Source organism: Embiotoca jacksoni, unplaced genomic scaffold (assembly GCF_022577435.1).
Source record: "Embiotoca jacksoni isolate LCO1_2020_lvr unplaced genomic scaffold, fEmbJac1.0.p SCAF_61, whole genome shotgun sequence".
NCBI lineage: Eukaryota > Metazoa > Chordata > Actinopteri > Embiotocidae > Embiotoca > Embiotoca jacksoni.
The window spans coordinates 1,336,230-1,389,535 of NW_027185416.1; the positions used below are offsets into that span (position 1 = coordinate 1,336,230).

Genomic DNA, 53,306 nt, shown 5'->3' on the forward strand with positions numbered 1-53,306 from the left:
ATAACATAACAAAGGTAACCAAAGATGAAGATAACCAAACTTGTTGACCTTTCGAGGACACTTTTATTGTTCCCAGGGCAATTTATAGCACAGTCAGCAGTAAACACTCTACCACAAGGCAAACAATAATAAAAGGACAATAAATACAGCATAAAAATCACATTGAGTTATTTAACAGGCCAATAGCACATGGAGCACTTTCAAATGAGGAAATACCTGTTGCGTCGCTGGACAGAGAGCTTGTGTGCTCTGGGAAAAGGGATTCTTGATTGGCAGACAACAGAGGGCCACCCGTGGGTTTTGGCTACCTCTCAGTTTGGCCGTTGGTCTGAAGATGGTAACCACAAGTAGGATGCACTTATTGTAGCACCAAGAACTTGGCAGAAGGCTTTTCCTACCCGGGAGACAAACTGAGGGTCATGTTCAGGACACTACATATGAGGGAATGCCATGGAGACACATGGGGAACCAGGACGTTTGCCATTTTCCATAGCTGTTTGGAGACCGGGAAGCCACAGAGTCTATGCCTTTTGAGAATCTGTCAACTGTAGTGAATATGGTGATTTGACCTCGTAATGTGTGGCGACACAACAAAATCCAGGGCAATATGCAACCATGTTCGGCTGGTGCCTGGCCAGAAATGGAGTAACCCAATGGGAGGCCGGGAGAGGGACTTACTAAAGAGGCACGCCATGTAGGCGGCTGCAAACGCTTTGGTGTCGAATGTGTGCTTCAGGAGGAACAAGGTGCAGTTCAAACCAGGGTGACAGAACACCCATCAGACTTTGTTATCTGCTCTGATATTCTTATCCTTATTCCTCATGCCTAAACCCAACCAATCTAACCAAACACTGCAGGTCACGGAACCTGAATATTACAGTGACTCACCACAACCTGCAAATGTACAAGGTGGAATTCACTTTTCACAATCTGCACTTTTAAAGCTGAACTAATAAAATCTTGTTTACTTATCAAAGATTTAATTGACTCCTTATAATGCGACAGAATTATTTCCTGATACTGCATTTCTTAAACCTTTTAACATCTTTGAACGCATTGTTTTGGTTTTACGTGACAAATTTGACTGTTTTGGTTCAATTTCGCCTCTCTTAGCAACCTTTTCCATATAAAATTCTAATCAACCTGCTGTTACACTACCTGTCCAGTATAAACTGCAGTCAGCAACTATTTGAGGAAAGATATAGATTTTTTTCTCAGGTGTTGACACCAAATATAAATGCTGATGTTGCTCTGTGTCTGCGGGATTTGGAGATTGACAACTTTTTGGAAACACTATTACACAATGGTAACAATTTATAATTGTACAAATAGTAGTTATTGTACAACTATACCAAGTTAAAGTCACTGCTCTTTAACTGAATGTGTTTTTCATTTGCATCCTAATTTAACTTCTGACTGTCCTGTTAAAATGAGAAATTGCCTTATTTTGATCTTTTATTTCAGAAAGATAATATGGTCCTCTACACACCAGAGCAGCTTAGTTCACTTAGGCAGTTAATACCTAAATATGTACAGCATATACTGTCATTTATATAACTGAATACAGATTATTCAGATTGTCAAAATTAAATATTTCAGTGCATAGCTGACGTCTTGTAACTGTTGAAAATCTGTGCTGTTCACTCGCAGACAGGGACGACTCAGTTTATTGCAAGTATTCTGTGTTTTATCTCATTCTGACACGGTAAGATTTTTTTTCCAATTCCATACTAATGCCATAATGAGGAAGTCAGATTCATTATACAAGAGATGGCTGGCTGTTGGACGTACATATTTTGGGTAATAAAAGGCTGCCTAATGTATGTGTCTGCATTGTACACTGTAGTTATGTGTTAATAAGTGACTGTGAGTGCAAAGCTAATTCAGAGTGTATAGAAAAGGATTTGCGTAGCACTGTTTCTCCATTTTCATACGTCTGCACACACACTTCTGGTTGGTGTATCTGAGTGACTGAGATTGCCCTGGCACAGGTCCAAACCTTGTTTTGGGTTTAGCCCATGCTGAGAGAGGAGACCAGAAGCATAGAGTGATATATTTCATCCTGGCTCTCATTAGACAGCTCGGGGAACACGTCAAACTGCAATTTGTTTCCCTTGCATCCAATAAACAGCTCATTCACTGGTCAATCAGTCACCACAGCAGCTAGTCAGATTAAACCCAGCAGAGGTTGACGGAAAGAAAAGAGAACCAGAGGAGAGGACAGCTGAGGCAAAGTACTATTGACAAAATACTATTCATCTGAAATATTTGTATCGCTTTTTAACATGAATACACATCACCTGCTCACTGATATCTTCAGTGGCGGCAGCGGCTTTTGGAGATTGAGACTGTTTACTAGATGAGGGATGAGAACACCACCTGGTGGACCATACACTGTAGTGTTTCATACTGTCAAATCATAACACATTAGGTCAGGAAACATAATTTAAATTGAGAACAGAGGCCATGATTGAGAAATTAGAAATGATGTATGGGAAGATCTGTCAGATTTGTAAGTCTATTACGTTCAGTGGGACTAATTTCCTTAGAGGAGGAGAAAGCAAAAAATATTTCCAGAAATATAACTGATTCACTCCAGGAATTCGGGACCTTAGATTGGAAGGGTCCATCATTCTGTCTGCCCAAACTATGACACACGAGTCTGTAGAGCCTGTTCTCATTCCCACAGCATGAAATTATGCCATTTAGACAAAGCTGTTGGCATCAGCTGTTTGGCGCCTAAAACACAAGCACAATAAACCTCATATCTTATGTACCATGACAAGACAGGTCAACAAAGTTCATGTGACGAAGTAAAACAAGGGGTATAGTCTGTGTAGGGAGCAGGTCTGGGATGGTGGGATACAACAAAGCCAGGCCTTAAACTAGGAGGACAGGTGTTCGAGTCCAGGACAAATCAAAAGCTTTCATGGCTTTTTCTAAAACATAGTGATGTATTTGACCCACGTAACCCTATGATCTCTTTCTAACCCTAAGCAAGCAGTTTAGGTGCCTGACCCTCACTCTACTGTGGTTGTGTCACATTTAACCCAAACCATCTTTTCCTAATTCTAATCACGTACTTTTTGGCACCTTTGGTGTATCTATGAGACACCAAGGGACACCTTGTTATGAAAACCCACCTCGTGTATCCATATGAGACACAAACTTTGATAAAAGTACATTATTTGACACACTAGGAATGAGAACTGGTAAGTACCAATGTGGACTAATAAGCCACATTAACAGGAAATCCTGATGCCTAATACACATTTGACCATTTGACCTTTGATTCTGGCCTACTGTGGGATACATATTTGTTCTGCACACTTAGTCAATGACAGGTACACAAACGCTTGTTCAAATACTTTTTTTTATCTCCTTTTGTTCTGTGTTTGTGTATGGTTGGGCCCCTGTTGATTTACAATGCCAGATAGGGCAGTAAATGCTGTATGGCTCTGAAAAACTGTATTCAAAGTTTTTAGTCTTTAGGTCATGGAAAAAACTAGGTCATGAAAAGTATTCAATATAGTTTTCTCAGATTTGACCTCCCAAGACCTTTATTTTGCTGTTGTATTCCTTTCTATGTGGTTTGAGACACATTCATAAATTGACTCACCCCCTCGACTTCATGTAAAGTTCAATCTGACTGAACTCTGACAATCACAAAGCTCTCCAACGTAAATTCATTTTTTTATTTTTTACATTTTATAATCAACATATTGATGTGGTGATGCTTATGTGATTTTTATACTTGTACAGAAAAAAGCCTAAGGCTCTCCATCACAGGTGGTGAATGAAAAATAACAAACACCTGAATATACTATAGTATGACTGAAGTGACCAATTACAATTAGAAACTCTCAAATACAGACGTTCCACAACAAAAGCTGATGTGTTTGAAATGTTGAGGGTTTTAATTCTTGTAACTGCATGGTGAAATAATACAAGTAGCAGTGAAGGAGGGAAGCTGCTTGGCTTCGGCGAGAGAAAAGACAATGACAGAGATTGTGATTGTTCTGGAGAAAGATTATTTTTATATTTGAATTCAACAACCAAACAAATACACTGCATCCCTTCAGTGCTTCCTCAGAAGCTGCAACCTTAAATTAATGGATATGCATTGCTAAGGCGAGGACGCTAGCAACAGGGCTAGATGTCCCAGCCTGTGGCCGTATGTCCACTAAAGTGTTTTTTCTCAGAGGTGTGTGGTCTGAGGTGTGCTTCACTGTGATTGGACGGCTGGGTAAAGAGTGCCAGAGACTTGTGCAGTGTTTTACCCAAAGTTTAACATTTCAAAAAAGGCTCAATGCTCCCATTAACAGCCATTTAAAAAATGTGCTGCGTTCAGGGAAAAGCACTTTGGGGGGACACTGGCCCTTATACCACATGAAAGTTGTTGTTTCTTTCTCATATCTGAAGAAATACCAACATTATCATAAAAAAAAATATTCAAAAAGGCTTAGATATAATATAGGACATACTGTATGTGTGGATTTCATAATGATTTGTAATAGCACAATAACTGGAATTACCGATCACCTGCGCAATATTAATAAAATCAGGAACATCTTGTAGCGGTGCAATTCAAAATTATTGATTGACACATTTAATACTTCTGGGCTGGATTATTGTAACTCCTTGTTGTCAGGATGCCCCCAGAACGCCACTGCCAGGGTGCTGACAGGAGCTGGCAGGAGAGAGCATGTCACCCCCTGCTGATGTAGCTACTAACTGCCCCTAACATTTGTAGATCGTTTTCTACAGATCAACTGTGCTTTGAAATGGACAAAATTAAATAAAAAAATAGAAGGGAAGTCTCAAATGTCACGTGGTCCACAAACTTGGCAGGAAACCATCCACAAATGCGCAAAATCCATTTCACGTGTACAAATGGATCCAAAAATTCAGTTTAAAATTATGTTGTGGTGAAAGTATAAACATTTGTAAAACCTCTATCATATTTATGCATATTTGAAAAATTACTCAGTGGATCATTGGACTATTTTTGTGGATATAACTTGGGGATCATGAGACACATTTCTGAATGGCTTTCTACAGATCAGCTGACATGCAAATTGCACAAAATTTGCAAAGGAATAGGAAGGGAGTCACAAATGTCACGTGGTGTACAAACAAACAGGGATAATCCACAAATGTGAGAAAACTGTTAAAAATGGGTCCACAAGTGTGTAGATGTATCCACAGTAAGTTATGCATATGATGATCTACTCTGTGTGTTTGTGTGTGTGTGTGTGTGTGTGTGTGTGTGTGTGTGTGTGTGTGTGTGTGTGTGTGTGTGTGTGTGTGTGTGTGTGTGTGTGTGTGTGTGTGTGTGTGTGTGTGTGTATGTTCTCTTTGTATTTCTGGTTGTAGCACCTGCAAGTCTCACTCAACCTGACTGTACGAGTGGGTTTGATGGTTTTACTGTTTTCAATATTGTTGGTATGTATAGGCTTTTATTGGCTGTAATACATGTACTTGTTTCACAAATGTAATTGTTTTGAACCTTAGAAACGTTGTCTGGGCTTTCTCCTTCATCTGAGGTCAAATTTCCTATTGGTCAAACATTTGTAGATCAACGTCTATATCCACCAATGTCACTGTGGTCCGAAGTAGAAGTCCTGCTGTCATTTACATGTCTCAATTGCTGTTGTGTTTACAGGCACACGCAGTGTAGGCACATTGGGTACACATCACAGAGCATGATCTAATTCTACCCACCTGTCAACCAGGAACAGAGCACCTTCAATGAGTGAAATGGGAATAATCACAGTGCTTAACACAAAAACAGATTAAGACACTAATAAAATATATGAAAAATATAACACAACAGTTGACGGGAGAGCTGGTCATCTTCCTTTATTCAGGTTAAAAGCTTCTGCTGCAAAGTTCTGAATCATTTTCAACCTGTTAACTGATGCCAAAAGGGCATCCCAATAATAGGTGGCTTGTTATATAAGCAGGGGTGACTTTTTCTACTTCATGATGAGTTACAAAGGTGTATCTTGGCAACAATTTTAAGATAAAGTTTTGGTAATCTTGATATGAGAGGTACAGCAAAAGTCTGTTCAGGGTCCATAGAAACACCCAGTCTGTTTACGTCAGTCTCTAAAGTAAGATTTTTTTTTTATTATTTATTTTTTTTAATTGAAAGACGTTATTTCTCATTAGTTTTAATGACACTGGGTCATATGGGAAGGATTGTGGTCAAAAAGCTGAGAAACAGGGCCTTATGAAAAGGGAAGGAAGCAGCCTTTTGTCTAGTTCAGATGATGACAAATCTTATATACATCCATATATCTTTGGCTGATATTCCAGACAAAAGTATGTGTCCAACATTGTGTCAACAATTTGGGGAAGGTTCGTTTCCTTTTTTTGGACATTACAGTCACCATTAAGTCAGGGCCAATTTCCAACAGGGTCAGAAGGCAACATGGACAGATCTCAGAAATCAATTTGGTGAGTGAAGTGACATTCAATAAAACTGCTGAGATTAAGTTGAGAAAGACTGCAGTTTTCTTTTAGAATCATATTTAGAACACGATGAGAGCAAACTGTGCAGGTGAAGAGTAAAGCTGTGTATGTGTGAAAGGAGGGTTTTTTTGAGAGTGAGCGTGAGAGTGTGGAGAACTCAGCCATGTGTGAAGAGAAATGCCAGTGTAGTTTGGGAGATACATGCACAAACAAGTGTGTATCTGAGTGTTTGTAGAGGTGTGTGAAAGAGAGGGGCTGGGTGGATAGATGTGTTTCTGCATGTGTATGTCCTTGCATGTTTTATTTGTGTTTGAGAATTTGTATGTCGAATATGACATAGTTTGTGTTACTATGTGTGTGTGTGTGTGTGTGTGTGTGTGTGTGTGTGTGTGTGTGTGCGTGTGTGTGTGTGTGTGTGTGTGCGTGTGTGTGTGTGTGTGTGTGTGTGAGAGAGAGAGAGAGAGGGATGGCTGTTGTCCTTGTCAGAACACCTGCTGTCTCCTTCCCGCTTTTCTCTACTCCCTTCTTTCTTCCAGTTCACACACAAACACACACACACACATAATATAATGAAGTCATATACACAAACAAATACATGTATTTATACACACACACAAACACACACTGCAGAAGACCTCCCTGTAGTGTAAGACATGTCACTACAGTAAATACACGACTGGATTCAACACACTGCAGCAAACACACTCGTATACATTCATACACTGTCACATCCAGAGCAGACACACACTGACAATGAAGATACACACACACACACACACACACACACACACACACACACACACACACACACGCACACGCACACACATGCAGACATTTTCTTCTCATGGCAACTTCTTTCATCCCCTTTTCCCTGTTTTTCCACCTTGTGGTCTCCATCTCTTTGCTCCTCCACTCCTCCATCCATCCTTCCATCTCTCCCTCCCTCTCTCATTACCTTAATTAGATCCAGCAGATGAACATCGTCTAGTCTGTTGGGGAGGAGGCGAGGCCTCAGTGATGCAATAAGGCTCATTTGCATCGACAAAGTTAATTGCAGGAGCGGAGCAGGTGTATGGCAATAATGATCATCACACATGACACTCACCTGTGACCGGCGGCGTATGTGACTCACACACACTTACTGAAACACACATGCATGCTGCCATGTGTGCAGCAACGTGCGTACGGGGTTTTAAACATGAACACACACACACACACACACACACACACACATACACACACACACACACACACACACACACACACACACACACACACACTCATGCATCAGGAAATGGCAGAAAACTCATGCTCCCACATCCACGAACACATGCAATCATCTCTTGTCACTAAGTTTTTATTTCATAACTAATCCCCAAACTCCTTGTGGTAATATCTATTTGACAACGGCCCCAGACATTCATATTCCAATGACACCCAGTAGGCAAGTGAAAAATCAATAAAATATGAGAAGCTTATTTCCATACAATGAAAAACAGTGAAGAACACAAGGAAGTCTCTCAGACTGCCTTCTTTCATATTGTTAAAATTAGGAACATCCTGTGTCACAATGATGCTGAAAAAATAGTCAATGCTCCCTGTAAAATCCATAATAGACTTTAAAATCCCTTTCCTTCCATTCAAAGCTCTCAACGACCAATCTCCATCCTATCTTAAAGACCTGATAGCACCATGATGCCCTAATAAAATGCTTCACTCTCAGAGCGCAGGCTTATTTGTACGTTTTCTAAAGCGAAAAAGGAGGCAGTCTTTAAATTTCAGGCCCCTCTCCTGTAGAACCAGTTCCCAGTTTGTCTTCGGGAGGCAGACACCCTCTTTAGTTTTAATGTTAAGCTTAAAACTTTCCTTTCTGATTAAGCTTATAGTTTATCAAGTACAAACTCTGTGCTTTTTCCTTTCTGTCCCTTCTCCCTTTTGCAAGTATCGCTGTCTCTTTCTGTCTTGTCTGTTTCTGATCTGTTACCTACTCCACCAACCTGCCCAGTGTTTATTGTTTACTGTATTTCTATGCTGCTCTTTTTTTTTTTCTCAACACCCTCCCCTCACCCCAACTGGTCAGGGCAGATGGCCACCGACCTCTGAGCCAGGTTCTGTTGGACCTTTCTTCCTGTTAAAAGGGAGTTTTTCCTTCCCACTGTTTCTCATGAGAATTGTTGAATTGTCATGTTGTGTAATGTTGTAAGGTCTTGACCTCCCTCTGTTAAGAGCCCTGAGATGTTGTAATTTGTTGTTATATAAATTAAATTAAATTGAAAAAAAAAAAAAAAGTGAGCCCAAGAGTCCAATGTGCTGCGGGTAGAAGTGTGGATGTAGTCCCTATGAATCTCAACCACACATATCCTGGAATTATACCCAAGTTAATGGCAGGAAGTTCAGAGTGGCAGAGTCTCCGATGCTTGATTGGTGAACCTACAAATGGTGCTTCATGGTAGCATATACAGTAGAAAAGGCAATTCAATACAATAGAGGTGCTAGTGAAATGATGAGCTATTTTATTTCTTTAAAAGCTGCAAGGTAAAAATGTTGATGTTGTTGAAATAGGTAAGAGATAGACTTTAAATTCCTTCGTGCACTGCATTGTGGGATGATAATGGTCCAGACTTAATATCGTCACCTTCCTAAAATAATGGCCTAAGTCATTTTTTGACAAAAAAATATTTTGTTGCCTAAATCATCTCCTCATGATGCTGGCCACCTCTGGTAAAATCGCCTACATCCTCAGTTGAACAGATCATGCAATTCTACCCCTGTAGTATAATGGGCTATGTCAAGAGTGTGACTTAGGCCGTTTTATTTTGCCTAAGTCAAAAGACAATGTGAACTTAAGCAATTTTACAAGCTTTTCAAGAGGGTGGCTGCATCAAGAAGAACGAAAATCTACCTAGCCATTGGAGTTATTTCCATGATTCAGGGCTTGTCCCTATTGGTAAGTGATGAGGTTTACTATAAAATAGGCGAGGCTATAAATATTGCATAGTTATTTAGTCTTTTTATTCAGTGTTTTTAGTCAGCATTTTAGTCAATGGAAATCTTACTTGAACATAATATTAGTAATCATAACATAATTTGACCGGTATTATAGTATGCCTGTTGTGCAGTGTCTAGAGGCAGCTTGTGCACCCCTAGGGGTGCATGCACACCACTTTGGGAACCTATGATGTAGCTTAATACAAGGCAATGAATGTTTTTCAGAATGATCACACATTTGTGACCGTACACCTCAAAGGGTTGGAATGTTTTTCAATTTTGGTGGGAGATGCACTTGACAATTCTGACACCGATCAGGCCTCATCCACTGAAAATGACAATGAGACCATTGTTGAAGAGATGAAGCAGCATGTACCAGGCCAAGACTCTGTTTCAGGTGGAGCAGATAATAGCTTAAACACTCTTGTTGATGTTGTTGAAGATGCCAAGCAGACACATCCATACCATGAAGAGGACATATCTAATGGCGATGATGTCATCAGCGATCCAGACTATACCCCATTCTGTGATGTGTCCTCTGCCCCTGAAAATGAAGACAGTCTAACCATGGTGGCAACAACTCCAGAACAGCAGGATGAGGATGAGGATGTTGATTTAAACAATACGGTCCAAAGGAAAATAAATAAATGCCTTAGTCTGGGAACATGGAAGCAAAATGAATCCAAGGAGAAACGTCTCAAAGAATGTCAAAGGTGGCAAAGAAATAAGTGCAAAGGCTATGCGTCCTCCCTGCAACTCAATGTTATGTCAGTGAGTCTCAACTCGAGACTGCCAAGTCATTACAGAAGAGCAGCAGCAGTGGATATTTCAGAAGACCTACAAAGACAAGAAGTTATTTCACCCAGGCACAACCATCTCCCAACTACATTGGGAATATCAACAGGCAGCTGCAACTTCTGGAGTGAGGGCCGTTGGAATACGATATTTCACAGATGTGTTCCATGAAGAGAACTATTCCGTATTCATTCAGCGAAAAGATCAGTGTGATGTTTGTGTTTCATTCAAGCATGGGAATATCAGTAAGGCCGAATATGATGCACATGTCACCAAGAAAGATGAAGCGAGGCAAGAGAAATCCTGTGACAAGGATTCTGCGAATAATGAGAAGTCCGTTTGGACAATGGACTAGGTCCATTTCAAGCTGTTCTTCTCGGAGGACTCTGCGTGGGAAGCACTGCCACAGAGGGTACAGGTGCCAAATGAGCCGATAGCATGGATAAGAATGTTTCCATGTGCTCTGCCAATCAAGGACAGAAAGTTCCAGGACCTCCAGTCAATGAAACACGTCATGCCTGTCGAGTATCATCACTTCTTTGACAATTTGCCACATCAATAGGCATCAGTCAAGAACCCAGCAAAGAAAAGCCAGAGGAAGAAGTGAGGAGATGCACATGCCTCCTCAGCATTATGTTGAGTTAGTTTGTTAGTTGTGCTTTATTGTTGACAGAGTTGAAGGTTTAAAATTGCTTAGGTCACAAAGGCATGTTCAGAAATTTGCCTGTCATTTATTCCTCTTATGTTACATAATTGACAGACATTGTTATTAGTATGTCAATAGTTATCTATTGTCATAACTTTCATGACTGAAATTATTAATAAATATCATAAAATCAGCATTTGGTTACGTTTTTTGTGTTTCCTGAAAAACCTGAAAAAAATACTTGTGACATTATTTTAGGAAGGTGACGATATTGGAAATACTTTTCAGTCGTTTTTGCCTTCTTTTTGCTGTGAAATGACTCTCATCTTGCATTAAGAATGATCTGTTTTCTGAAACCTATTACACACATTCTTCTCATGAATCTGGTGATCTGCTTATCTTATTTAGATCAGTGATACGCCTGTGCTTCTCCTTCTGTGACAAGAAAAAATGTCTTCATGGGTAATGACTGCAAGTTATAAGGTTTGAATTACAATTGGACAAAACAAGCAACTCACACTGACATAGCAGCAGCACTGCAGAAGCTAGCTGTTAGCCGCCCGACATCAAGAAAGGAAACTTGATGTGTTTGTCATTACTGTCTAACCTGAATAATTTATAGACCCTGAGGTGAGGATCGCACCTCTGTGTTGCCAGGTTGAGGGCTCGGCAATGTGACTCACACTTGTGTTCTGCCAGGTTGGGTGGACAGGAGTGGTGTTGGTGAAGGTTGCACCTATATAAACAGTGTAAGATGGATTTTGCTGTGCATATTTAACACTATTGGATTACTCACAGTTCCAAGCCATATTTAGATGCACTGGTGTTGCATCATATGCAATGCTGAGTTTATAGTCGAACGGGAAATTGTTGGCGAACATATGAGCTGCTATTTCTACTGATTACAGTGTGTTCTAAGTCATGATCAGCTAATGTGAACACATTTGATAATCCATCTTTGTCATTCTGTTTTGGGTTTTCTATTCACACTCCATGGTGGTCACATGTTGGCAGAGAAAAGTGAGCTTTTCAGACATATAGGCCTCTATAATCTGTGAAAAACTTATTTTATGCTTTTTGTAGTCATTTTGGCTGAACTGGAACAGTCACTGCTGTTTGCTTTTGTAGAGTAGTATGAAAACTCTTCAAGACTGATAAGGAGCAGTACTACAGCAACAAGCCAACTTCCTGTCATCCCCAGCTCTCTGTTATCACTTACTTGCATGGCAATGTGCCTCAGTTTCAGTGTAAAATATTGTTATTGATACAACAAACTGTGTTTGCTTCATTTAGTTCATGCATGACCAAATCACAATTATATATTTATGCAGCTCTGTGACAGCAGAGAGGTGAGTAACCCACCACTTGATGGGGTAGGTTGACTTTTTTATTTTCAAATCTGACCTAAAACAATACAGCATCACTACAGTGAGCAAGACCTGTTTGTCTGTTCATATGGGAACCATATTGTTTTGAGATAAAATAATGTAACCCTGCTTCCCATTATCTTTTTAAAATTCGTTAAAGTTCATCAAACATAAATCACATGTAAAAAGAAATTACTTGTTTTTGAATATCCTTAAAGTTACATACAGTAGCCTCTAAAAATGAAGCATTGGTACTTGAACTACATTCACCCTTGAAAGATAATTTCAGAAACGTAATATTTAAGATGTTGCAGCAGCATTTATTATGTTCTATGACATATAGGATGTTAAATTATATGGTCTTGTTCTGCTTGGATTGACTGACTGTAAGTGGAAGTACCATATATTACAAAGGACCCATCATTATTATGAGATGGAAAGCAAACTGCTTTCAAGTAATTTCCAATGCGACAGTCCAAGCCAAGTCCAAGCGTACAAACATGACATGTTTATTTTCATATTTGCTGTGTATTGTAATGATAGGAACAATAAGCATTTAGTTCATACCTAAACACTCATTTTAAAAGTATCCAAGGTGTAATTGTCAGAGCACAAAAAGCTGAGACACGACTGCATAGACAAGGCCTGTGTTGTATTGCAGGCAATAAAAAAAGAAGTGAGGCATAGCTGAGCTTCTGCAGCCTGTTTAAGTCTGAGAATTTGAGGATTGTCAAAGTAAAAATGTGATGATCACGCCAGATGGCAAGTTTTCTGCATGCCACTTCAAAGAGGCAGGGACGATGCTTTGTAGGCATTCTGCCGACTGCGTCTCTTTTCATGTGCAGGTCAGAGAGGGTCAGCGATGCTCTGTCTGAGCTTCTTCATTAGACTCCTATTTCCTTCATTATAGATTGTGGTTTTAATTGTCTCTCCATACTGTACACATATTGCATTTCTGGCATATTTGCGTTTTGCTTTGCATCAACACTTTGCTTGGGAAACAAAATGGTGCAATTTATTTGAAAAAATCTTTGCACGACCAAGGACTCTTTTGCTAGTTTGTGAATGTAAGGCATCTGGTGAGGTAAACAAACTGAGGACATTTTTTTTTTTTTTTTTTTTTTTTTTAATAATGAACAATTGGCAGCTTGCTGAACATTACACAGACAGTCCAGAGAGTCTGTGTGGGTGTTTCTGTCAGATTCTGGACTAACATCATCCACTATTAGAACCAGTCGTCTGGCATGGATTGTTTGACAGTCCTTCCTCTGGATCTGCCTCCTCCAATGCAACATCGCATATGTGAAATACAGAGGAGACTGTGTGGGCTATTTGTTTTAGTTCTTTCCAGCATGATGCACACACAAAAAGAAAAGTGAAAAAAAAGAATCAGACGGAGAGTGAAAATGAAGTCTCCTCCTTGTTTTGTGTTGACCCATCAGTTGAACAGAGGGAAATAATTTACCTCAGAAGAACCACACAAACCAGAAGTAAACAAGCTCTTCCTCATTTTAATGTATTATTTGTGGAAAACAGGACAGGACAGAGGAGGAGGTAGATGGCTGGATGAGGGGCAGCTGAGTTGTGTGTGCAGTATTGACTGTGGTGTCCTTTGTGTATTATTCATGACTGCTGCAGCATCCCTGTCTGGTAAACATGCTATACTTCAACATAAAAAAAAAAATTCAGTCAGCTTCTGCTGGTCAGTGCAGTTCCTCTGTGTCAAGGAGGAATCAAATTCAAGTGTCCTCACGGAGACTAAAAGTATTGATCAATGCACACAGTAATATCAAACAGTACTGTTTTCAACATGGGACAGATTTAATTTAATTTTTTAATTTAATTTTTTTAATTTTAATTTTATTCACTTTATTAATCCCCGAGGGGAAATTTCATCACTACAGCAGGGGGGGGCTCTCAGGGGGGAGCTGCTGCAACAGGTTGCCACTAGCGCGGCGCCAGGTAACCTGACCTGAGGTGCATGTTTTTGGATGATGGGAGGAAGCCGGAGAACCCGGAGAGAACCCACGCAAGCACAGGGAGAACATGCAAACTCCACACAGAAAGGCCCAGGACCGGATTCGAACCTGGAACCTTTTTGCTGTGAGGCGACAATGCTAACCACTGCACCACTGTGCCACCCCGAATGCCCAGATGTAGTCTTCGGACAATATTTGATTTTTGATCAAATTCGAATCATCAAGTTGTCATTGCTGTTAAATAAAAGTAGAATTTCCACCTCACAGTTGTATTTCTCTGCAAACCACTGAAGTTGTGGTTTACCTCCATATCTGTCCAAACTCATGTAATATACTGTGTCCAGAATATCTTACAATCACAACAGTATGGGTGGAAACCCAAGATTAGTGTCACCAGTTTAGTGTCTGACCAATATAGGTGAAATATGGTCACATATTGTTGAGTCTCTTCTGTTGAGTTTTTAAATGTTTGAAACATTTTGCTGAAAATGTTATGTGGTGGGTGTTTTTCCAGGACCCAAATGCAAGCTCACAGACTCGATGTATCAAGTTCCAAAATACAGTCTTTATTGTAAAAAAAAAAAAAAAAAAAAAAAAACAACGAACCAAAAGGTGGCACCTATCGTGTCCACTTACTTCCAGTCGGGAGGGCAACTCGACCGACAGCTCCAGGGGGACACGGCTGACAGGGCAGCCGGCAGACCAGCGGAAGGGACAGCGTCAACAATCCTCTGAGCCGGGAGGGCAACTCCACCGACTGGTGACTTTGACGAGGAATATCCGCAGGAGGCACATAGGCCGGAGGAACGGGAACAGGAACAGGACTGACGGAGAGCTGACGGAGAGCTGACGGAGGACAGATGGGTGACTAAACAAAAATGAACCGACAACCAGAGTTGTGCAGGGGCAGGTTACATATAGTCCGGGGAGGTGATCAGGGAGATGCAGCACACCTGCAGGTGGTGATCAGGGGTGAGTGGCTGCATCTGCTGGGACCGGTGAGGGGCGTGACCACGGGAGGTGAGGGGCGTGGCCACAGACAAAGACAGGGGACACAGGAGGAGAGGTGATCGGGGGCAAAACGGAGGAAAAAAACTGGACTCCTGACAGAAAAAAACGGAGGTGTTGTCACAATGAAGTTTACTTTTGACCTTTGGAATATAAAATTTCATAATTTTATCCTATTAGACATTTGTCTGAAATGTTGTCATAATTAGTGTATCAATTATTGAGTTATGGCCACAAACGTGGTTTGTAAGGTCACAGTGACCTTTAACCTGTTGCCACCAAATTCTCATAAATTCATCCTTTAGTCCAATTAAATGTTTGTGCCACATTTGAAGAAGACCCTTGAAGCTTTCCACAGATATTGCATTCACAAGAATGGGAAAGACTTGAGGTCAAAGTCACCTTGACCTTCGACCTCCGACCACCTAAGTCTAATCAGTTCATCCCTGAAGCATACAGCTGGGTAGCTTGTGCATTTTACCAAGTAATCAATAATATAAATGAATGTTTTACCTTTGAACATAATAACACATGATTATGACTCTGTTTATTGTATTTTGAATTATTAATCTGCATCAACTAGTAACAAACATTATCAGATAAATGTAATCAGAGTGGTTACTTTCTACCCCTGTCTGGTGCCACAATACAGCATAAAGTTTCAGTTCTTCAAAAGGCTAAATTATCTTCTAAAGAAGCTGAAGGCTGCAGTTGTTGTTGAAGAATACTGTAAAAGTAAATCCTGCATTTCTTTGGGATTACTTTCAGATGTGAATTTCTTGCTCTATGATAGTGTATTAAGGATTAATTGAGTGAAGCCACCTGCTTTTTATCTCGATGAACCAGCTCCTAATATTTACATCAACTATAGTTGACGGAAACTGGAAAATTTGTGTTTTCTTTGTTGACTTTCTCAAAATGTGATCAAAGTTTGAGCTACATTTGGATGGAAACCTTTTGGAAACAACTTTTCTCCTCGGGGTTACTCAGACATGCATTATGATCCTTGCATCAATCCTTCCACATGCCTGGTCATGACTGTTTTCCCCTGTGGGATGTACAATCTATCCAACCTCTGTATGACAGTCAGAATGTCTTTAAAGCACCAAAGCTAATCAGCGTATAGGGAATAGGTGAGACGGCAGGTGGGGCTGTCAGGTGACTGATGGAGTGGGAAAGCACAGTAAAGAAGACAGCAGCAACATACATCATATGTCAGAATGACACAGACACATAGAGAGTGATGAGGAGACAACAGGAAAAGATCCAAACTGGAGGTGAAGAGAGGATGTAGGAGCAGGTGTCTCCATGACAAAAGATCTCAACAACTACAACAACACTTCTATTTGAGTAAAATAATCTTGCCCTGTTTCCCCCTCTTGCGTCTCAGAATGGTGATTAACTCCAACTCTCCAGGATCACAAATGCCACATTACAACCTTTAGATAAGGAGGTTTGAAAACATAACTCATTTGAAAAAGTCAAATGTGATTTGGAGCGTAACATCAGAACAATGGTCAGGATCGTAGCTCTGATGTTGATATCTGTGTTGTGTTGCCTGACCTGATATTCAGTCACCCTACTGCGCATCTTCAGTTGAACCTTTCAGTTTTAGGCCCTTTTAATCCTCTCTGTAATGCTTGAATCATTTGGAGGAGGACAGTATTTTTGGATGTGCGTATTGGTTTGTTTCTGTGGGCTTCTAGGTAAAGTCACAGGGGCTATGCGCTATGATTAGCAGCATTGAAGGCTGAGAGGGGAAACAGCAGTAGCAGGCATTAGCTGTGTTTGCACAGCTGTTAAAGTAATGCTACCTCATTCCCCTGCTCGGGAGGCAGGGCCTCCAAGCTGCAAGGATGATAACACATCGTCCCCCCAGGGCTCTTCTGACTTCAGTCCTCACATGAATTTGGATTTTCTTTTTTTTACTTTAGTGGCTTTGGCTCACTTTAGCATGGGGATTCTTCCTCCTCAATCATTTTGATAAACGACTTCTATGTTCCGTTTTTCTTCACTTGATCAATGGTGCTGGACCTAGTAATGACAACAACTTAAAGGTTCAATTGTGTGGGATTTAGGGGGCTCTATTGGTAGAAATGGCACATAACCTAATATTCATAATTGAGTTAAAATTGGTGTAAAAATCACCTGAAACTAATAAATATTGTGTTTTCATTTAGAATTAGCCCTTCATTTCCACATAACCTCTTCATGGAGCTCACCTTTTTGTATTGGCAAGTTTGTACAGTACACTCAGAACAGACATAAACTCTGTCTCGAGAGGACCTTTCACATTCTGCATTACCTGAAGCTCACCACTGCTCCTTCGAAATTCTAAATGTATACTTTAAAGCTGCACTGACCAATATTTTTGTGTAAATACTTAATAAAGTGACAACATTTAATGTGAAAAGTGATCATACGTGGTGGTGACCCCCTGAGAATCATCACCCAGTTCACCTCATATATATGGAGTATTTCACTGTTTTGGTTATCTGACTAAACAGCAGATGACAAAGGTGGCGACTCATTCTTAGGAAACTAACAGGCAAGGTAGCTATGTTTTTAAAAACTGGACCAAAACGAAGCTAAAAAATGAATAAATACCAGCGTCCAGAAACACGAGCCCACTTGTTGCTTGGTCTGCAGCAATTTTTCATGAACATATAAACATGTGATCAATATGTTTATAAAGTCTAATAAATCTGATTCTGCAGCTTTGAGTACTTGTTCCTTGTTAGTAATTTCAATAGGAATTTCTACAAGGCCCACCAGAAAATAGTATTTTGTTGTGTTAAAATACTTTCTCGTTGGGTCACCAGCTGTAAAAGTCAGAATTGTAGACTTTCAAGCCTGTAAGAAACAGTATACTGTCATAAAGTTAAGTAAAGTAAACTAATACTTTGCTTCTTTTTTTTTTTACAGTAAATTATGAAGTACAGTAAGAAATATTTTTAGGGAATTTAATTGTGTGAATTAAATGATTTCTTTATAGTAACTGTAATAGGATTACTGAAATTGACATTGTAAATTACAGAGAAATGATCACATTTTAATATTGTTAAGATCAAAGATAGCTTTGATCTCTTATAATCTCCATCACTCACTCATTGAATATATTTTATTTCCAGAGAATATCCCTCACTTGTTTTTTGTTTTTTTAAACTGGTTTATGTGTATGACATTGACGACGGCTGTCTACATGGTTTGACAGTCTGTTTTAGCTAATCTGACTCTGTACTTGCACAAATGAGACTTCGACACTAGCTTCTCTGTGTGCAATGACTCATAGAGAAAAATGGCCCATCATGAGAACAGTTATTGCTCTCATTCCACCTTTGAGCCAGAGGGTTTGGTTTTTCTCATTAAATGAATAACATCACTGTTCAGAGGTATTGTAAAAGCTTATATTTCCCAAGACTGCTGAAATAAAAGGGCTCCCTATAAATTTTTGGTCCACTCCATCTCATTCTGTAATCAAGAGGATGACATACCAGCCAGGAAAGATTGAGATGAGCAGTACAGAAATGAAGGGGGGGGGGGGGGGGGGGGGGGGGGGGGTTGGGTTGGTTATAGAAACAGACCGGTGTGCTAATGCTAATTTCCTTGCGTTCTGCCCCGTTCATTGGAGGATAAAAAGGAAGCGTGGCAAATTCCGCCTGAAGAGTGTGACTGCTGACAGGCCTGACCCCTGCACTCTCGCCATGTTTCCCCATAACTCACAATTAACGCAGACATTAGAGCATCCTGAGAGGCCCGTCTGGCTTTATTTCCCTCCCCGACAGAAACTGGGCAGCAGCAGCGAGGCCCCTGGACCCGAGCCCAGTCCTATGATTTAGCTGGAGAGAAAGTGATAGCAAGAGGAGAGGATGAAGGGAGGCGGTGGAGGAGATGAAGGGGTAGAGGGGTACCCTGAGCACACTTTGGGGGTTTAGGGCTGTTATGGATATGGCTGTGGTAATTACTCAGTGCTTGTTATTGTCCACGCTGCCACACCTGTGCCCGGCAAGAATGCTGGTACAGAGCCGGAAGGCATCCAACAACATCTGAAGAATGTCAAGGATAACATCAAACTGGATTAGCTAGATTATAGTCAGAAATATAATCACCAACACTACTGAGGAAAAAATATTTTTAATTTGGTTGCCTTGTAATCACACCTTGCCAGCCGAAGACTTTACATTGCTGTGTTATTTTGGACAGGCGAGTTTTGGCCCAGTCCTTTTGTTTGGGAAAATAAATGAGCACCTGTTCTTCGACGTGTCAAACTCAATCTCATGGCTCGTTAGCGGGGCCCCTGCCCAATAACCCAGCTTTAGCGCCGCTTTGGCTCCTAATTCCCATCTCTGGGCTGTCACACAGTGTCATCGCCACAGTCATTCATGTTTTTATTCATTTCACTTTTCATCATTTATTTATTGCCCAGCCAGGCTGGCACATTTTCACTAGGACCTTGGACAGGAGGTACTGAGAGGCTGACAGAAGACAACTTTATTCTTCTGGAAAACCTGCTGACCACTGACAGTGAAGGCAGCAGCTACTGAGGAAAAGCAACTGAGCTTTCGCTCATTTAAAATAGGAGCCTTCCATAACTGTAGTACCATTACAGTGGAGAAAGGGAAAACTTTACACTTAAAATTGTTGGTGGCAATGTCATAATCCATGCCGACAATATCAGTGAATATGATTTTCATTGATGAGGTGCATTTAAAGGTTCTAAGACTGGACCTGAAACAACCAAAAAATCTTTCCAGATTTAAATCTGTTAGCCTTCCCCTTCAAAGTAGTACCCTTGTAAGGCAAGACAGCACTCCCAGCACTTCTCCACAGTGTCAAAACAGCAAGCCTTCTGTTTGAACTTCACTTTGGTGAACAGAAAGAAGTCGCAAGGAGCCAAATCCATTGAGTAGGGGTGGTGGAGAGCAACGATTTTATTTTTGCAGGCGAGAAACTCACGTTTTCAACGCACTGCCATCGAGTGCATTGTCATTTTGGAGAACCCGCAAGCTATTGCATCACAGTTCAGGTAGTTTGTGCCAAATATTTTTCCTCATGCCATTACAGTAGAACTTGGCATTGACAACCTGACCTTGCGTTACAGTGCATGTCTTGGAAAGTAATGCCCTGCCCCTCTTGAAAAGTGAACGCCGCTAAAGCCTCTCGCACGGCTCATTGCTTCATTACTGCAGACTTTCTGAAGCATTTCAAGCATGTGTAGCTGAGTTGCTTATGTTATCAAGCGACACAACTTTCCCCTGCTCCATGTGCATTACTGGAACAGTCATCAGGAACAGTCTCTGAACTTATTGATCGCATTTTGTTTTAACATATTCAGATATTAGCATGACTGGTACCATGGACGGTGTGATGAAGTATTAGAGATGAGTGTTTTGAAAAAGTTTATTTGTGGGAGAATAGTGTAAGAGATATCTATGGTTGTGACTTTGCTTTATTTAAAATGTCTAAAGTCTTTTCATCACCACTTTTAAAATCTTATTTTCACGTGTCAGCATGCTAACATTTCGTGATTAGCATAGAGATAAAAGTAAAGCTGGGACTGATGGACATGTTATTCAGTTTATAAAGTCAACCTTACACAAAATAATGGCATTTTGACCTGACGATGATGCTAGAGTGTAACAACAGGCAAATGCAATTTTCACAGACAGAAAGGCTGTAAATGTATATCACACGCTGTCCTTTAGTTGAACATTACTAAATAAAAAAAAAAACCCACTGTGTTCATTGTAGTATAGAAAACATTATATCAGAAAGTGTGTTCATGAGAAGGATTCTGTAAAATAAACTGATTTTAACCCTCCTGTCGTGTTCGTTTCTCACCTCCTTACTTTAGTGTTCCCGGTCAAATTTGACCAGTCTGTTTTAACTGCTCTTACGTTAACACAAAAACCATTAATCATCACCAAATTTTATTTAACACCTTTTTAAGCTGGAAACAATGTCTCAGACTAGTGGTTTACATGAATAACTGCTGTGAATATACAAAGAATAGACATTGAAAATATATCGCTAAATTAACATTTATTGTAAAAAAATCAAAATCAAAATCAAAACAGAAACCAAATTCACAGAACATCAGAACATCAACATGAATAGTCATCTGTGTGTGTGTGTGTGTGTGTGTGTGTGTGTGTGTGTGTGTGTGTTCATGCACAGGAGTGGCATTGTGTAATTAGGTCAGAGTGTGCCTTGCAAACATAGGCATCACATTTGTAGCATTTAAGTCCTCACCATGGTGAGATTTCGTTTCAGCAGCTCCTGACTGTGCATATGACGTAAAAAAGTTATCACGTGATATTATACCCCTTGAGATCGGCTGTCATGCCCTGTACAACACGCATGCCCTGTTTTTTTTCTGGCCTTCCATCAAGAGGTTTTCCCGTGTAGACCTGCATATTACAGGCATAGCTGCTCCTGGCATCACATGCTGCCCAGATCTTGATTCCATACTTGCCTGGTTTGCTTGGCATGTACTGCTTGAATGGACAGTGACCTCTAAAAGGGACCAGGCGCTCGTCGACTGTCACCTCAGGGCCTGGATTGTACATCACTGGTAGGCGCTCCACCCACCTGTCCCAAACCTTCCTGGTGGCAACCAGTTTGTCGTTTCAGCAGCAGGCAGGTCGTGTATCTCTGTTATCAAATCGGATAATTCTTGAGAGGACATGAAACTGTCGTAAGGACATTGTTGACCGGAATATAGGCCTCCCAGACTCCGCATCCCACAGACTTTTTGTAGCCTCATTGTTTGACCGATATACTCGTGCTAGAATCAACAGACCCATGTAGGCTTGGAGGCCTACCTGGTCCAATGCTCTCCACGTGTCCCCAAACACACGCCTCCCCTCCAGGTTGGTCATTTCCAGTATAATACCCTCAATGGACTCTGGTAAAAAGAGTTGGAAGCTGGACTTGATGTCATCCACACGAGATGTTGCATATCATGTTGGCCCTGGCGTCATCCTTATTATGTTTTCAACTCTCGCTCTGCCTCCTCTGTCCTGGGAGGATGAATACTAGAGAAAGTTGCCACCCTTGGACTGGTATGTCACCACAGGTGCCTGTTTCTCTGGTGCCATTTCCTTGCCATCTGTTGACTGGTCAGTCTCATAATTGTCCGGATCAAAATCAGGATCAATGTTGTCTTCAATTTCTGAGACATCTTCCTCTTTCTCCGGCTCAATCTCCTCTTCATCTGGTTCAAAAATTCGGTCCAGAGACTCTCTGACAGAAAATCGCCTCATCAGTCGCCTACTCATTGTGTTCACAGAGTAAAATGAGAAAAAGGCACAAATAAAGGTTTATATAGGGGAAACGTGAGAAGATATGAAACATTGTTTAGTCTGGAAGGTGTGGTTCACGCGATAGTGATGGGTTCCCATAACAAACACCTGATTTTTTTTTTGTTTGAAGTTTGAAATTTGAAATGTGTACAACTTTATATATGGAGCTGTGAACAGGTGTTCACACAGGTGTGTGTGTGTGTGGGGGGGGGGGGGTGTGGTTGTGTATGTGTGTGTGTGTGTGTGTGTGTGTGTGTGTGTGTGTGTATGGGAGGGAGGTGTGTGTGTGTGGGGGGGGGGGTTGTGGTTGTGGATGTGTGGGTGTGTATGGGGCTATTTTCCATCTGATGAATGGACATAGTCTAGTGTTTCCCATTCATTTTCTATGGCGGTCACTTTTGACTGGGAACACCATGGGTGTTACAAAGTTGACTAAACCACAAAAAAATCAATGAAAGTGGTGATCAGCAGTTTTATATGTTCAAATGGCTAGTGTGGAGGATATCATAAGGCCTTGAGGCAATCAGATGTAAAACACAATATTTATGATTGATCAAGTTGTAAATCGGTCAGATTTGACCCAAACACGACAGGAGGGTTTAAGTGTGGTTAGAATACAGGTGTTTACATCATCATACATCATACAGCTTACACCAAATTGTAATAAACCCAATTTCATTTAATTTTCTTCTCTATAACGTTCTTATACTGCTTATGATTTGATGAGGCCATGTCAATTAGACAAAATGTATATACAATAACATGGAACTGAGCCTGCAGCCAACAGCAACACACTCTGCCATGTCCACATTATTTTCAGCATACAACGAGTCAGTGTAAGCACACAGTATGTCCTTCGCAACGTGTCCCTCAGTGTACTGGTTTATGTTGGCTGTCTGAGTGTTAGAAGGGAAGCAGATGCCCTTTACTCCACCCACCACCACCACCCTCTTCTTTTCCTTCCCCCCATCTCCCACCCACGACCCAGGTAACAGAGCTGTCTCCCAAGTCTTAACCAGATCTGAAAGCATTAACACCCTCGCCCCACGTGCTCTCTCCCACAGGACCTGGGCCATGGGTGACAGCAGCGTTGCCCTCTAACCACCGTGCCCCCACCGATGCTGGCACATGAGGATCGGGCTGCGTCGCGCAGGTCCCTACGCACGTTGGCAGCAGAGCCCAAAGTCACTCTGCAGGTCCTGGCATGGAGCCAGTCAGTTGAGCCAAGGCCAAAAGTAAAAAGACAGCCTGAGAGGAGGGGAGGGAACAAGGGATGGATGAAGAGAGTGGAAAAGTAGAGGAGCATTTCCTCCTTCCAAATGTTTTCTGCGTCCTCTTCAAATTGACAGACTATAGCAACACCTACTATTGTGGGGTATCATGGAAATGAGTTGTGGCGCCTGGAAACACCAGAAGGGGGAAGTTGGCTGGAGGAGCACAAACCAACTCTACGATTGCAAACAGCTGTTTAACTCAGAATAAGTTAAAGTGAGATTCATGTATGTGGTGATATTTTTTATCTGTTAAGTTATCTTACCATTGAGCTTTTATTTTATTAATAAAGAGACAGCTCAAAATAGATTATATAGAAAATAGAAGAAACCACATGGACTGTGCACATTCGAATTGTCAGAATTGCTCTGCATTAACAATAGACCTTTTTCACAGCAGACATTCAGACTTGTCATTGTAGAAAAAACACAGGTGCATTAATGATTGCTACATTAGGAGAGGTCCTGCTTTTTCTATATTGTGGTTCACTGCTTCATTACACTCAAAGGAACTGTGACAGTCAAAATGTCTGCAATAAAAAGGTCTATTAACGCAGATTTAACATGTACTATAGGTATTTAACAAGTTAAAGGGAAAATAGGAAGAATATCAAAAAACAAAAATTCAAAGTAAAATGATAGAAGCACATTTTTGTCCCTCTTATTTATGATTATTACCTGCACATTTCAGGAATTATGAGAAGAAAAGTCATCTTTATCAATGACTGGTACTGGTCATAATGCCATAGTAATAATAATAGTGGCAACAAAACAAATCTGTTCATTAATTTTTCTCTATTCAAATGGAAAAAAATAAACAAAACACAAGCACAAAACAACTGGAGATAGAAGGCATCACTTAATAAGATGCAATGGTGGCATATAACTACATGGAGAGTGAAAGAGAGAGGAGGGGACAGAATCTCAGTTGGCCAGTTAATTTCCTAATAAATTTGTAGTATCCTGTTGACGCAATTATAAACAACCAAATGACACTTAAAGTTCTCTTTGGGCAGAAGGAATTTAAACAAATTCTAATATTTGCAATGTCTGTAGATCAATTTGAATTGAATACAATAGCTAAAGATAGAAATTATTCAAAATCACTCCATTCAAATTCTTCCTGACCCTGTATGCAAATGAATCCACAAAATTTTGGGTAACTCTGTTAACTTAGATTTACAATGTTTGAGCTTTGCATTTTATTTCTATATTACTTTCTTCTACAAATATATTTAAACCTGCATGATTAAAACATTTATTTGTATCGTACTAGAACAAGAAGTTACGAACAAAACGTTTCTTGTTTCCAACCCTGAGTCCGGACAGACAGCATGATGCTCATTGCTCGAGCACAGCATGGTTCAAGTCATTATTTTAACCCAAATCACCATCTTCTCCTTTTCCTGATCAAGTGGTTTTCATGCCTATCCCTACCCAGGAATAGTGGGTTGTATTTGAGGGTGAAAAAAACAATCTCTATGGTCAAATGCATTGGAAACGTTCTTGTCATTCCATCCTTGCATGATACAAAAATATGAATCAGTGCAGGTAGACTCATTTTTATTTTCTGTGCAATCCTGATGCAAAAATCGGTTGAAAACTGGGAAGCTGATAGATTTGTATAATATCAGGAGTGACTCATGTTTTTCCTTTTCCTTTTTGCATCCTTGTAGTTTCTGGAAGTTCTCTGTAGGATAAAAAAAATTGTAAAAGTAAAAGCTCAGCTTTCTTGCAACACACTAATGAATGTGCACATATCAGGGTTTTTACACAACGATCATTATTTAGCCTACCTTCCCTTAACATTATTTACTGAGATTTTAGTTGCAGGCTCAGAATGTAATTTCAATGTAAGTTCTGTTGAGGAAATGACAAGAGATGCGTGTATGCAAGTGTGTGTGTATGCTTTACTTCATGCAGTTGTGTGCATGTGTGTGATGAGGTGTCTGTGTGTTCAGGGATGAAGGAGGGGGAGGTGGACTGGACAGATTCCGATGCATAATTTAAATTTAATTGGACCGGGCCTGACTGGCTAGGGTCAAAATGAAGAGAAAATCAGTCACATTAATCAAGATAAAATTATCAGCTGATTAATCAGTGTTCTAATTATGGTGCCGGCGCTTCTCTTCTTTGTTCTGTTTTAATTACTCTGCTTCATTGTCTTTTCCATATGGCCAGCATGTACCCGTCAAAATGCCCAGTGAGCCACAGACAACACACAGACTCTGACACACACACACACACACACACACACACGCACATCACCACTAACAGCTAAAATAATTAGTGCATGCTCAAATATGTAAATCACTCTGTAAGGACTCATCTTGAATCCAGAGTTTTCCATTTTTCACTTCTTTTCTCCTGTCCTAGATGTTTCTGTTTGTCAGGGACTTTGTTTTCAGCCAGCTCCTCTTGCAAAAGCAATGAAAAATGAGCTTGTTTCACTTGAACTTTACTTGACTTCAGTTTCTGTACTCCATATTAAATCCTAAACCTGTCTTTTCACTTGTTCCTACTTTTTAACTAACATGTTCTAATACATTCCTCTAATAGTACAGACTTTTAATTTTGGTTAAAACCAAAATAGGAGGTGTGAAACGTGTCTTGGACCACAGTTTGGACCAAAGGACAAAAAATGTGGTCCAACCAAAAAACATGGTCTTGATCTGGATCAAACTGGACCATGGTTGGCTTACTTGGAGTGTAAAAAACATTCCTTGAAAGGTTCGACTTTCAGACCAATTACCGGAAATTGTTGCAGGGTATCATTACTCACTGAAGAATGGAAAAAGAGAATACAACTGAATAAGAAGTAAAAAATTAGCTGTGGTAGCAAACAGAGGCAGGAGGACAGTATTTAACTGTAATTTGGTACGACAAAGAAATCAAAATTCGCATGAAAACGCTGACGACTTATTTTCTGAGAGGAAAATAAGTACTGGTCATAATGCCATAGTAATAATAATAGTGGCAACAAAACGAATCTGTTCATTAATTTTTCTCTATTCAAATGGAAAAAAAATAAACAAAACACAAGCACAAAACAACTGGAGATAGAAGGCATCACTTAATAAGATGCAATGGTGGCATATAACTACATGGAGAGTGAAAGAGAGAGGAGAGGACAGAATCTCAGTTCATCATGAGAGCTCGCCCAGCAGGCCTACAGCAGCATAACCAAAGGATGGCTCAGGTGAACTTGAGCCAGCCCAAACTTGTATACGTTTTTTCAAAAAGGAATGCTATAAAGTTGATCGTAAAAGTAGATGAAGTCTACTTTTTAAAACTGGGAGCTGGTTCCACAGCAGAGGGCCCTCAAAAGCTAAAGCCTCTACCTTCCACTCTACTTTTTAAAACACGAGCAAACACAAGTAAATCTGCACTCTGAGAATGAAGGTTTTTTTTTTGTGATAGTAAGGTAAAATGAGGACTTTAAGATATAATGGAGCTTGATCATTAAGGATTTTGTATGTAAAGAGAATGATTTTAAATTATATTCTTTATTCAACAGAAAGCCAATGCAGAAATATAAGTAACAATAATAAGGGATAAATATGAATACTGAATACTGTCAGCACATTTACTGCATGGATCAACTATAGTAGAGAAAAGTAATCACTCTGCTGTTTGATATCACTGTGTGCACCACACTGAGCACGGACCAGAGAAAGCAAAGAGAGAGTTGTCCGAGGAGATCAAACATGTTAAAGCTAAGGGCTATAAGAATATCTCCAAGCAGCTTTAATGTTGCCATGACTGCAGGTGCAAATATTAAGAAGTTTAAAGGTCCATAGAACTGTAACCACCCTCTGTTCATGTGGTTCTGGCATTTCAGAGGGCTTTCTTATATCTATTAGACAATCTTTTAGGCGAGGTGAAACTCCGCTAAGTTCGTGGAACGCCAATTCATTTCCAGCTTTTGCAATCTCTGCTTCAAAGAGCACATTTGCAAATACTTTAGTTGCAGATAAAAGCTTTTATAATTTTATGCCATAATACTATTAATCACGCTCACATTTCTCAAGCAGTTATTATCTAAAATGTATACCAGTTTATGGTTAGCTGTTGTGAAGATGTTCCTGCCAGACCGGCGCTTTCTTGTGCTAGGTGCTAACTGCTAGCTATCAGTGAATGTGGACTGGGATGCAATAAGTTAGTGAATAAAACATGTTCTGTTGCCACAGGGGCTCCACATTAGGAAGGGCAAAGTGGTGATTAGCCAACTCATCAGACTTTGCACTGTAATTCCCATCAACACATCCTCCATCTTCCCTGTTTCACTCCCTGTTTTTTACGTTCTCTCTCTCCCTCTCTCTCTCTCTCCTCCTTTTTTTTAAATGGTGCAGTCTTTTTCTGTCTCCTTTATTTCTTGATCATCCCTCCTTGTGTTTTTTATGTACTCTGTATATCCATTTGAAACAGAAACATTATCCAGAGGGATGTGTTAATGTGTAAGGAAGCAAGTGGAATGTGTATTTGAGTTTGATTAATTGTGATATAGCCAATTAACTTGTGTTATTGTTTGGTCAGGAGAAGCCTTATTCAGTAATCTTGCAATCATGGCAAACAGGATGAAAGAGAATGGAAAGATTCAGGTTTGCGATTTCTATGTTGTGCTTGGTTTTTCACACTTTTGTAGGTACATAAATTTATGTGAGGAGCCAGTATGTGTCCACGCATTGATGACATCTGCAATGAGGTGAAACATTGCTGCTTGTGTTTTATTGAGTTGTCAATGTGTCGAAGTTAAGTCGGACCACTCACGCCAACGCCGCCAACCAACCCTCTCTGAATATGTAATTAGCTTCAGCAGTACAAGTGTCTCATGAATATTCATGCTCTTTTTAATTAGGTGGCTCTCTTCACAGCTAGACGACACAAAAAGTTACCTCCTCATTTCACACTGTGTGTGTGTGTGTGTGTGTGTGTGTGTGTGTGTGTGTGTGTGTGTGTGTGTGTCCGTGTGTGTGTGTCTGTGTGTGTGTAAGGGTGACAGCATTTTTCTGTATCTTCTCAGCCCTCAAGTGCTCATGCAGGGAAAGGTGTTGGGAAGAAAAAAAAATTATGAAAAGAAAGAAGTCTGATGGCAAGAAAAAGAAAGGTGTTAGAATGATGAAGTATTCGATTGCTTCTAAATTCTGTATGTATGCACTTATGTACGCATATGCAATCATAGAGCATCCCATGCAAATTCATGTCTGACATATTTTGGTCAAGCAAACTCTTTGACACGGTGCCATAGATAAAGGTGATATATTTGCACACCACACCAAGGACAATTTAGGTTTTCAATAATGTATTCATCAAAAACATCAGTAGATATATTTTTGTGGGTAAAAAGTCACAGGTAGCTAGTTTATCAATTCATGTAGTTGATTTGTAGAAGTGTCTCTTACAGTAGCCTCCTGAAATCTTTGAGAACAGTCCTGTAGGAGCCAAATGTTTATAAAATATCCTGCCTGTAATGTTGTGTGTGTATTCGGTGCTGTAGGCACACTGGTATACAGGCAGGAAGGTGATGGTTGCAGGCAGGGGTTGGACCCTGGAAGGGCAAATGTTTTTTGACCGTCTTGGTGCTAGTTTCTCTCTGTATGGGTGTGTCATGTGGACTCTCTTTTGATGCAATTATGGAAGATCGACTTAATGCAGAAAGGACGCAATAAATGCAATTTTATGCAAACCTAGAACAGCCTACAGACTTTTTTTTTTAACGCATCACACCACAAGTAGTATAGTAGACAGTGTTGGAAAGTTAGAGTGAAGCGCGTCAGTCAGGTCAGTCCTAGGTTTAACATATCAGTATGAAAGTATCAGTATTGAAGGACAAGTCTTCTTCAATAACTTCCATGCAAAATGATTTCAGTTGTAAGATGTTTAAGGTTTTTTTAGTACCATCTGTTTCAGATCCTCCTAGAACATTTTGGGCGGGGGTTATTTTCTTGACTTCGATATTCCGTAACCCCATTTCTACCCCATTCCTAGGTTGATTTGCTAGAATAGCAACAAATAGAAAAACTAATCAATGAGGTAATTCAAAATATTTCTTTATCTTAATAAAAGAAGGCTTTGTGTCAAATCTAAGGTGAATTTTAAAATACCATGAACTTACAGTCCAACACAAATAAAAACGAAAGAAATTGAGGCCACTTGTGGACATGCAGTCTAAGCTGAGGAATGCTCAGCGTGCTACCACAGACGCACCTTCAGGGGGCAACATAGCCATTCTCTCAGCAAACAAGTGTGCAACTTACAAATTGTGTCCCAGTGCTTTACACGGCCATTCATAAGTCCAGGGACCTCACATAAGTGCCTAACCTCCCAACATTATGGCACAGTTTCCCTGGAAAAAAAACAAAACAAACCCAAATACCAAAATTATTCACAATTAAATGAATATACGGCCCAGCTTGTTTACCACCCCCAAAAAGGAAACAAAGGACAACTCAAAGGAAAGAAACAATCACAGACCCAAACAGCAAAACGAATCCAGCAATAAAAGCAAAAGTAGAGTGAAACAATTAGGCAGCAGGACATGTTAAGTACAGAGCTTAACACACTGTGGTCAAGATGGCCGAACAACCATGGGCATTCAATTTTCTCTTGGGTAAGTCTGGCTCCAGAAATAATCAATCTAATGGTTTGTCTGTTAGGACAGATGAGCACTACCATAATATCCCCAGTCCATTGTTTTATTAAGTGTTCTTTTGGTAGGGTTGGAATGGTTTTCTAATACAGAAGAAAAAGAAGAAACATACAATGTTAATCTACATATTAACATATTTCCTTCAATAAATTATTACTAAATTCAATAACTAAATACTAATGCAAACAAATAAACTTCTAAACACACTGCTGAAAGAACAATAACCATTCATGAGTTAAATTAAAGCTAACCATTGAAACAAGGCAAACTCAAACATCATTTTACACAGTAAACATCGGGATAAAGGTTCTACCATGAGGCGAACCAGGTACCTTTGTCCAAAACAGTGATCCAGGTGTGCTGGCCTCTTATAAAGATTGAGTGGGTGAAGCCACAGGAAGCAGTTGGCCAGGTGAGGGAAGGAGAAAGTGACGATTTTTTTTTTTTTCACAATGGGCTTTCCAACAATAATCTCAGCCACTGATCAGACAAACTAGACAGTAAGTTTGCAACATATATTTATATTTAGAGTTGGGCATGAAGAGGGATCATTGCAACTACATACCTGCAACTCCAACACTATCAGCCACAGCAGGGACAGAACAGGAGAACAAAGGACAGCAGAGGCCTTATATCTTGAGACTCTGATTAGGAAGCTGTGGCAGGAGTCAACAAAACTGTCTACACCCCAATTCATCTGAATTAGGAGAGCATTCCCCACCACATTTAGCATACAATACACCAGACTGTCCTTTATGAAAGGAAATGAGGTGAACATTTAATCACATCACTTGGCTATGGAGGATTTTGTTTTTTGTTTTTTCTGCCCACAGAACGAGGTCTGAATATCAGGATTTTTCCACGTATCAGCACCAATAACCAATTGGTCCATGGACATTACATCGAGCACAAAAGTGTGTGCGTGCATGCGTTTAGTTGCACACACACAGAACTCTCCGTGCATGTTGGGTTTTGCCTCATTTGCGTTGCTCATTTGCTACAGTTTCACTTCCATTACAAACGGAAATATCCATAACATTCAACTTTACTGTGTCAAGGTGTCAGGATATAGGGACTCATGCATAACTCAAACAAAATAAATGCAGGCAGCGTGTTGGTGGGACACTCCAGAAACGCAGTGTCCAGTTTCGCTGAAAAAAACAAGGTCAAAAGCTCGACAAACACGGGAGGCAGACAACAGGAAATGAACATGAAAAATGTATCGGATAAAGAGACTTAACCCTTTAAAAACACAACTATTTTTTTAGGCCTCTGCTCGAAAATTACATACCCATAATAAAAAGAGTATATATCTGCAACCACAATAAAAAAATATTTAAAAAAAAATATTTTTAATAATAAAGGGAACACTTATGAGATTTGTTCAGATGTGTAAATATCAGTATATATGTCCATATTTTAATCATAGTTTTGCTAAGTGTTCTCCCTGGCCCCCAATCGGGGGCCTCTAGGACTTAAAGGGTTAAAAAAATGACAAGGACAATACAGAGAGACAACTAAAAATGAGGACAGACTAAAATGGACAGGAAAATACTGATAGAACAGAAAAATATAAAAGGATAAACTGTGACAATGTGATGAAGAATCTTTAGGTTCATTGGATGAAGTTCACCAATAATGGATGTATTATCTCATTGTTAAAGCGCTAGTTTGTTTCAAAGAGGACCAACTCTCAGCTTGTTCAAGTAAGTTAAATGCACTTACTTTTTAATGACTGTATCAGTTTACTGATCTATCGTATATTCCAATACCATTTTTTTCCCCCATTGCCTGGACATACACAAAAGATTGCTGTGTGTGTGTGTGTGTGTGTGTGTGTGTGTGTGTGTGTGTGTGTGTGTGTGTGTCTGGGAGGGTGTTAGCTGCAAATTACCCACTGAACACAACATGGTGTCAGCGGAGTTTACCACCCCCCCCCCTTTTTTTTATGTGAAGTGTGTAATTCCCTTTGCAAGGTATTGTGGAGTTGCAGAGATGTGAAAAATATAATTTGCATAAAAGTCAGAATTGTCACGACCTTGCGAGCATTGACTTATCCACAGCGAAGATGGGTAAGTTCTTCACCTCCAGTGGGTTTTCAATGTTATTGTCAAAGTGGAGACTCCAGGAAGTAACTGAAGTACAACTTTAAGCCTGTCTTAGCATCGAGAGATCGTAGGAAACAGCAAGGCAGATTTCAAAACTAATGTATCCTTTAGCTAATTGACATGTTAAATCTTTTTTTTTGTTTATCACTTAAATTGTACAAACAGTAAAACCAATGGAGATTAGTGATTTGATCCATCCATCCAGTTACATTTTTGCATTTCATCCATATAAAGAAAGCAAATAAACATAAAAAAATACAGCGTATAACTCTTTCACAACAGCTCCCCAGTGAAACTTTTATGACTGCTTGAACAGTTCCTTTCATTGAATAGAAAAGGTCACTGTAGAAAATATCTATCTTACAGTTAAAGTTTGCTTATTTACTAAAGTGGTCAGATGAGAACACAAATAATAAATATAGCAGGCAGATAGTAGTTTCCTGTTACAGCAGCCAGGCCGTCATCACATTAAGCATGCAGTGACTGACATGTTTATGACTGTAACATGTAAAAAGTGTTATTAGATATTACCAACATTCAATCTCATAAGTGATCCTTAGTGGTAGGAATGATATCAGCATAGTGTTTGGAAAAGTGACTTTTTATAGGCAGACTTGGTGAGGTGTAAAATATGTGGAGTGACACTTCTGTCCACGAAGTAGTGGAGGTTTATTAAGAAATTGTTGTCTCTACAACAGATGCAAGCAGCCAGATTTATTGAGCCATAAAATATTCTAATGTTTCTCTGAGCATGACTTTTATATGAAAATCAGTTCCAGGCACCAAGATATTACTTCAGGCTCTCATGATTTGATAATTCTAGACGTTATATTGGTGGGGATTCATTTTTAATGTAACTTTGTTGGGCTCTGCTCAGTTGTAAAGCATTAATTGTTTATTGATCATCATAATAGGTCAATTATAATTTGATTGCACCTTTGAATAGGTCCATTTCTTTTTATTCTACAGTGTGCTGTGCGATTAGAAACAGTGAGAGTCCAATTTTAATGGGATTCTTTCTGCTGGTCTGACTGGATCAGACAATTAGACTGCTCTGATGTTCAGGTTCCCCATTTAGATATTGAAAAGTTTTCCATCGCACATGCACAAAGCTATATTTCTTTTTCTGTCTTTCTTAGTAATCTCACCCACAGCTCTGAAATTAAATCACACATATACTCTGACTAAATACTAATTATTCACTGATGCTTCATTCAAAGTCATGATGCCGTGACAAAGATCCAGTCCATACACAGAACAACAGCAGCCTCTTTTGGAAATTCAATGTCAATACAACCCTCTTTAGGAGAAGAAGAAAGAAAGCAGAGGGTGAGCAGAAAATGAGAACTTAAGATGACCAAACATTCACATTTCAGCAGAGAAAGAGAAGTATCTTATTTCATTATCAGAGATAATAATAATAAATAATGATAATAATAAAATATACTTATGGTATTGATGAAATCACAAGTTCAATGTGGTATATAGTTAGAAATTTAAAACTACTATAAATTCTAGTCAAAATACAAGGATCTCATGAATAATTTTAGTCTTTTAAATGTATTTGTGGATATTTTTGCTTATTTTTTTCCCACCACAAAATCCAATTTGAAGTCAGATAGAATTGGAGGAAAATTGTTTTGTACTTAATTTTCCCAACACATCCATTAGAGAATAAATGATGGAAATAGGTTTTAAAAATTGCATTGTATCAAACTTGCGTTAGCATTATGTTTTCCTGAAATATAGTCCAAATAATGACAGACTTTGATGCCTCTTACATATTTGCCTTCTCTCTCCTTCCAACTCTCAATTAAAACCATGATTACCATATTTTCCTCTTCTCAACCAAGAAGTTTTATAACAGTTACGTAAACCAAATCAGACTTTAATCACAGCAGATCAAAAGATTGGTTTAGTTACTTCAGAAATTATTCTGGCTCCTTTGACATTTATTCCTATCAATCTACAGTAAATAACCTATTATGATAAATTGAAGATGTTTTAAGACATTTTTACAAAGTAAATAAAAATGAGAAACTGAAATCGTATTTACTAAATTATTCTATCCCTTAATTAAATACTTTGTAGAAGCCTCTTTGACTTGACTTTGACTTTGAGTTTCAGCTTTGAGTCTTAGTTAAGACGCTAGTTAAGAGTGCTGCTGGGATAGCCATTCTTCCAACAAGTTCTTCCATCTCAGAATACTTCTGAAGGTCTGTTGGAGTGACCTTTGTGTCCCTGGTCAACCCGGTGTCACATCAAAATGTGTAACAGCCAGCATAGCACAAAACGTATTAGTCTCACCACAACAATTCTGAGATGTTTGCATTATTTTGGCCTTTTCTTTTCTCTTGGTCTGCGTGTATGTCACGTGAACGGCTGCTGACATCCCAGACATACGCAAAATGTGCCTTAAGTTTAGGAAAATATCATGGTTTTGGGTCCGAAACAGTCACAGTCTTGGTATGTGATCCATTCAAGCACCGTTCAGTCCCTTCCAGACATTGACTCCCTATATACTCCATCACATGACTTCCTTTTTCAACAACCTAGTGTCACATGTCGGCATCTCACAATTTTGGACCCGTTATTGTGAAAGTTTTGTATTGTGTACCACTATTACACAAGTTATTATGTAAGATTGAGCTTCCCTGGTCATGTCCCTGACCAATGCCTTTCTTGTTTGGTTAGTCAGTGTGGCTGGACAGCAAACTTGAGAAAAAGTCCTGGTGGTTCCAAACAGGGATTGAGACCAGTGTGCTTAAAGCTTTAGAAATTATTTTATATTGCTTCCATGATCTATGACTCACTGCAGATTTATCACAGATATCTACTAAGAATTTCTCTGACTTCATAGCCAATTTATTTCCCGATATACATAGTACAATTTGGGCACTGTGGGACCTTATATACAGTGGGTTCGGAAAGTATTCAGACCCCTTTACATTTTTCACTCTTTGTTTCATTGCAGCCATTTGCTAAAATCAAAAAAGTTCATTTTATTTCACATTAATGTACACTCAGCACCCCATGTTGACAGAAAAAAACAGAAATGTAGAAATTTGTGCAAATTTATTAAAAAAGAAAAACTGAAATATCACATGGTCATAAGTATTCAGACCCTTTGCTGTGACACTCATATTTAACTCACATGCTGTCCATTTCTTCTGATCCTCCTTGAGATGGTTCTACTCCTTCATTGGAGTCCAGCTGTGTTTAATTAAACTGATTGGACTTGATTAGGAAAGGCACACACCTGTCTATATAAGACCTTACAGCTCACAGTGCATGTCAGAGCAAATGAGAATCATGAGGTCGAAGGAACCGTCCAAGGAGCTCAGAGACAGAATTGTGGCAAGGCACAGATCTGGCCAAGGTTACAAAATAATTTCTGCAGCACTCAAGGTTCCTAAGAGCACAGTGGCCTCCATAATCCTTAAATGGAAGAAGTTTGGGACGACCAGAACTCTTCTTAGACCTGGCCGTCCAGCCAAACTGAGCAATCGTGGGAGAAGAGCCTTGGTGAGAGAGGTAAAGAAGAACCCAAAGATCACTGTGGCTGAGCTCCAGAGATGCAGTAGGGAGATGGGAGAAAGTTCCACAAAGTCAACTAACACTGCAGCCCTCCACCAGTCGGGGCTTTATGGCAGAGTTGCCCGACGGAAGCCTCTCCTCAGTGCAAGACATATGAAAGCCCGCATAGAGTTTGCCAAAAAAACACATGAAGGACTCCCAGACTATGAGAAATAAGATTCTCTGGTCTGATGAGACCAAGATTGAACTTTTTGGCGTTAATTCTAAGCGGAATGTGTGGAGAAAACCAGGCACTGCTCATCACCTGCCCAATACAATCCCAACAGTGAAACATGGTGGTGGCAGCATCATGCTTTGGGGGTGTTTTTCAGCTGCAGGGACAGGACGACTGGTTGCAATTGAAGGAAAGATGAATGCGGCCAAGTACAGAGATATCCTGGAAGAAAACCTCTTCCAGAGTGCTCTGGACCCAAACTTCTTCCATTTAAGGATTATGGAGGCCACTGTGCTCTTAGGAACCTTGAGTGCTGCAGAAATTATTTTGTAACCTTGGCCAGATCTGTGCCTTGCCACAATTCTGTCTCTGAGCTCCTTGGACAGTTCCTTCGACCTCATGATTCTCATTTGCTCTGACATGCACTGTGAGCTGCAAGGTCTTATATAGACAGGTGTGTGCCTTTCCTAATCAAGTCCAATCAGTTTAATTAAACACAGCTGGACTCCAATGAAGGAGTAGAACCATCTCAAGGAGGATCAGAAGAAATGGACAGCATGTGAGTTAAATATGAGTGTCACAGCAAAGGGTCTGAATACTTATGACCATGTGATATTTCAGTTTTTCTTTTTTAATAAATTTGCACAAATTTCCACATTTCTGTTTTTTTCTGTCAACATGGGGTGCTGAGTGTACATAACACCTGTACACAGGTGTTTGTTTGATGAATTAATTTTGTCACAGGTAGACTCCAATTAAGTACATTTAGCAGCTGGAGCTAAACCACTAAATGCCCTCAAGTTCACCTGTGACAATATGATGGAATCCTTCTCTTCCAGATTCATTCAACTACTCGTAATACTTTTATAGTATAGTAGTGTGAAATCTCTATTCTCCTGGCATCTTGGACTGTCTCTGTAGCAGGACTGCTACTATTTCTACTGGGGTCAGATTACTGCCCCCCCCCATTTCACTCACACACACACACACACTCCCACTCCCCCACCCCTCCATCCTCCATGTTTCTGCTGTCTAATGATCTGGCCTCATTAGGCCCTGGCTCCTCCACTAGGGGCCACTGGTTTGGCACAAAATGGCCGCCCTCAGGCCCTCCTGCTGCCTGGCAAGGAGCTGCCAAACAGCGAAACTGCCTCGTGATGTCTCCACCGCCCCGGCAGATCTATCCATCACTTCACCGTTTATCACTCTCATCCGCTGGCAGGCCTATCCATCAAAGCTTAAAGTGTCAGGCCTGCTGGAAAACCCAGCAGCTCCTGTGGTAAATAAAGAAGAAACACAGCAGGATCACAGAAGAGGAGATGGTGGAAGGGAGGGAACAAGAGGAAAGAGAGAAAAGAGGAAAGGATGGAGAACTAATGAGAAGACCGAGGCGTAAATATGAAGGAGAAAAAAGAGCTGACGATGACAGAAGATGGGTGGGAGTAAGGATGATGAAGAGGAAAGAAAAGGTAAAAGGAGAAATGGGAGAAGGTGAGAAAAACGGAAAGAGCAGGAGGAGAATAAAGAGAAAGAGAAGGAAGGACTGGAGAAACTGAGCTGCCCTCAGCCCAAAATCAGCAGCAATGTCAAAAAGACTCATATTTATCTATTTTGTTACTTTTCTGATTCCATTTTTAAAAATAAACCTGTAGTTTCCAAACATTCTGACATGCGTAAAGTTTGCAAAAAATAGTTCCGAGTGGAGTTATAGCAGCTTTTTAGATGGCCTCATTTTTACATAACTGAAATGGTTGTAATAGATTTAACCAATTAAATCTCATCATTTACAACTTTAACTGTAAAAACATTTGAAAATAAAGCATGTTACTGAATCCATGTTTAACAAATAAATAAATTATAAAGGGTCTGCATTAAATATTTGTAGTGCAATGTGTCACATGACTGGAGCTGTTTACTTCCAGATTACATCATAAAAAGATGGTTGCATCAAAGCTCCCAAACAAAAGGTTAGTAAAGTAGGTTAACATAAAGACAGTAGAAAATTGTTGGCACACATTATATTTAAGGTGTTTAGTATTGATACATGCACATACAAATATGTTGATGGAAACAAAAGTCACCAGCAGGATAACACCACCACATCCAACCGCCTTATGGTTTTAGAAAAGAAGGTCAGTTGATTCAATACATGCTTTTTGACAATCGGTTTTACTGATCTTAATACCAACATAGTTATGCATAAACTAATCAGTAGTGCATGTTCCACTAAAATGTCCAAACTAAAATGTTACAATAAATATTGCACTTAACCCTCCCGTTGTCCTTGGGTCAAAATGACCCGCAGCTGCTTTCAACCGGGTTCTATTTTATTTTCATATTTTTTGGGATCATTGGTGACAAGGAGGCTGTTAGGGTTTCTTTAAAGAGTGATCACCAATGATCCCAAAAAATATAAAAATATAGAAATAAAATAGAACTTGGTTGAACACAGCTGCGGGTCATTTTGACCCGAGGACAACGGGAGGGTTAAGTACAAATTATAATATTTCAATAAAGTTACAATATTAATGCTTCAATACATTATGCACTAAAGTAACAATGTATGTTTAGTAAATTAAGTAATACTGTTGAAATACATTGATTGGCCTCAACATTACAACCGAGTGAGAAGCACTGTATCCAGTGCTTCTCACTCGGCACCTGGGTGGAATATGTTTGGAAGCAAGTGAATAGTCAGTTCTTAAAGTTGATGTGTGAAAAGCAGGAAAAATAGGCAAGCATAAGGATCTGAGTGACTTTAACAAAGGCCAAATTGTGATGACTTGATGGTCAGAGCGTCTCCAAAGCAGCAGGTCTTGTGGGATCCTGGGTGAAGTGGTTAGTATACCTACCATCCAATATACATACAATCCAAGGAAGGACTACTGGTGAACCACTGACAGGGTCATGGGAACCCAAGGCTTATTAATGTGTGTCAAGAGCGAAGGCTGGCCTTTATGGGCTGATCCCATAGAAGAGCTACCGTAGCACAAACTACTGAAATCCTAAATGCTAGCTATGACAGAAAGGTCTCAGGGGCTGCTTAGCTGCAGACTTGTCAGAAGGCCCATGCTTATCCCAGTCCACTGCTGAAAATGCCTACAGTAGGCACATCAGCATTCGAACGGTACCACGGAGCAATCAGTCTGGTCTGATTAATCACATTTTATTTTAGCAGGAGAGTGTATCGTTAACCTGGGGAAAGGACGGCAGCAGAGTGCCCAATGGGAAGAAGGCGGAGGCAGTGGGATGTTCTGTGGAATGTTCTGCAGAGAAATCTCGGGTCCCCGCACTCGTGGACATTACTTTGCCACATAATACCGACCTTGCAGTTTACATACACCTCTTCATGGGAATAGTTTTCCATGATGTCAGTGGCCTATTTCAGCAGGATAATGCACCTTCTGTCACAATGCAGGTGAGGTCACAGTGACCTTAACCTTTCAACCCCAAAAACAGATCAGTTCATCCTCGGTATCAATTGAATCTTTTTGCCAAGTTTCAAGAAATTCCTGAGATATCACGTGCACAAGAAGGGGCCGGACAGATGGAAACCCAAGAACATGAAGCTTTTGGTTATGGCTATAAAAATACATTTACTAACAATTAATACCAAACAGTTGGTCTAGGTAAAACAAGTCAGCTGTGAGACAGGAGGAAAACATGATTTATTCTATTTTATGGTAAATGGCATGACTCTGGGCTGGTAGAGTGAGGCATTCATTAATTTGGATGTTTCTTTGTGAATGTTTGTGTGTGAATGGGTGAGGCAAACTTGTAACGTGTATAAAGGTAGAAAAGTGCTATATACAGTGGGTACGGAAAGTATTCAGACCCCTTTAAATTTTTCACTCTTTGTTTCATTGCAGCCATTTGCTAAAATCAAAAAAGTTCATTTTATTTCTCATTAATGTGCACTCAGCACCCCATCTTGACAGAAAAAAAACAGAAATGTAGAAATTTGTGCAAATTTATTAAAAAAGAAAAACTGAAATATCACATGGTCATAAGTATTCAGACCCTTTGCTCAGTATTGAGTAGAAGCACCCTTTTGAGCTAGTACAGCCATGAGTCTTCTTGGGAATGATGCAACAAGCTTTTCACACCTGGATTTGGGGATCCTCTGCCATTCTTCCTTGCAGATCCTCTCCAGTTCAGTCAGGTTGGATGGTGAACGTTGGTGGACAGCCATTTTCAGGTCTCTCCAGAGATGCTCAATTGGGTTTAGGTCAGGGCTCTGGCTGGGCCAGTCAAGAATGGTCACAGAGTTGTTCCGAAGCGACTCCTTTGTTATTTTAGCTGTGTGCTTAGGGTCATTGTCTTGTTGGAAGGTGAACCTTCGGCCCAGTCTGAGGTCCAGAGCACTCTGGAAGAGGTTTTCTTCCAGGATATCTCTGTACTTGGCCGCATTCATCTTTCCTTCAATTGCAACCAGTCGTCCTGTCCCTGCAGCTGAAAAAAAACAACATAGCATGATGCTGTCACCACCATGTTTCACTGTTGGGATTGTATTGGGCAGGTGATGAGCAGTGCCTGGTTTTCTCCACACGTACCGCTTAGAATTAACGCCAAAAAGTTCAATCTTGGTCTCATCAGACCAGAGAATCTTATTTCTCATAGTCTGGGAGTCCTTCATGTGTTTTTTGGCAAACTCTATGCGGGCTTTCATATGTCTTGCACTGAGGAGAGGCTTCCGTCGGGCCACTCTGGCATAAAGCCCCGACTGGTGGAGGGCTGCAGTGATAGTTGACTTTGTGGAACTTTCTCCCATCTCCCTACTGCATCTCTGGAGCTCAGCCACAGTGATCTTTGGGTTCTTCTTTACCTCTCTCACCAAGGCTCTTCTCCCACAATTGCTCAGTTTGGCTGGACGGCCAGGTCTAGGAAGAGTTCTGGTCGTCCCAAACTTCTTCCATTTAAGGATTATGGAGGCCACTGTGCTCTTAGGAACCTTGAGTGCTGCAGAAATTATTTTGTAACCTTGGCCAGATCTGTGCTTTGCCACAATTCTGTCTCTGAGCTCCTTGGACAGTTCCTTCGACCTCATGATTCTCATTTGCTCTGACATGCACTGTGAGCTGTAAGGTCTTATATAGACAGGTGTGTGCCTTTCCTAATCAAGTCCAATCAGTTTAATTAAACACAGCTGGACTCCAATGAAGGAGTAGAATCATCTCAAGGAGGATCAGAAGAAATGGACAGCATGTGAGTTAAATATGAGTGTCACAGCAAAGGGTCTGAATATTTATGACCATGTGATATTTCAGTTTTTCTTTTTTAATAAATTTGCACAAATTTCCACATTTCTGGTTTTTTCTGTCAACATGGGGTGCTGAGTGTACATTAATGAGAAATAAAATGAACTTTTTTGATTTTAGCAAATGGCTGCAATGAAACAAAGAGTGAAAAATTTAAAGGGGTCTGAATACTTTCCGTACCCACTGTATATTCAGTCAATGTCGCAACAATTGTTGTATGGATTGCCATGAAACGTTTAGACTTGCATTCCCAGACCGGGCTGTGCAAGCGATGGACAAAGGTCTGACTGCCCCTTTAAATCCTTCCGCTATAGTGGGGAAAAAAAGCTCTGGCTTTTTTGCAGATTTTTAAACCAGTCATTTTGATCTTGGTTAGAGCTAAGGATGCCCTATCATTAAAAAATAGCTAAATTCCAGGAAATACTGAAAAAAAACTGAGCAAGCCTGCCTTATTGCATGATCCAAATCTTTATCAAAAGCCTGCCCATTTCCAGTGTGTAGGTTTCTAGCTCAGAAGTAGTTGGATTTTGAAGGAAGTACCCTCCACTTTTGTGTCACTAGTGCAGGAGCTGAGGATAATCGTAGTTCTTAGAACATCGTTTTGAGAGACTCTTTTATGTCCAACTTAAGACTCGGTACTTTCTCTGCACAAGAGGAACTATAGCGAAATACAGTAAGTGTATGTTGATTAGTTGAACTCGTGGTTCACTTGCAGACCTTTAGCATTCCTTTGGGACATGATACATGATACACGTCCCCCTCAGATGTCGAAGCTTTATGACCAAATATCTGCAAATATATAATTGTGCTAATTAGCTAATGTCACTATGGTAACACACTAAACTAAGATAGGAACAATACCATTGTGAACGTGATAGTACAATGATTTTAGCTTTCGGCTCAAAGTACTGCTGTGCACAGCACAGACATTACTATCTTAGTCTTGGTCTAATGTGTGTCTGGGTTGTAATTTAAAAATGAGAACAAATACCTTATTTCTCTGAGTTTTTCACAACTTCAAAAGGCTGTTCAAGTGTTCTGATTTGGTTATAGGTATGAGGTCAGATTTAGGTAGGGATGGAATTATTGTTATTTATTGTTCGGGTTAGTCATTCAGTTGTATGGTTGAAATATTGGGGTACAGGGCTTTTAAATGCTTTAAACCATTGAGTATCTTCCCAACCATCTATGAAGTTTAGAACGTTTGTTTTTCTTGGAAATGACATAAAAAACACAACTAGATGCTGGTTTCTTGTACACTGCATCTGGAAAGTATTCACAGCGCTTCACTTTTTCCACATTTTGTTATGTTACAGCCTTATTCCGAAATGGATTCAATTATTTTTTTTCCTCAAAATTCTACACACAATACCCCATAATGATAATGTGAAAAAAGTTTTTTTTGAAATTTTTGCAAATCTATTCAAAATAAAAAGCGAAAAAAAAATCACATGTACATAAGTATTCACAGCCTTTGCCATGACACTCAAAATTGAGCTCAGGTTCATCCTGGTTCCACTGATCATCCTTGAGATGTTTCTACAACTTGATTGGAGTCCACCTGGTAAATTCAGTTGATTGGACATGATTTGGAAAGGCACACACCGTCTATATAAGGTCCCAGAGTTGACAGCGCATGTCAGAGCACAAACCAAGCCATGAAGTCCAAGGAATGACAATTCCTCTAGACCTCTGAGACAGGATTGTATCGAGGCACAGATCTGGGGAAGGGTACAGAAAAAAATTCTGCAGCATTGAAGGTCCCAATGAGCACAGTGGCCACAATCATCCGTAAATGGAAAAAGTTTGGAACCACCAGGACTCTTCCTAGAGTTGGCCGCCTAGTCAAACTGAGCGATCGGGGGAGAAGGGCCTTAGTCAGGGATGTGACCAAGAACCTGTTGCTCTGTGAAGAGAGGAGACCCTTCCAGAAGGACAACCATCTATGCAGCACTCCACCAAGCAGGCCTGAATGGTAGAGTGGCCAGACGGAAGCCATTCCTCAGTAAAAGGCACATGACAGCCCGCCTGGAGTTTCCCAAAAGGCACCTGAAGGACTCAGATCATGAGAAACAAAATTCTCTGGTCTGATGAAACAAGATTGAACTCTTTGGCCTGAATGCCAAGCATCATGTCTGGAGGAAACCAGGCACCACTCATCACCTGGCCAATAACATCCCGACAGTGAAGCATGGTGGTGGCAGCATCATGCTGTGGGGATGTTTTTCAGCGGCAGGAACTGGGAGACTAGTCAGGATGGAGGGAAAGGTAAAAGCAGCAAGGTACAGAGACATCCTTGATGAAAACCCGCTCCAGAGTGCTCTGGACTTCAGACTGGGGTGTAGGTTCATCTTCCAACAGGACAACGACCCGAAGCACACAGCAGAGATAACAAAGGATTGGCTTCAGGACAACTCTGTGAATGTCTTTGAGTGGCCCAGCCAGAGCCCAGACTTGAACCCGATTGAACATCTCTGGAGAGATCTGAAAATGGCTGTGCACCGACACTCCCCATCCAACCTGATGGAGCTTGGTGGTCCTGCAAAGAAGAATGGGAGAAACTGCCCAAAAATGGGTGCCAAGCTTGTAGCATCATACTCAAAAAGACTGGAGGCTGTAATTGCTGCCAAAGGTGCTTCAACAAAGTATTGAGCAAAGGCTGTGAATACTTATGGACGTGTTATATTTTCGTTATTTATTTTTAATAGATTTGCAAACATTTTAAACAAACTTTTTTCACTTTGTCATTATGGGGTATTGTGTGTAGAATTTTTAGGAAAACGATGAATTTAATCCATTTTGGAATAAGGCTGTAACCTAACAAAATGTGTAAAAAGTGAAGCGCTGTGAATACTTTCCAGATGCACTGTAGGTTGTAAGCCAAAAGGAACAATATGTTCCTCTGAAATGTAGGAGTATCAAGTTGCTCAAATGGTGAGTATCTCAGAATCATAGCAGCCTATAGCACTTGAGGAAATATAATTTTATATTATATTCCAGCACTTCACATGTCCAGATGCAGAGCTATTTCACCACTGTCTTGATCACATTTTACCCACTGGTAGTGTGAGGTTTTATTGTAATTCCCTTCCTTATATTTCTGTGTCCTCTCTGTATTTGATTGGAGTTGGTTTATATTGTCACACCAATAAAGGTTATCCTCCTTCCCAGAAGACATGCTTGAAACTATTTCCAGAGTAGCACAGATGGGCGGTGAGAGACTTTGATATTGACCCAAATCTAACACCCCTCAAGGTCACTGAGACCACCAATGTGTGTGCGTGTGAGTGAGTGTTGAAATCTTGATCAACACATATGTCTGAAAAACTAATTCATTGCACTCTTAATCATCATTTCAATGCACATATTTTTTATTTTTTTTTCTATCTTTAGTTTGACTCCCTTCCTGTTTTTTTGCTCAGGGTCGGAGTTCATGACCTCCTACTGACAGGACAGCAGTGCTGACCTTTACTAGTGATGGAAGCTGACGTACTTCTGAAATGTCAAGCTGAATGTCAGGGCGTGGCTTCACACCAGGGGTCAGCATGTCACCCCTAAAGTACTGGACAGAGGCTAAAAATAGCTGCATTTGACATTCATCAGCCAGGAAATGTCCGATCCACCTTCAGACAGTCAGTCAGCTGCTTTATCTGTGACTACTTATTTTTTCTACTTGATTGTGAGTGTTACCTTCTTTTCTTAGATGATAGGATCAGCAGTATTCTGTCTCTCTAGAAAATATGCTAGAGCCATTAGTTTAGCTTAGCATAAAAACTGGATGCAGGTAGCATTGCTGTCCAAGTTACAAAATATGGAATATATTTAGAGGTGTGGTTAGTTGTATTTTAGAACTTTGGAGCCCAGCTAGCTAGTCTCCACCTTCCAGTCTTTGTGCTAAACTAACTGCTCCTTACGCTAACTACATAGGGCCTGATTTACTAAAGGTTTGCGTGTGTAAAATCACATGCAAATTTCACACCACCCACAAAAAAATGTCCAAGCTGATCTACTAACGACATGCAGTGAGGATTGCGTCTTTCAAATGTACAATTTAACACACGTTGTACATTTTGCGTGTTTGCCTAAATGCATATGTAATATTGAGTGTTTCTACCTGAATGTGCAAAATACTGGGAGGGGAAATGCAAATACATAAATTTAGCACCCGCAATGATATTTATCAAACCTGAAAGTAATTATCTGAGAAGTGATTACGTGTGTATTTTAGTACGACTGAAGGGCTTGTATTATAATCATATGCGCACATTAGGAGAGATGGCTGCTCTTATTGTGGTGAGAAGGAGACGCAGGGAAACCAAAGAATACGTAGAAAACGTGTTTTTACACCCGTGGAAACATTTTTAAGATGTCAGAGGCAAAGATTTACAGCGATGACATTTCTGAGTTATTGAATGCAAAATTCATAGGTAGCTTCATAAGGTTGCCAAGCACTGAATGAAACTAATTAATTTGCTCATCACAGAAAGAGCTGGACCTGCTGAGTCTGTTGTGGCCAGTGCATTGTACTTCGCTGGGGTCTGCTGGGGGAGCAGCATTGGAGCCGGTGACACCAACAAACTTAACAAGCTGGTTAAGAAGGCCGGCTCCATCATCGGCTACAAACTAGATAGTCTGGAAAAGGTGGTGGAGAGGAGGACGCTGAACAAACTATTGTCCATCTTGGATAATCCTGTCCACCCTCTCCACCACCTGCTGCAGGGACAGCGGAGCACTTTCTCTAAAAGATTCCTCCAGCTCCGCTGTCACAAGGACAGATACAGGAAGTCATTCCTGCCCACTGCCATAAGACTTTACAATAACTCACCTCTGGCAAAATCCATCACAGTACAATAACACTGATGACTGTGTTTCTTGGTTGCTTGTATATTATGTGTATATTATATATATAGATATATACTGTACTATATGTATATATATACATATATATATATATATATATATATATACATATATATATATATATATATATGTTGACTGTGTTTATTGGTTTGTTGTATATAATATATATAGATATTTAATGTACTGTATATATACTGTATATGCTGTGCATTTTATATTTTATATTTATATTTTTTACTACTATTTACTGCTATTTTATTTTATTGCTTTTCTATTATATATTCTATTCTATTATTCTATTGTTCTATTATTGCTTCTGTATGCTGCTGTGGCGAAAAAATTTCCCCTCGGGGATTAATAAAGTATATACCTACCTACCTTGTTAGAAGCATCTCATACACCGTCCCTCCTCTTTTATTGCCGATGTTTTATTATAAGTTTTTTTTCGCCTAATATCTTGCAGATATCTTCTCATAATTTCATCTATTGATCTTTTTGTTATTCCCTCAGCATTGACATCCTCGCTGATAATCTGCTACATAATCTCCTAGTTCTTGTTATATTAATATTTATTAATTTTAATGAGATCAGATTTCCTTTTGCTTTAATAGTCGTTCGGTTTGAACGTGTTGGAAAAATTACTCAGAGGCTTGGTTCAAAATCAAACATATCGGACATTTATTCTTGCAAGAAGGAGCAAATACATGCCACCCTCAAAGAGAGGTGTCCAGCAATGCTCCACGTCACTCCTCCGTAGGGCAGCTTTTATACAGTGTGACAAACAGTTGACAGTCACCCCCATTCCCTTTGTATCTGCTTTCGTATGGTAATACTGAGTTGGTTGTAGGTCACAAGATAAGGACACAGGGGAGTCGTCAATTAGATGCAGAAAGTAAAACAAAAAGGAATCACTTGCAAATAAGAGAGAAAACAAAAGAGACTTTTCGGAGCCTGCTTGACAAGAGACTTTCCGGAGCCACAATGCAAACAAGAGGAAGAGACAAATCTTTTTTTCCATCAGAACGGCTGGAATCACTTTAACACACGCAAATACCTCATTTAAATAGAATGATTTGCATATCAAAGACGCAATTCACTTCAATTCAATTTAAATTGTATTCATATAGCTCCAAATCACAACACAGGTTATTTCATGGCACTTAACACATTTAAAGTCCTTACAGAAGAACTTTACAATATTATACAGAGAAACCCAGCAATTCAACAATTCCCACATAAGCTAGGAAGGATGGGGCTGACAATCGCAGAGCAGACATACAGCTCCATGGCCGGGATATCTGCAAAAGAAAGAACATAAACTATGCAAGCGAGTGAACTGAATGGAGAGGCAACAGACAATAAGCAAAAACTATGGGAGAGAAAAAGCATCAGCAAAGTGCTCTGTCAGTCATGATCAGTGATGAGTCATGGTCATGAAGAGCTTTTCTTAGATCTGTTTATTTTTACTTTTATGCTTTTATACAAACCAATGAGCCAAGGTTTTACTGATTACTGTCCAACTGTTTCTCACAAGACTTGTTATTGTCTGTCACACCAGGTGCACGCTCGAGGAGAACACCATGACACGAACATTCGGTGCCGCTCTCTGATAAAGTTATGACTACTGAACAGATAAGAGGAACCTTGCAGTGAACAGGAGCAGTACGAGACAGTGTAGGGTTTCATCCCCTTTAGGGCGATGTTTCCTGTGACTGGTGGAAGCAAAGCGAGGCGGCGCGGAAGTGAGACCAGCCTACGCACCAATGAAGGGAGAGCTAAGTCTAAACCACGCCTCCCCACCTTTTTTTTATGACCAATCAGATAGAAGCACATTCTCATTTAAAACTCTGTGTAACGCTAAGACAGACACTCTTTTTTGGAAAGTTGGCTACAGTTAACTGCTTGCAGTCTGTGGTTTTCTGAACAGAAAAGATCCATGTACATGCTGATTTTGATTCTCTAATGCTTAAATAAATTGCTGAACTGAGAAATAACAATTCTCCTGGACTCTCTTCGCAAATCAACGAGCGCGCTGACAAACTTGGTGACCCCGACGTGATTTGCTGAAAGAGAAGGATTCGACCGCGTCCGCAATTGAAGATTTTCAACGGGATCAAGCCTGGGCTGCTCCAGACCCCTCGTCACTCATGAGTGCACTCTGAACGGAAAAGGTAAGCAGAAGCCGGTTGTTTTAAAACCGAAATTCTGTGCATTGGCGATCACTAAATTTCTGAGTGGAGAGGAGGTAAGGAGACCCACGGCACACATTCTGAACACATAACAGTAATAAGTGAATTGTTGATAAAATATACATTGGAGAATCAAAATCATTTTGGGGGAAAGTAAAAGGCCAAGATAAAGAGAGTAAAATTGTGAAATAAGTGAAAAACTGCAGCTTCACTGCCATAAGCGGTGGGGATAATTGATATCGTCTGAATAAAATGCAGAACTTTTGACTCGTGACCTAAGATCACGATAGTCGGTGCATAGGTTTTGAACAAAAGCATAAAAAGAGCCAGTAAGCTCCCAGAAACGCAGATGATTAAAACAGTAGAAGTTGTCCCAGATGAGTAATGTGTAATCTGGAAAATTGATCATTGAAGGTTCGTTTACGCGAGGCCTGAGCTTGATATGCGCGCTCACACGCAGGGTGTATTGCAGCTGAGTAACGTGCCTTCTGCACAACTCGAGAGTGGACATCAAATGAGAAGTTAAAAAGTAAAATCAACATAAAGAGAGCCCTATAAATTCCGGGAAGACGCCACTATTTGAATTCTGGTAAAACTGGTAAGGGGAGTAATTGTGTACCCTGTACTGCTTGTGGACGGGTTCATTGTGTGGTTGTTTTTTGCAGTGTTGGGTTTGATATGTTTTTGCAGTGTGGGGTTTTAATATGCATGCAATGTATTTGAAATAACTAACTGTGTGGGAGGTAGATATTAACCATGTCTGGGTCAGTTGCTCGGGTGAACTCCATACAAACTGACTGGCCGTTGAGAAGAATTGGACACGAATAAAGGACTGTAAAAAGGGTTCTGTGAAAGTTGTGTTTTAAAATAATACACGGAGATATCTGAATTAAAGGTGAAGCTGGGAGGATTTTGCTGGTATGAGTGTTTGAGGGAACGTGGCCCTGAAATCTGATTTTTCATTTTTTTTGCTGTCGGTCTCATGAGGACGTAGTTGAAGTATTGGAAAAATAGCAAAAATATGCTACGGCACTAAACTAACCTGGGTTGATGCACTTCCCCTGGCACTCATGTCAGTGAGAACCTCTCCAGGAGCAAAAACACATTTGACACCTCATGAGTTGCTGATAGGCAGGCCAATGCCTGGTCCACCCAGGGAGGGAGGTCATATGCCCTCCCTGGATGTCTGGCAAGTGAGCTGTGATGAGTACATGACTGCGCTAACTAATTTGACTCGAGTTTTGTCTAAACAGGTGCAGCTGACCGAGCCCGAGGCAACCCCCACCGAGACTCCAGCAGTACAGGTAGGGGATTGGGTACGAGTGAAAGTCCACAAGAGAAAGTGGCTTGAACCCAGGTGGACAGGACCCTACGAAGTAACTGAGTGTACTTGAGAAATGTGATCTCTCTTGCTAACGCTGAGAAAGGATTTTCAAGATTTTATTAATATTACTTAGATGAAAGAAGGCAGTTCTGGAGACTTGCAGCTAAAGTTCAAATCCTCATCAAAGATGACTCCAAGGTCTGTCACAGTGGTGCTGGAGTCCAAGACAATGTCATTGAGAGTAACTTAGTGATCAGAGAAAGAGTTTCTGAGGTTTTTAGAATCAACTTCTGTTTTGTCTGAATTTAGAAGCAGAACATTTTTGGTCATCCAGGCCTTTATGTCTTTTAGACAGGCTTCAAGTTTTACTAACTGATTTGTTTCATCTGGTTTTATAGAAAGATATAGCTGCGTGTCATCTGCATAACAATGGAAGTTCATGCAGTGCTTCCTGATGATATCTCCTAATGAAAGCATGTATAAAGTAAAAAGTATTGGGCCTAACACTTAGCCTTGTGGAACTCGATAGCTAACTCTTGTTTGTCTGGAAGACTCATTGTTTACATGAATAAACTGAAATCTATCCGATAAGTAGGATTTGAACCACTCTAATGCAGTTCCTTTGATCCTCGTAACGTATTCTAATATATGTAATAAGATCGTATGATCAATCATATCAAAAGCAGCACTGAGGTCCAGAAGAACAAGTACAGAAACAAGTCCGTTATCTGAGGCTAATAAAAGGTCGTTAGTAACTGTCACCAGTGCTGTCTCTGTGCTATGATGAACTCTAAAGCCTGGCTCAAAATCTTCAAAAAGACCATTCCTCTGTAAATGATCACAAAGTTGATTTGCAACAACTTTTTCAAGGATTTTAGAAATAAAAATTAGGTTGGAAATGGGTCTGTAGTTTCCTAAAACAGCTTGATCAAGAGTCGGCTTTTTAAGTAAAGGTTTAATTACAGCCACTTTAAAAGCCTGTGGTACATAGCTGGTTAGAATAGATAGGTTGATCTGATCTAATATGGAAGTACTAATTAAAGGGAAGACTTCGTTGAGGAGTTTAGTTGGGATGGGATCCAAGAGACAGGTAGATGATCCAGATGAGGAAATAATTGTAGTTAGGTCAGAGAGCTCAACAGGAAAGAAATGTTCAAAGTATAAATCTGGTCCCACAGTTGCTTTCAGGGCTGTTGTGCTTAACATCACATCAGTGACACTGGCTGGCAGGATCTGCCCAATGCGCAAACTTTTGAAATAAACACGCAATTTAGTACTCTTTATTTATGATCTTAGTAAATCAGGCCCATAGTGCATGCAGACATTAGGCCAAGAACACACTGCATGGATGGCATGGCTGTTATTGTCTACCTTGTTAAACTGTTATGGCTCGCTCATGTGTGTGTGTCCAAACTTGTGTCTGCTGCGGTGCTGCAACTTCCAGTCTTATCTATCTACTGTACATCGAGTTTTCTTTGGATAATGGCAATCATTGATTAAATGATTGAGGTTCGTAAGGTGAATCAATCACAATTGGCTTTATTGGCCAGGTACATACACATACAAGGAATTGTTGTATGTTGTAATTTGAGCTCTGTGTGCAAAAAGCAGACAGACATAAGCAGATATATAAAACATAAATAGACGTATATACAGCTAAGAAAGAAATATATACATATATACACCTAAAACAATGGGGAAATTGGAGTTGGGTCTAGTGCAAAAAGGTCCAGTCATATAATACATATCAGGTGTTTAACAGAGTGACAGCCTGCGGATAAAAAACGTTTTGGCGCAAAGTGCTCTGTAGCGTCTACCAGAGGGGTGGAGCTGGAACAGTGGGTGTCCAGGGTGGGATGGATCTGCAGAGATGCTACCGGCCCGTTTCCTGACTCTCGATGTGTATAAGTCCTGAATAGAGGGCAGGTCAGCACCGATGATTTTCTCAGCAGTCCTGACTGTCCGTTGTAGTCTGTTCCGGTCCTGTTTGGTGGCCGATCCAAACCAGACGGTGACGGAGGTGCAGAGAAAAGACTGTATTATAGCCGAGTAGAATTGGATCAGCAGCTCATGGGGCAGGTTGAGCTTCCTGAGCTGCCGCAGGAAGTACATTCTCTGCCAGGCCTTCTTGACTATGGAGTTGATGTTGGACTCCCACTTAAGGTCTTGCGTGATTGTGGATCCCAGAAACCTGAAGGTTTCCACAGCAGACACGGTGTTGTTGAGGATGGTGATGGGGGGCAGTGTTGGGGGGCTCTTCTGAAGTCTACTGTCATCTACACAGTCTTGACAGTCTTGAGCAGGTTCAGCTCCAAGAGTTGTAACCAAACATTTAGGCACGTGATTTTTATTTACCCTTGTTCAGAGCAAGACACAGGCCCACACAGACACCAGACAAAAAAGGAAAAATGGATCTAGAAGAGCGTACCAGAATAACACTGACCTTCACAGTTTTTTTTTTTATTTATTCTTCTACTATAAATAGAGCCTATCTTGAGAGTTTTTGCTATCATTTGTGCATTTGCAAAAATTGTGAATCTTTTTTGTGTCTATTTTTGCTGGGAATCGCACTTCATGCGTAAAAAAAAAACAGGCTTCTCATCTGTTCTCTAAATGATACACTGCAGATATGAGGTATGTCTCACACATGACATACCTCTCAGCTACACAGTCTAAGCAGGCTGTTACTCTGTTAACATGGACAGCAAAATTAAATTCAAGATGTTTCGCAACATCCATGCACACGCCATAGAGCCAGTGCCCCAGGCTCTAGACTTGTGAACAAAAATGTAGAGAGCATTGACTACGAAGCATCTATTTACCAGATATATAAACTATGATACAGGGGTCTCCAGCCAGTAGATCATCTTGGTATCAAAGAAGCGCTTAGAGGAAAAGCGTTTGGAGACTCCTGCTATAATACATTGATTTCATTATCTTTAAAATCCATTTACTAATCAATTTCACTAACTTTGCATGAAATCTGAAAAAAATATTCACATGCTGCATTTGGTGTATTACAATAAGGTTGCAGAGAAAACATAGCTACGAAGTAAATATGTTCTTGTTTCTACTTTGTTTCTCAGTAAAACCTGCAGCAGAGGGAGGACAGAGGACTAACAATGGATTGTATAGTGATTGATTCGGCAGACTAATATGTATCCTTTATACTATCTAAACTTCATTCACTATTTTGATGACAAGAATATAAGTGAGATCTTATTGAGTTTATATTGACATTTCTATTGCTGTTGTGAAAACAAGATTTTGTCATCGTTTTGAATATAAGTATTCTGAGAAGAGCCAAAAAAAAGTATTGATAAATAACCAGA

General features: G+C 40.1%; 1 pseudogene; it reads right to left on the reverse strand.

The window, feature by feature from the left end:
* Nucleotides 1-21,453: 21,453 nt before the first annotated feature.
* On the reverse strand, nt 21,454-22,540 carry LOC138213571 (piggyBac transposable element-derived protein 4-like; annotated as a pseudogene).
* Nucleotides 22,541-53,306: the final 30,766 nt, after the last annotated feature.